Here is a 72,089-nt window from a genome sequence, read left to right as displayed (position 1 = left end):
GGGGCGTATCATCTGGTACGTGTAAAGAAAGGCGACGAATGGAAAACTGCCTTTCGTACCAAATACAGATTGTTTGAATATCAGGTGATGCCCTTCGGGTTGTGCAATGCACCAGCAGCCTTCCAGTATTTCATGAACAATGTCCTTCTACGTCTGTGTCGTCGTATACATCGACGATATTCTAGTGTACTCTTCCTCAGAATCAGATCATGTTATGCACGTTCGTGCAGTGCTTCAGAAACTACGTCAGCACAAGTTATATGCGAAATTGGAAAAATGCGTTTTTCATACTATTGAAGTTGAATTCCTGGGATTTATCCTGAATCCAAAAAGAGTCTGAATGGACTCTCGAAAAGTGGATGCAATTCTCAAATGGCCATCACCCGATTCAGTTAAAGGAGTACAAAGCATGCTCAGATTTGCTCATTTCTACCGTAGATTTATTCCAGACTTCTCACAGGTCGTACACCCCATCACCACACTTTTGCAAAAAAAACAAACGCTTCTTGTGGACCGAAGAGGCCGAAAAGGCCTTTCAAGAGCTGAAGTTGAAATTCACGAAGGCACCTATCTTGAAGCATCCACGCCCAGACCTCCCATACATAGTTGAAACAGATGCATCCAGTTTGGCCTGCAGGACTGGGTAAAAAAGGGCCCAGATTATTCAGCCATCAATGAGTTACCCTACTATCAAGGGTGTCTATTTCTACCACACAAAGAACTACAAGAACTAGTAATATCCAATTACCATGATGCTCTGATGGAAGGACACCCAGGTATTGCCAAGACTGAAGCTAAAATTAAAAGACAATTCTGGTGGGCCACCTGGCGAAAGGACGTAAAGTCATTTGTGCTGTCTTGTGGTAATTGTGCCCAAAACAAAAGTCAGAAGAAAAAACCAGCCGGCCTTTTACAACCTTTGGATGTTCCAGCTACACCATGGCACACTTTGTCCCTAGACTTTATTACTGATCTACCTCCATGTAATGGGTTTAACACCATCCTAGATGTTGTTGATCTTTACTCCTACTTTATTCCTTTAAAGGGATTACCTTCCGCTTCAATTTTGGCCAAGGAAATTTCTCGAAAACATTGTTCGAATACATGGATTTCCTTCTGTATTGGTTTCTGATCGAAGTAGTTAATTCATTTCGCAATTCTGGAAGAAATGTTGTCAACTAGCGCAAATCGACGTGAGGTTATCCACTAGTCATCATCCCCAGACCGATGGTCAGACGGAGAGGACCAACCAGACTCTCGAACAATTGGAAGGATATATTATGGATTGCTGAATATGCATACAATAACTCAGTACATTCAGAAACCAGACAAAACCCCTTTTATACAATGTATGGTCATCATCCTCGAACATCAGAACTTGATTCACTTCAGCACTTGGAAATGCCGGCAGTGACCCATCTGCACTCTACTATTACTCAAGCCTTTAAGGAAGCAACTGAACATTTGAAACAAGCAAAATAGAAATACAAGAAGAATGCAGATCAGCATAGGAGTGACACTCCCCAATACCAGATTGGAGATCAAGTGTGGCTGGCTACCAGACACATACCTCTAAAAGGGACTTGAACTTTTAATCCTAGATATTTGGGACCTTATACCATTAAAAACATTATCAACCCAGTAGCAGTTAAATTGGAATTACCCTCTAATATGTGGATCCACCCCGTCTTCCATGTTTCACTTCTAAAACCAGTTCAACCGGGAACAAGATTAACCAAACCACCTGACCCCATCCTGATAGATGGAGAACCTGAATTCGAGGTAAAGAGTATCCTAGACTCTAAAATGGTTAAATCCAAACTTTTTTATTTAATTGATTGGAAAGGTTACGGACCGCAGGAAAGGTCATGGGAACCCAGTGACCACGTCCATGCACCCCGGTTAGTGTAAAAATTCCATCAGAACGTCCCAGACAAACCAGGGCCCAGAGGAAGAACGACCTTAGGAGGGGCCTTGGGGGGGACTGCTGTCATGATGCCTACCCCCGGACATCTGGACCAAACCCATCCGCCCTGGAAGCAGGCATCCAGACATTTAATAAAACCTCAGAAGCCCCGGCTAGGAGCTATCTGGGTTCAGTTCAGAGAGAGAGACAGAGAGAGAGAGAGAGAGAGAGAGAGAGAGAGAGAGAGAGAGAGGAGAGAGAGAGATACAAGCAGCCATGTCTCCTGGAGACAAATAACATTAAAGTCTCTGAGTCGAATACTGCCTTCTCCCAGCAAATGTTCAAAGCCCTGTGTATTCCAGCAGCCCAAATTAACATAGGGCATTTCTTTGTCTTCCTTTCCAGGGGTAGGATTTTGTTAATGTGTTTAAGTATAGTTTAGTGCATATTGTTGTGTTTAATTAAAGTCTGTATTATTATAGAAACTTGATTGAACATTTCTGTATTTTGGACTTTTGTACTATTGATGTTTGGTTGGGAAAATAGGGGCGCATGGGAAGGTGAGAGAAAATATGATGAGTATGCATGCAATGATGTCAGGGAGAAGTTGAGAGAGCGAGGACATAGGGGAGTGAGAGCAGAGTGAAAGAGAAAGCAAGAGCGAAAGAGAGAGCATATGTGACAGGAGAGGGATACACAAGGTGTAAGGTGAGAGAGACAGAGACAGAGACAGAGCATGAGGAGATAGAGAGTGAGAGAAAGAGAGAGAGATCAAATGAAAGGTGAAAGTGTGAGCATGAGAGGAGAGAGCATGAGTGAGCATTGGGCGATAGAAAGACAGAGAAACATAGTGCATGGAGAGAAAATGCAAAGAGAATGAATGAGGGACCAAAGGTAGGGAGATATAAAAGAACACGCCCGGGGAGTTGGGAGACAGAGAGAGCATGTGTGAGGAAAAAATGACAGAGAAAGTGCACAGAGAGAGCAACGGTTTAAGTATGATTAGAGAAAGTCTACATGGGAAGGAGAGAGTGAGAGTGAAAGGGCATGGGGACAGAGAGAAACAAAGAGAGCACAGGGGTTACAGAGACAAGGAGCGAGATAAAGACAGAGAGAGAGACGGAGAGAAAGAGAGAGAGAGTGAGAGAGAGAGAGAGAGAGAGAGAGAGAGAGAGAGAGAGAAAGGGGGGAGAGAGAGAGAGCGAGAGAGCGAGAGAGAGAGAGAGAGAGAGAGAGAGAGGAAGTGGGCAAATATATTCCATAAAAGGAAACAGATATAGGCCCTCATTACAAGACTGGCGGTAACCCATGGCGCTATTAGCACCATGGGTGCTGCCGGTATTGTAACGAGTCCGCCAATGTTCAATGGGGAATTACCACCCCATTCCAAGGTTGGCGGGGCGGTAATTCCCCATTGAAAATTGGCCCTTCCCCATTCCCATTTTTGCCCCATAGGGCCTAATGGGAATGGGGAAGGCGGTAAGTACGGTACTGCAAATTGCAGTACCATACTTACCTCGAGAGTCCCTTTGCGGGCCCCTACTTTAGCGGCTGGTCTAGACCAGCCGTTAAGGTCGGGTCCCGCAAAGGGACCTCGTAGTAAGGCGCTAAGTGGTTAACGGCGTTGCAGCTTTTTACAGCGCCGTTAACCACTTAGCGCCTGGGTCGTAATGAGGCCCATATGGTCTGATTTAAAAAACATGTTCAATGGGAGCTTCTGAAGTTAAATCATGTTTGTAAATCAGGCCCATAGAGTGAGCATGTAAGGAGATAGAAATAGCGATGAGTGAGAGGCAAAGAAAATTAGCACATGAGTGAGGCGAAGGAGGAGACAACCTGGAGAGAGAGAGAGAGAGAGAAAGAGGGAGAGAGAGAGAGAGAGAGAGAGAGAGAGAGAGAGAGAGAGAGAGATTGATACTGCTCTAAAGAAAGCAACATTGAGGGAGTTTAAAATCATATGCTTCTACTGTCCATGCTGGCCAGTATATGCCAGTATCCCCATCAAAATGAACATTACTGTTACCTTTGCACGTAATGCCCTACCAGTAATACCACTATAAGAAGAAATACCAATGCTGGCAGTACTAATAGATGCCACTGTGGTCACCTAAAAGACACAATAATATTCACTTTGCACAGGATGTTACTGCCAGAAAACATTTCCTTGCTGACTCCTTCAATATATTTTAGTATTCGCATATAAGGAACATACTCATGTTGGCTATGCCCATAATGTATTAATACACCTGTAAGAAGTCCTTTCAATGGTGTCTGCAATGTTTCAAAGTCGGTGCCATGTTCTCTCCCCATTGACCCCACAACCTCCTCCAATCAGTGTCCTTCTGTTCTGGAGGCCAAGCCACATCACAGTGCTCCTTGGCCATATCCTGTCCACATATTACAATGTGCACTCACTGGAACGTACATGCCCAGTCATTCGAATGTGCACTCACTCACACTGGAACCCATACAAACACACACACTTATGGGAATAAAGTCTCTGGCATGCATGCATGCCCACATGCATTACACCTCTCTTTCTCATGCACATAATCCATTCATGCAATCTCAAAGAAACACAAATCCCTGGTATGCATGAATTCACATAAATGCATCCATTATAATTATTATTATGTTTTTTTCATGACACCCACCTGTTCATAGGCATCACTGCTCCGGTCTCCTGCCACTGCACGCACTGTTCCTTATGGCCCCTCCTTAGTCTTCCACAAGCTCACCATGTCCTACGGCACAGGGGTGGTTGAATGGTTGATGGGCAGCAAAATAATTCTAAAGGACCTTAGGAGATGAATAGCAGTTGTTGGAAAGGGTTTGTCATGGAAGGTCTGGGACTCTGCATTTGGTAGTGTGTCAAGCACTATTTATAAAACCTGCCAGAAAGGTAAGGCTCATCCAGTGCATCAAGGTCTCCAAACATAAAATCATGTGGTATTTAATGTATCTCAAGACTGCCCAAATATTTCTTAAACACGCACTGATTGACTATAATAGTGCAAAGCCCCAAGAAATGAGTCTTGCATGGTCGGGCATTATCAGGTGCCATGCCAAACAGGTATTTGCCTCCAGGTGGAGTACTGACTTATTGAATAAGAGTGTATTGTGAAGGCATTATGAAATAGACACAGACAAGTGAACTGAGGTTTTGGTTACAAACAGAAAAAAGGCTGGAAAAAGGCCTAACTTGTCCTATGCCAAGGTGGGATTTCCCCACCTAAATGAAAACTAAGGAGAGTCTGTGTCAGGAAGTCCAAAGTAAAGGTCTGTCAGTGTCCAAAGCCTATGCTTTGTGCTGAATAAGGGTGCTTGGCAGGGCTGCTTCTTTTTATTATTTTTCTTTCAGACTTTATGCTGAATCACTTGCAGCAAGGTCTGTTTTTGCTGAGTCTAAGCAGAGTTCTCTACCCTTTCCTTGTATATGCACATGATGCCATTTTATTAAAGAGCTTGAGCTCAAATCTAAATAAAACTAAGATAGTGGCTTTTGGTGCCAAAAAAACGAAATACAATTGGGCCATAAATTATACAAATATTAATACGGCAGTCTCATTATCCTGTCATTATCCTGTCTAGGTGGGCGTTTTACGAGCAACTGTCTATGGTCTGCACATTTACAGCAGCTGAAAAATCAGCTACGCACTGGCACGGGGGTCTTCTGAGATTTGATTATAAATATGGCAGCCTCCGTTTAGACAAATGTATCCAGGTGACGGAAGCAAAGGTGTTTCCATCTGTTTTGTATTGTAGAGAATTCTGGGGCAGCTCATCGCATATTGCCCTGGATTGTATCTTGCACATTTACCTGAGGAAGTTACTTGGCTTTGGACCAAGCACCCCAGGCTTGGCTCTGGCCTTTGAATTTGGTGTTTTAATTATTGGTGTGCATGTTGAATTTGGTTCCCTTGACTACTTTCGTAAAACACCCTTAGGCTTGTCCAGAAATGTGAATTTTAGCAATGTCCTGGGCGAATTGACAAAAGGAGTCAGCTATGGTGAATACCCCAGGTACAAGAAGTGTTGTGTATTATGTAAAATGTGAAGTGGGACATCGATTTTAAACAGTTAAACGTGGGTCAGCTGTCCTTGTGTGATTTGAAAAATAAAGCAAGGAAGTTAGAATTTAATCTTGCAATAAATAGTATGCTAAATATCTGCTTATTGAGCTATTTGGCAATAGCAAGGTACTCACACCAGGATTTTGTCATCCTGAGCAATATTCGGTCTCCCATTCATAGAAGTATTTTTTGCAATGGTGCCGTTGAATGTTTTACCACTCAGGGGCCGTATGTCGCAGCAGTGTAGATCTAAGCTCTGTCCCTTAGGCAGCGATGCAATTGAGGAGTTACAGAGCGTTTTGCTTATCTGTTCAAAATTAGTGGATCTAAGATGCCAATGGCTTAAAAGACATTCAGCCTCATTAGATGTTTGCCGGTCTGGAAACAAGGGTGCCGGCACCCTTGTTTCAGGACTGGCAAACTACAAGTCTGCCTGCCCAGAGTCACTGTGCCTGACAGGTCTGACCCTGCCGGGCGCAGCGAAAGCTAGACTTGTCACGGGAGCACCATCATTGTTGCTAATGGTGCCTGTGCTCCCGTGTCCCCACTCCCATAGAGTCCCATACACTATGGACTCTATTGGAATGGGCATTAACAAATGTACCGGCGGTTGACTTCCCACCGCCAGACTTGGACTAGCCCGGTGGCACCAAGAAGTCAGGCACCGGTAAATGATTACAGGTCCGGCGGCAACCCATTGGTAGCACCGGCAGGGTTATCACCGGACCCGTCATGAGGCCCATTTTGTTGGTGAGAGTGTTAGAACTGTTTTGGAGGCAATGAATTTTGTTTTGTCTTGCAACGACACATGTTTTGTTAATGATATGTGCGAGTACATTGTCGTTGCTTTGGAACGGACACTTTAATTATATTCTTACATTGCAGATGGTTATAAATGTGCAGTTTTATATTTTTAGAAACTATGTTTTTACTATGTTTTTAACTCTGTAATCTGTATATAATGTATTTATTTTTGTAAATGGCGAAAGTATTCTTCTTCCTATGCTTGTCCACGCATCTATTTGTATACAATGTGTAGGGATTTCAATGTCAAATGATAAGTGTTCAAATAACTGGACAGAGCTTCTTCCAGCTCTTGGTTTCCAAAGGGGTTCCTTTCCCCAAGGTCTGAGATAGTTCACAGTGCAAAAGGGTTTCTTCCCCAAGCTTTAAAGTCTTCAACTTTTTAAAAACAAGAGTCTTTGTGATGCTTCTAACCTCTTCTGGTTTGGTTACCTTTCACCAATTTCACAAATTACCGTTCCTTAAGTTCAGTACACACAGAATTCCCACAATATATTCAATCACAGGTTTCTTTGCAGGTATTTTAAATGACTTTTCTATAGATAGGTGTCCTCACTCTAGTTCACACATTACAGGTCACGTAACACAAACCGTACTTGCCTCCTCTTCCTTGTATGCATGTTGCCACTGTTGCAACTCTACAGTGGTGCTTGGCTTATTCTCATTTCACATCCTTGAGATGATTTACCATTGCTTGTTTTGCCACTATTCACTTGTTGCAGATGTGCATGTTCTTATGTCTCTTGCCAATGCTTGTTTTTTTCAGTTCCTGTGTAGCGTTAGATTCCACAAAACTGCTTTCATTCAGATCGGTATTCAATGGTACTTGCGTTCATTCAAATGGGTATTCAAAAATACTTGCTTTCATTCAGATCAGCATTCATTACAGCTGTCACAGGACTAACATGCTCGTCTGCCATCCAGGTATCCCCCTGCCTAGGTTGACTCACCGGTCGATGCTTACAGCGATAAAGCAAGGCTTCCTGCTGACATAAGCTCTCTCTCTTGTGTGGTGCCTCACTCTGTCTCCACAGCAGCTCTCTGTGGTTTCACTTCGGCTCCTGCCACTGATGCATCTGTCATCTGTTGCAGCTTGGGCCTCACTCCGAAACATTGCCTGGTCACACCATCTCCCTTTCCGCAGTCTGCCATAGGCCTCCAGCTTCCTTCAGCCTTGCTTCCTGCTGCATATGCTCTGCATCTCACTGGGGTTCTCGAGAACTCCATCCACTGCGCCGCCTTCAAGGAGAGGTCTGCACTCCTCCAGCAGTCCGCAGATCTGCTTACACAACTGACCCCATTTCCCCCGTTAATCCAGCTTTAAAACCTAATTGGTCCAAAAATGACAACACCGCTAACTGCCGGCTTAGGAGTTTCGCATTGATGCCTCGCATAGCCACCCCCAGTGTCAGGATCCAGTAGCAATGGCCTTTCCCTGCCCACCCACAAGTAGGATATCTCGGGGAAAGAAGTGAGTCCATTTCAACACTCAAAGCAACAGTTCCATGGTTTCTCTTAAACTACAGAAGGAAGATAGAGGATGGAGGCTATCTAGAGTACCATTTGTAGTAGAATCAGTGCAACACGCTGTAAATATATGGGCCATTTACATATGAATTATCTACATGAATGTACTCATTGGATTGAGGAAATAAAAAAGTGACCAGTTCTGGAGAAAGTTCCTGATGAACATGGCCTTGTTTAAGCTTTGGCTAAGGATAGGACCATTGCTGGATCTTGAGTCTTTGTAAGAAATGGGACTGTAAGATGTCATATAAGTTTATGTCTGTACGTTGAAAGATGAGAAAAGTGATTGTGACTGTAAGATGTCTCTCAGTCTAAATGATTGTTGTGTCTTTTTATAGTTGTACTTAATTTACAAAATATACTTAAGAAAGCTTTAAATTAATGAATGAAGTAGTTAGTTACAATTACTTCTAATTTGTTGTATGATAATGTGATTTTATATGTAATTAAAATGTGTTTTAATTTCTATGAACTAAATCACAATAAAAGAAAAATGAAGAGCACTGAAGAGCATAAATATTACACATGTTTTTGGAAACTGGCCACTTCATAATAATTCTAAAGAAAAGATTGAACAGAAATTAAAAAAATTGAGATTTTATTTGTTTTTATTAAATAGAAAAATGGTTTGCATAATATTACGTAATGTCTACAGAAGAGTCTGGACCCTTGAAAGTGAGCGTCCCCCAATAAGGCATTTAGAACTCCCCAGTGAGAGTCAATAATGGACACACCCTAAATGGGAATGACACCAAGACCAAGTGTGGGTGAAGTAAAAAAGGTAAAGGTTTATCTAAACCAATATAGGGCAACCAGAGAACTGCAAACTCCGAGAGCGCTCTGGCGAAACATCAGCAAACATTCACATTTATTACAACGTTGCATCATAATGATGTAAGCTATAAGAGGCAAATAAATTGTGGGGATTGGGTGGTGAAGACCAGATACTATAAGATCTTTATGCTCGGTCCTCCGGGATTGGCGGAGGTCCACGTGGTGCCAGGGTGATGCTTGTAGGTCGGCCGAACTCATCAGGGTGGAGCTTTTAGTCCGATGATGGTTGATTGATACATCTTCATCTATGCTAACATTTGCCCTTGTGACCTCACACACTCACTCTTTGTTAACAGTAATTCAAGATGCCATGTAAATCCTACAAACCATTATTCTAACATCACAGGAGACATAACACATAACTCTGGGTCTGAGTTGTTCATTATTCTAAAGAATGTTATACAAGGGGTGAGCAAAAGGTGAGCAGCTTTCATAGGTTTAAGAAGCTTATCAGTGGGGCAAAGGCAGGGTGACATCTTTATAGTATGTTAGTTTAGGAGTAAATATATGGCCATCATGGTCAGTCAAGGTTGGGGTGAACTGGACTGCTCTCCAGTCAGGGGACACATGATATACATCAGAGAGGCAGTAGGATAAGAAGGGCCTGGGGGCCCGGGAGGGTGAATACCTAGGGCTGACTCCAGAGGACAAGTGAGGTGTTGCAGTCATAGCATTACACCGCCGGTGGGCCCAAGGTTTTACATCACAGCCTGGCTAGAGGAGGGAGAAGGGTGGGGGCTGGTATGCAGCACTGCTAGAGAGGGGAGAAGAGGCCTTATACTCTTTGCTGGTCGCGCCTTGTTTAGCTGGGCAGGGGACACACACACACGCACACATTGAGCATATGAATGAGGTAGGAACAGGTTAGTGTGTAAGTACAATAACAGGGTGTACAATGCACCACTTATTACATGGGTTGCATGAGTCAATTTTCAGCAAATATGTATACGATTGAGAAAACTGTTCTATATATCCTCTGTACCACATACCATAAAAGTCCCTGCATATGGCGCTACTGATTAATCATGCACAAAATTAAACATGTTTAGAACATCATTGAGTACATATTGGTGTTAAACATTGCCCTGTGCAGTCTACAGCAACCAGTGCTATTTGATCAGGGTCGAGGGTCTTAAACATACACGTCATGGCGTTTCTGTGTGCAGATGGGGGGACAAGTGAGGGTCTCCTTGTTTCATTATATGCAATCATTCTCGTGGTAAAGAACAACAGGAATGAATTTACAGTTCCTTCAGGGGGATTATCTGCAAGGGTGAAACACGGTGGCACACAGGTTTGGCATACGTGTCTGGCACTTCAGACGGGGAACAGGGTTGGGGGTTATCCTTAGCATATATCAAAAACGTGGGGTCTGCGAGGGGACAGAACACGTTTTATGGAGATAGCTTGTTTTTCTCAAACCCCAGCTTGAGCCCGGTCATCTGCAGGTCAATGATGGACTGCGGAAGGTGAAAGATACAGTGTTTGTAATGTAGCTTGTTCGCGCCTAGTCTCCCGTGAGAACAGGCCTGCAGCAGAGCCGCCAAGGGGAGGAGGGTGAGGGAAGCGCCGGGCTCGCTGTGCGTGCTCAGGAGGGGAGAGCTGCAGCCCCGCAGACTGCTTGTGCCAGTGAGGCCTAAATTACCATGTTCAAAATGGAGTCTGAGTGTATCACAAAATGGAGTCTGGTACCATCCTAACAGATGAGCATTGCAGCCACATGTGTCGGTCCGCAGTCATTCTGCATCCCTGCCCATAGACGCACGGGTGGCTGCTGGACGAGTCATAGGGCCTCATCACGAGTCTGGTGGTAACCCTTAAATGCAGCGGTAGCGCTATTACCGCCGCATTTAAGGGTCCGCCAGATCATGGCCTTGGCGGATTTCCCCCCAGCTTTGAGCTGGGGGGAAATCTGTGGCAAATTTGCCGATTTTCGGCGCTATTACCGCCGGCGGGAAATCCATCGGCGGTAATAGCGCAAATTTTCCCCATTGGGCCGAATGGGGAATGAGGAATTCCCGAATGGGCCCAATGGGGAATGGGCACTAACCATTCTGCCAAACCCATGATACGGCGCTAATAGCGCCGGGGGGTTTGGCAGTAGGGCTAATAGAACCGGCAGTAATACTGCCGGCGTTACCGCCCAACTCGTGATGAGGCCCATAGTCTGAATGCTTGGTGAGAATGGAGGGGAGGGGGGCCATGAAGACCTTTCCTCCCATACAGCCTGCTGACTGATCTTTCCTCAGCTATAACTATTGTTCGACTATCTTCACTCTCTCCCTTCCTTCTCTGTATTTCTATCTCTGGATATTTCCACTTGCCCCATCCCTTCCTACTATCTCACCCACCAATTTTCGTTGTTCTCCTTCCCCTCTGTTTGCTTACATCCTATCTTTTTTCCTGCTCATCTGCCCCTCCTCTTCTCATTCATGTTCTCATTCTATCTCTTCCTTCTCCCATTCCTGCCACTCTGAAATGCCACTAATTTCCTCCTTAACCATTTTAAACAATGGCTGTCTTTATAGGACTGTGGAGCACCCCCAGGGCCCAAGAACATTAGACCATTCTCTTCTGCATGACACATAATCCTGACAATGGATATTGGGTCTAAGAATTCAAATGGTGCACTACAGCTGCAGAGGTTGGTCTGTGCATCTCAAGGCAGCAATACGGGCCAGATGCTTAATAGTGTTGGCCAACATTTTGCTGTTCACCCCATCGTTGTGTTTACTAATGGCATTACCTCGGTCAGCGAGTGTGGAATCCTAACTCCAGTATTTTCTCATGGCTGTAAGCATTCTTATCTCCTGCTTGCGGACCCACACAGGGAAGTTGAAGTCTGTACTTTGAGATGGCGATGTGATAAACTATTGGTCTATGGTGGTTCATTCTGGATCATCTCGTGCTTCATGCCAGTGTGCATGTGTCCAACAAATCTTGACAGATCCCAATAATATGCTTAACGATGGAAAGCCACACATTCAAACTGATTGATTGATTGTTGATTGATTCAAGACCATTTCCGATTTTTGGACCTTGGCCTACACAATTCCTCCCTGCATTAATGGTGATTTGAAAGTTAGGGATGTAATAAGAAGTGTGTTAATACTACAAAACCACTGTGAGGGAGAATAAGGCAGCACTTATACACATCAAAGGCAGAAGCCAAGTCATGGAGACATTTGAAGATTAAACAGGCAATGTCTAAAGTAATCTGGCGGTGGACTGGTAACTAGGGAAGGGAGGTTCTGACCTTGGACGAATGATCACCTTTTCAAAAACCACATGCCGTGCAACATCAGCATTTTGGTTACGTTGTAATTTGATAAGGAGGCAATGAGACAGTTCTTCATAAATAGTATTGCAGTAATGCAGACTTGAATTTACAGCCACACTTTCTATGAACACCATGTGTCTAAGAGAAAGAAGAGGCAGCATTCTTCACAAGAGTTTATAGTTGAAAAGCATCTGTGCACAAATGATTTCATTTTATTTATTTTTTTATTGGTTTTTTCAAACCTTTAAAAGAAGAAATGATAAAAATACATTTAACAAATCACACATTTAAATATCATAATTAGCAAAAACAGAAAACAGCAAAGAAAAAACATCAAAAATTAAGCAATTAAAAATGATAAAAGAAATCACTGAACACTGATTTAGACAAAATAAACCACAGGTCACAAACAAGATTTAAGTCCATTTTGCGTTGGATTTAGATAGTTCTTCATCAATGTTTTTGAGGAGAAATGTCAGAGCATATGTTAATTTATTATTTGCCTCCGAAAAACATTCCTCCCACCATTCTTCCATAGTATGATGAGGTTTATTTGCCACAATTGATTCAAACAGTGTCTTTCTTATCGTGGAGAAGGCTTTACAGGTGAGAATCAGATGTTTGATGTTTTCTTCATAGTGGTCACATAATCTACATTTTGGATTCAACTTCTCATATTTAGTCCATGGCATAATTACTTCTTTGGTCTTGAATTGATTAAGTCTGAATTTCATGAGCAGAGTTCTGTTGTGTTTGTCTGGGCATTTTTCAAGATATTTGTACGTGGAATTATAGGCTTTTCCTTCAGGAGGAACATTCTTCATGAGCGAATATTTAGCTCTATTTATGCCTGTGCTTATCCAATCGTGTTCCCACAACCTTTTCTTTACGGCATCCGGGTTTTCCGCCAATGTGACTACGTCACTATTTATGTCTGTTGGAATTTGATGACATTGGTTTATCCAGCCCGAAAAGACTGTATTTGATTGCTTATTTGCCAAGTCATGAAGAATTTTCATTTGTGGTGCACCATTGGGCAAAATTATCTTACGGAATATTGACAGAGTGTTCCATGTGACCTTTGCATTTATTGAGATTAACCCCAATTCATATCTCACCACTGCTGCCGTTATCCCCCTAGCAACTTTCAGGATTCTACCCCAAAAGATGTTTTCAAGGTTATCCCATAAATTTGATGGACATCCAAAGGCAGTTTCTGCACCATAAATTACAGCTGGCACAGCTTTTTGCTTATAAAACTTTAATGTGGGTACCAATGAGAACTTGCCATATTTTTTATCTAAGGTTGTTGCTTGGGCACTTAATTGACGACATTTGGCTTTAGTTTTCTCAACCCAAGTTTGATCATTTATGTTGGAGTTCAACCACATACCTAGATATTTTACCTGTTTTACCTGTTGCAGTGGTTCGCCGTCAAGGTGCCAATTAAACTTCTTGGATGCACATTTGGTAAGATCTTGTAATGTTAAAACGACAGATTTGCTTGGATTTATATGCAAACCATTGTCGCGTACATATTACTCCAACACATGAAGTTTTCGTTGTAATCCAATACGTGTAAGATCCATTAAAACTAGATCATCTGCATAAAGGATCCAGTTCAGAGCAGAATCAACTATTTTAGAATCGAATCCTTTTACTTTTCCAAGAGCTTCACCGATGTCCGAAATGAAAGCATTGAAAATTATAGCCGCAAGAGGACACCCTTGTTTGACCCCACAAAGGGTGCAAATGGGTTTAGACAGAGTGCCACATGCATCCAAAGAATGTGGATTTCAGTATCAGTATGTAAATCCTTAATAGCAGATAAAAGGCTATCAGGACAATTCCAAGTTTTTAGTTTTGTCCAAAGAATTTCCCTGTCTATGCTATCAAAATCATGAGACAGGTCGACAAATGCAAGGTACACTTTTGATCCTTTCCTAATCACGTCCATTTTCATTAAATTAATGAGTGTAAGATTTAGGCAACATCCTACACCCTTCACAAACCCACTTTGATGGCGTCTATATGTTTAGTTAGAACTAGCCATTCCATCAGTTTATGCTGGAGTTGAGTTGCATATATCTTGCCTATAACATCCAACAAGGCAATAGGCCTATAGTCCATTGGGTTTGATCTGTTGCCTTTCTTAAAAATAGGCACAACAATGGCCTTCTTCCACGACATAGGAGTAGCACCTTCCATAACAATTTTATCAAATAGGACCTTGCAAAACTCTGCCCAGGCTTCCGGATCCGATTTTAACATAGCATTGGTTATGCCATCCGGACCTGGTGCACGAGAATTGGAAAGTTTTTTAATATTTAACAAAATTTCTTCCTGATCAAAATGCTTTAATTTGGGATACGTGGTAACATTTTCGTAGACGCTCAGATGTTTTACTTTTGTAGTTCAAGGTAGGGCAGGTGAAGGACAGTAGGGATAGTGATGTCTTCCAATCCCCATTTCCCTCATGCACCAACAGAATAATGTCATTTTGAGTCATTGAGTTGGAGATGATGTAACGTGTCACCATAAATAGAATCCAAAAGCGTGAGACACTGACAAGATGAACTTCTGTTTAATGGTGTTGCAAATGATTCAACTTTATGTAGAAATCTTGCACCAATAAAGCATGTGCAAAGGTGGGGCCTCATTTAATTGACAGCACCTAAAATAAGACATGGAGACTGACTCAGGTGCCAGAATAATGCCTTGTTTTCTTCCCATGGGCATATTTTTTTCAATTACCTCAAAGTGATGTCTCTGTGGGATGCAGGTAGTGACTTGCATCCATGCGGGACAGGAACTGTCTATATTTAGGAAAAAACATTACATTTGTTATGCTAAAACATAAAATACATTGGAATCTATAAACAAGAACACTTCTGATGGGCAGAGATGCATTGTTAATCATCAATAATGACCTTATCTCTTATAAATCATAGAACTCTAACAGGAGAAAATGTCAAACATGCGTTTGAGAAAACCAGTTTATACGATTACATTTGATTTAAAATGGCAAGTGGAAATGTATTCAGAATTACACATACCTTATGTACATGGCAAAGTATGGTGTTTTGGCTTTCACTCTGACGTTGCAGTTGAAGTTAATAGGCCATTTAGGCTCAATGAGACATAACATGATCTACGTTGGCCTGATGCATTGCTGGTTAGTCTCTGAGTGACATCAATGAAAAACTAATGTTTTCGCTTCAATCTGGGATACAGGCTCCAATGTGGGGGAGGGTAAGACTCTCTTGTGACTTGCATTGAGCATCTGGAATGTGTGGCCATTGTTTACCTGTAATCATGAAGAACCATTAGGCCCATCAGAAACAAAAGGCCATCTGCACAAAGCCCACCCGCTGGAGCCTAGTATAAGGATTAACACATCCATTAATATTTTTCAAAAATGAAATTTGTTGTGTGCTCGCTGATGCCCATCAGGACAGCTGCATGATATCTCACTCTTTTCCCCTAAGGCCTACCTTCAAACAGATGGCATTACCAGTCATGTGTCTCTTTTGACATTATTTAAGGCAATGAGCTAACCAGATACAGTTAAATTGAAACCAAAGTAAAGGAGGCCAGTGTCAGCAGGTCCAGATTAATCATTGACTGGGAGGCCAGCGGGCATTGGTTAAATCATCCCAGGGAAAGAAATTCAAAGTTGGAACATTGGTAAGAAATGAGGGGCCATTTAAATTACCATTACTTAAACTACAACCCTACCAGTTACATACAAGCCAAAAGGAATGCTTTAAAGCTGAGAATCTCTTTCATATGAAGCCAAGCACGAATTGACAACGTTTTTATCATATTTACAATTATCAAAAATCATAATATGAATAACTATGCAAATCATACATGCCACATACACAAACGTGTTCTATTAGTGTGGCATGTTGCTCTGATTAAGTGTATAGGAAAATATGATTTTGCTTTTGCAAGTAACAAGAGCAGATTGGGCTCAACAATTTTTCCTTTCACATGCACATAAATTATAATCAACCAAAAAAGATGGGGGTCACATATCATTTAGGAGTGTTTGACTATGACGAAAGACAATGGAAATATTTGACCAATCAAATAGTGCCATATAGGTGTGGGAATGGTGCACATTTTAAAAAGCAAGAACACACAAGAAATATCACTCCGTGTCTGGAATTAAAAGCTGCAGGGAAGGAAAACACCTGCTCAAGAGGAGATGGATTAATCAGAGAGACCAAAAGGTTGCTGATAGAAGGATTTCTGTAACAGGCAGAGAAGAGGAACCTGGGTCCATTCTAACTCCAAGGGAGCACATTAGAAAGGGCCAATTTCACTGGGAGATTTCCAGTCTACACGCTGATCCCTCCAAAAAAAAAACAACAAACATTATATTTCCAAAAACAATATGAAAATTCACCAAATGAAATGATATGTGCCCTCTGCAAACCTTTTATTCTGCTAAGTCCTAGAAGGGGGTGGTCTGGAAAGGGTGCTACTAAAATTAATTGATGTTGTCCCTGTCTCATGCTTGTACATGGCCTGCATCATCTGGTCTTCTATGCACATCCTCTCCACCATTGTTAATGACACTGGTCCTCCACTCTGTAAATCAATGTTAACAACCTTTCTTTAAGGATTTCTGCCATAAATGGACTGTTTTCATTAAATTGTCCTTCAATAAATGAACACATAAATAATAATGGGAATGGAACAATGCATTCTCACTACATACAAAATAAAGTGAGATGTTATGTTATGTTATGTTATTTTGCACTTATATAGCGCCTTATATACCATTGGTATGGTCTGAAGGCGCTGGTAGGTTGAACGCCCTTGGGAACCGAAGTTCAGATCAGTAGAGAGAGAACGGAGAGTCAAAAAGGTGCGTGTGAGCACCGGGTATGTGTGCAGCTCGTGCGGTACTCGTGTAATAGCTGCTTCTTAGCGGTAGATGTGGTGGTTTAGAGATCAGGAGAATGTGTTCGTTCTGGCAGGATTTATCCGGAACGGATGTGGCTGCGTTAGGCCTGAGGAAAACGCCTGGCTGGGGGTGTGATACCAGCAGTGTTTACATAGAATGATGTGGAGTAAGCGGCGGATGTTGGTATGAGAACAGATATACCGAATGGTGTCATAGTATCTCTGTGTTCTAGTTGAGTGGTGATGTAAGGAGAGAGTAAGCGTGGTGGTGTGATATGATGGGTTATATGCTCTTTCAATGAGCACACTTCTAAATGCAACTTTCCCAGAGAGGGTACTGGGCGAACTTCTAAATTCAATTTTCCATAGCAAGGCTACTGGGCGAACTTCTAAATACACTTTTCCACAGAGAGGTTTATTGGGCACACTTCTAAATTCAATTTACCAGAGAGGCTATTGGGCACACTTCTAAATTCAATTTTTTGGAGAGGCTATTGGGCACACTTCTAAATGCAGCTTTCCAGAGTGTCATTGGATACACTTCTATAATCAACTTTCACCGATGCTATTGGGAACACTTCTAAATGCAACTTTCACAGAGTGGCTATTGGGAACACTACTAAATTCACAGCGAGGTTATTGGGCATACTTCTAAATGCAACTTTCACAGAGGGTCTTGGGCACACTTCTAAATTCGATTTACCAGCGTGGATGTTGGGCACATTTCTAAATTCACGGAGAGGCTATAGGGCACACTTTCTAATGCAACTTTCACGTGCTAACAATCACATTTCTATCTAGATGCGACGCAGGCCAATATTCACAATTCCATCTAAGAGTGGACATGCTAACATTCATAATTCCATCTAAGTGTGGACATGCTAACATTCACAATTCCATCTAAGTGTGGACATGCTGACATTCACAATTCCATCTGAGTGTGGACATGCTAACATTCACAATTCTATCAAAGAGTGGACATGCTGACATTCACAATTCTATCTAAGTGGGGACATGCTAACATTCACAATTCCATCTAAGAGTGGACATGCTAACATTCATAATTCCATCTAAGTGTGGACATTCTAACATTCACAATTCCATCTAAGTGTGGACATGCTGACATTCACAATTCTATCTAAGTGGGGACATGCTAACATTCACAATTCCATCTAAGAGTGGACATGCTAACATTCGTAATTCCATCTAAGTGTGGACATTCTAACATTCACAATTCCATCTAAGTGTGGACATGCTGACATTCACAATTCCATCTAAGTGGGGACATGCTAACATTCACAATTCTATCTAAGAGTGGACATGCTAACGTTCACAATTCTATCTACGAGTGGACATTCTAACATTCACAGTTCCATCTAAGTGTGGACATGCTGACATTCACAATTCCATCTAAGTGGGGACATGCTAACATTCACAATTCTATCTAAGAGTGGACATGCTAACGTTCACAATTCTATCTACGAGTGGACATGCTAACATTCACAATTCCATCTGAGTGTGGACATGCTAACATTCACAATTCCATCTAAGTGTGGACATGCTGACATTCACAATTCTATCTAAGTGGGGACATGCTAACATTCACAATTCCATCTAAGTGTGGACATTCTAACATTCACAATTCCATCTAAGTGTGGACATGCTGACATTCACAATTCTATCTAAGTGGGGACATGCTAACATTCATAATTCCATCTAAGTGTGGACATTCTAACATTCACAATTCCATCTAAGTGTGGACATGCTGACATTCACAATTCCATCTAAGTGGGGACATGCTAACATTCACAATTCTATCTAAGAGTGGACATGCTAACGTTCGCAATTCTATCTACGAGTGGACATGCTAACATTCACAATTCTAAGTGGGGACATGCTAACATTGACAATTCCATCTAAGTGTGGACATGCTGACATTCATAATTCCATCTAAGTGTGGACATGCTGACATTCACAATTCTATCTAAGTGGGGACATGCTAACATTCACAATTCCATCTAAGAGTGGACATGCTAACATTCATAATTCCATCTAAGTGTGGACATTCTAACATTCACAATTCCATCTAAGTGTGGACATGCTGACATTCACAATTCCATCTAAGTGTGGACATGCTGACATTCACAATTCCATCTAAGTGGGGACATGCTAACATGTCATCTCAAACCAAAGCAAACATATATTTCTGAGCTGTTTGTGCAGTGAGACAGATTACACTTCTGTGCAGCTTGTGTTCAGCTCTTTGCAAATAACTTCCCTCACTGTACCCAACGGAATTTAACAAATGTAGTTAACATTGGGCTGTGATTCCAAGATGTCTGCATCATAGTCTAATGATTAATTGATTGACAATGTGTGTTCTGTGAAAGCCATAGGGCATCATTTCGAGGAGGGCGGTAAGGGGTTAACAGCACCGGTAAAGGTGCCGGAGCCGCTAACCTCTTACCGCCCCATTACGAGGTCCGCTTGCGGGCCCCGCTCAGGATGCCTGGTTTTACCAGACGTCCTTAGCGGGTCCCGCGAGCGGCCCAGCGTGCCAACAAAAGGCCCGTCATTAATGGGCCCTTTGTTAGCATGCTTCTCATTCCCATTGAGCCCTATGGGGGCTCAAATGGGAATGGGGATGGTTTTCACCCTCACCCATGATTTTCATCCTCACCTTTTCCACATTTCATGTTGCCGGACAGTTTAAAATTAGGACGTTTGTATTCATGGTTTAGAATTTAATGATGTACAATTTAACCCTGAATGAAATCAGCTGATGCACGAATTTCTAATTTTTACAATTTGTCTCTGCTGATTTGATATTTAGGTGAGCAATTTAAAAAATATATTTTTTGTCAAGCAAGCTAACATTTTAGATGACAAGGGTGGGACTCACATCTGCACCACTACACACACTTTAGACATTGGCATACAAAAGGTGAATTCATTAAGATATTTGACTTAATCATAACCACTAGGCACACCTCTAGGCAGATTCACAATCCATGGCTCCAGGGCAAAGGGTGCACCTAGACAACACAATAGATTATAAAGTGGAAGGTTCCCTGATGTGACAGCACATGTTGGCTATATAGAGACAAGAGATATCACCAATGATTGTGTCCCACTCAAGGATGGCGTCCCCTCCCCTGCTTGTGCATGCTCTCCTCATGTTTATCATGATGCAAGTCTAAAATGCAAGGAAGGGCATGAAAACTAGTCACATAGGGCCTCATTCTGAGTACGGCGCTAACCAATGGCGCTATTAACGCCTTGGTTGACGCCGTACCCGGACCGGCAGCACCTTGGTGGATGGCGGAATTACCGCCCCATTCCAAGGTTGGCGGGGCGGTAATTCCCCATTCACCAAGGCTCTTCCCCATTCCCAAATGAGCCCCCATAGGGCTCAATGGGAATGGGGAAGATGCAAATAACGGTGACCGTTCATTACGGTCACCGTTATTGGCTTGGAGACCCCTTTGCGCCCTCGACTTTAACACCTGCTCAAAGCAGGCATTAAGGGCGAGGGCGCAAAGGGAACTCGGAGTATGGCGGTAAGGGATCACCGCCACCGGTCTTGTTACCGGTGGCCGCTATCCCTTATCGCCATACTCGGAATGAGGCCCATAGTCAGGTATGCATTTGAATTAGATAATGATGTAGAGGTGCAACTTCACTTTGTCAATATTCACAATTCAGAAGTCCACAATGGAAATTCTTGCCTTTAGAACTGAGCTCGCATTGTGGAGGGAAGATCAAAAGATGCTTTCCATAAAAGATCCATGTTCCTAAATGCAACCATTGCAACTAAAGCCCTACTGTAATTTATACAATGAATAATAAGATATTCCGAGATAAGCACTGCCAGAATAAAAGGAAAAAAAGAACTATTCATTAGGGTTTTCAGTTTTCCAAAAGATCATACTCCTTTATTTACATCACTGCAAGAAGTACCATTTTCCAGGCACTCGAGCACAGTCATCTGTTTCAGCGATAATAATAATGACTTTGCTTGTTTGTTTATTTGCAGATCATCTTCAAATCCATCCCTGCAGTAGTTGCAGTGATCATTGAATGGAAACAGAACATCTAAATTCAACCACTGATATCCTGATTGTTGGCTTTTCAGATCTTCCACGCCTCCAAGCTCCACTCTTTGGTGTGTTTTTAGTGCTGTACCTGCTTACTCTGAGTGGAAACCTTCTTATTGTGGCAACAGTTTCCTGCAGCTCACAGCTGCACACCCCCATGTACTTCTTTGTCTCTATCTTGTCACTAATTGACATCACATACACCTCAGTTGTTCTCCCTGCAATGCTAGCACACTTCTTTCTTAAGGATTTGTATGTTTCGCTCACAAAGTGCCTCCTGCAGATGACTTTTTTCGTTGCCATGGCAATCGCAGAGTTTGTTTTGCTCACAGTGATGGCTTATGATCGGTATGTGGCCATCTGCAAGCCTTTACATTACTCCTCCATCATGAATATAGCTGTGTGTATATGGCTGACTGCATGGAAGCCCGCTTATTGGTCTCATGTTTGCTTTACCAGTCACTGTAGCCGTGTCTGGGTTCTCCTATTGTGGCTCCCACACTATCAATCACTTCTTTTGTGACGTGACAGCATTGATGAAGATCACATGCACCAGCACTCACATGATTGAAATATTAATCTATACTTTAGGACCCTCAGTGACACTGTCATCGTTTAGTTTGATCACCATATCATATGTCAACATTGTCTCTTCTATTGTGAAAATCAAGGCAAAGGGAGGGAGTTGATAGGCCTTCTCGACTTGTGGCTCCCACCTGACTGTGGTTGTTGTTTTCTATGCATCTATCTGTGGTACATATATACGCCCAAAATCAGCAATGGGGGACAGCAAGATCTCCTCTTTGACCTACATAATAATCAGTCCTATGTGTAACCCCATTATATACAGTTTGAAGAACACAGCCTTTAAAAAAGCCCTGAGGAAGAAAAATAATAAATCATGGTCTATAGGAATGAAGAGTAATGCACATCAACTATGAAGCAATAAACCCATCGTGTGATGGGCATTACCTAATCGGTAATTCCCCCGCACAGAGAGGTTTATTGCTATTGGCATGCTTTACCAGAGTTATATTTTTATGTTGAAATACAGTGTGGTTGCTGTTTCTAAATTAGTTTTTAAAAACCTACCAAACAGGATGGCCACCATGGAAAAGAGAGAAGGGATCTACACATAGTCCCTTAGCCCTTTCCATGTTGGCCAATTCCACAGCTTTGATGTGTGGCTACACTAAGTGTTCCAAGTGCTGGTGTGTGATGAGACAGCTGCAGGTAAGGGTGGGCAGGTGTAGAGGGTGTGTGGGAGTAAGCGATTGAGGTGAACATTGGGGGTAGGATGGAAGAGTGCACAGGAGTTTTTACCTGCTGCCCGGCAGGGAAGATGGCTGCCTCCTGCTTTTGAGGAGGATGGGAATGGGGGCTTTCCACGCTTCCAGGTTGGCTGGGAGGCTGCCTTAACCCCTCTATAATTTGATAATGTGGCATAATAATATGTCCGTTGTGTTGAAAAGTATTACTCTCATACCGCTGTGAAATTGTCTTTCTGCGGTACCATTCCATATTTGCTGTTTTGCCCCCAAGATGTAACTTTGATTGCAGAATAGGATGTACCAACCAGTAGTGAATAGAATGTGTTCTGTATTTAAGATCTTGTAGTGTTTAATGAACTAATACATATGAATTGGTTATGGTAATGGTTTCTTAATGCACAGGATGATACACCATCCACCCCAAGAATTCTAAGATCATCCACTTCAGCAGTCCAGTCGAAGAAATCAAAAGCTTCATCTCAACCTCTATCGTCTCAAAGGCTGTCTCTTTGGAACAATCTGCAGAAATAATTATGGGACTAACAGGACTTCTTGAGCTTCAAAGGAGTTTTAAAAAAGAATTACTAGAGAGAACCTCTGATTACAAGTGACTTATAGTCCCAGTGAAGTCCAAAGTATGTTTAATCTAATGTGTTGTACTCTAAATCGATTATGTATAGAGCACTTCTTCCATTTTGGTTGGCTCGCTATGCATGACCCTGCGTGAAGAGAGGGAGGGTGTTTGTTAGCAGGATAGAACGAGAGAGAGATGTAAACCCAGTGGTGTAATTGCTTGCAAGCTGGAAGTACCCTAGTCCAGTGTGTGGGTGTGTTTCTAGGTGGGTGGTGGTCTAGAGAACCTTGGGTGTGTTGTTCAGTCAGAAGGGAGAGCCCAAGATACATCCCTGGGAGTAAGTGCTGCGAGGCCCAAGCTAGCCGCATGCGTGCAGGGGTGTGTGAGAGCTAGAAAAATCAGCAATGCTGTTGCTCAGTTAGTGTGATGTCCTTGTAGGCAGTTGCTGTTGTGTGATAGTTGTTTGTGTTAATAGTGTAAGGTGGAGCGAGATGAGCCATGGAGTGTAAAGGAGCAACCGTTTAGTTTTCTTCAGTTTAAAGGATGAAGAGGTTGTCCAGTGTTTCAACCACAGACTTTTCACTTCTGATTATTTTGCTGCACATTTTTACCATTGTTGTCTTTCAACATTAAGGTAGTGGGTTTTAGTGAGGCAATATGGGATGAGGCGGGGATAAGGCCAAGGGGCGACGAGGCAGTATCCCCCAGCATTTTGTAGGAAATAAAATCAGGGAAAAATGTGCAGTGAAAGACGAGGTGAAACATGTTTGGTAAAACCGTTACAAATGAATCTACTCTCCTGTGCTTTATAGCCAACATGTTAATTGCAGGGATGTTGTATGGTCATGTGAATGTCAGTGTGATTCCATTTAAAGGTTCTGGTGAGACCAACCCAGTATAGTCTGATTTGCACATAGTGTTTGGCTGATGCGTTGTGTGTAGTATGGTGAGATGTTCTTGAAGTTTTAGACAGAGGACTTTCCTCCTGACTGAGTATACCAATAGTGGGCAACGATTGCTTGATGATTTTTTGTGCTATTCTCATGCCTTTCTAAGTTGAATAGCAAGGATTTTGAGGGAGTTTCTGAAGGCCAGGTGAGCCAAAGTCTGATCATCATGAGCTTAGGGCCCTTCAGGAATGTGCATGCAATGTATGGGATCACACAGAATAACTCTGACTCCAAATAACAGAACCACCTCAGGAAGATGGCAAAGTACTGTTTTATTAACAATGATCTAAAACAGGGAGTTTACAACGAACATCAACGGACGTACGCTCAGGTTCTCTCAGCGATATTTACACAACAAAAGCTTTTATATCAAAAATATGTCATACTACGTGGCAAATAATGAAAAACCTATCAAGGGATGGAATTTTGATAGGCTTTCCACTATAAGGTCCTTCAATATATGGACTACTACAATCGGTTTGCACGCTTGTGCCATGTCTGGAACATTCGGTTCACATAGCAGCACATAAACCCAGACCCAGGTGCAGGGAGATGGGGCATGACACTACCTCCTCACCCAATTAGCCCAACATCTCACATCGCCCATGCCTTCTGCCATGAAGATTGTATTTGAACTTGGCCTTGCAAAGTATCCTTGTCTTTATTTAGAATACATCGGAGTGAGAGCACTCATTATCGTGTTCTGAGACTCCAAGTTCAAACTCTATTTTCATACTTGGCCCACGTGAAAGGAGACCAGAATTTGGTCCATTTTACGGCTTTAAATGCTTTAAATGAATTAAACTTGGCACTCCTGGTGTTCTTTCCTTGCACCTTAACAAGGGATGATTCAACCTTTGCACGTCCTCTACTTTCCAGAATAGATAGCTGACCTTGGCTGCTTCAGTCTTGACTCCAGGCCAGACAACCTCACCATGTAGCTCCATGATTCTGCTTATTCTTGCTGCAACACAGTTTTTCCCTTCCCTCTCCATGGGTCCTGGCTTACTAAATTCATGATACTTATGTCCATCTCCTACACAATGATGGCTTTGGCTGCATTCTATTTACTATGTATAGCCAGCTTATATGATGACTTAGTCTACTTGCTTTTCAGCATCTGTACAATTATTGTACAGTTGAGTTTCTGCAGGACTTTGTGCACCAGTACTCTTCTTCGTATTTAAAAGTTCACTTAACTCTTAACTTCGTCATTAGTTTCTATAGGATCCCTACATCTTCTTCAGCCACTATCTCAGGATGTCATGGTATGTCTCTTGTGACATCACTAGCTTTGCTCTTTTTCATATTCCTTCACCTTAGGTTGACATCCCTTCGGGGATACATTCAATAGGGTTGTCTTAATGGGAATCTTCTTTCAAACACACGCTGCAGTATTGGCACAGCGGCAGGTGTCAAACATGGCATGGTCACACGTCTCCAACATATGGGAGGAAGGGGGCGGCGTCTCCTGCAGAGGTAGACCGCTGCTTCTCTACACTCACCCTCTGGTGAAGTCCTCGACCACCTCCTCAAGTGTTTCTACATCTTGGTATTTTCTGTTGAAGAAGTGCTTCTTTGGCGTCCATATTTTCATCACCCCCCTCAAGGTGCCTGCTGATTTGATATGTTCTTCTACACTCCAGGTCATGTAGTTACACTGTCCATTCAGAATACAATAGACCCATTGTCCCAAATATTTCTTATGATTCTTTGGATAGAAACTTTGTTCCCTCAGGTGCTACTATGCTGGCTCTTATGTATTGTCTGACAGCGTCATCAGTCAGCTCTCTGGCGTTTGGTTCAATTTTGCCATCAACCATGACTTTCATTCCCACTATCTTTTTGGCTGTTTTCTTGCATTGGGCGATCACCATCCTGACTATGCAGAATCCAAGCATCACCAACAACAGTATAACTCCAAGATCCTTGAATAGATTCGCCAACCACTGAGGAATCCATGAAAACAAGGAAGCAAACCAACTGTCGGCTTCAATATCATCTGTCTCATCTTCCATCTTGTTATGCAGGTCTGTCAACATTATTTTGGCCTCCATCAAGGTCCCATTCTGGCCATTGTGAGAAGGTATGAATGTGCAACCTGATGGCTTCATTTTGTGCAAACTCCTCCTTCCATCGCTGTGATCATATCAAGAACATACCTGTTCTGGATGGTCATCAATCGTATGGCTTTCAGCTCTTCTTTAATGACATTGAATCCTTTTACTTTAGCTTTAATTGTCTGCAGAAGCTCCCATCTGGTGATTTGTGACCATTTGGTGTTTGCTACTTTCTGAATTCCAGGCATAAATATGGTTGTCATTATCATAGCAGTCCTGCTGAATAACTTGTGTTCCTTAGGAATGGTGTCATACGCTGGTATTGATTTGGCTGAGAAACAATGTTGTCTTTTCATCCGTAGGAGTTCAAGTGATCTTCTTGTTCCCGAGTGGGAATCCACATTTGGAAATTCACCAATGTTCAGATCGCTCTGAGGAATCATTTATGCTCAAACTTGGATGAGCACCAGGGAATACACTCTGTCCCAGTCCTTGGGCAACTTCAAATAGGCTCTAGATCCACAAACCCAATATTCATCCATAAGAATGGCTGTCCCCAATCCCATCCTGGGAGCGTCAATTGTGGTTTTGCATTCATTGTTATATCCCACATGGATTTGTCCATGTCTTCGGAAGCACAGTGTCGCAGTAACCAACGGGATTACAACTACTGGGCCTGATTTATCTTCTACCCATGTCAGTAGTTTGGAGTGCTTTGCCCATGACTTTAAGCATCCATAATTAACGTTCTGCACTTCTTGTTTGTATTCTGTTTTCTTCAAATGAGATGCACAGGAATCATTCCTTCCCATCCCTTCTTAGTATGCGCTCGTCCATACATCAATAGTTGAGTTTGTTCCCAAAATCCAGCTGATCCAGTATTTCTGTCACATTAGGGCAGTTCAGTCTCTTCATTTCTTCAATGATCACCTCATCCTGTCCTGCAGCAGGATACACAAGCATCTTGCTTTTCCATCCAGGCTCCTTCTCCATTTGTCGGGTCTTGATATAGTCATCCTGGTATGGAAATGACCACTTTGATCTCAATTGCACGGTCACCCAATTTCCTTGGAACTGTTCTTGAGTGGTAAATGTTGCAAGCTGGATGAGGCATTTTGCATCATGTGCTGAAACCTTGTTCAAAACAAAAGTCCTTACTGTATTCATGGCATAGGGGATTAGAGAGCAGACAAGCAATCCTCATCAGATGCTCTTTCTCTTCCCCCACCTTTTTCATGTGTTGGTACCATATGTTATTCCCCAGATGAGCTGGATTATCTAGATATGTGTTTATCCCTTCATTATCCTCCTCTGCATCTCTTTAATGTCTCCCAATATACTTATAGAGATCAAGGAATGTGTCATTATTCGTTTTCATAGTTGGGAGAACCATAGGAACTTTTTCTTCAGTAGAAGCATTGGGATGACAGAGACTGGGAAAAATAAGTAACAAAAAGACAACCATTTCACGCGCCATCCCACCGCTTGCTGAACTTGTTCACTCTCTATGATCATGTCATCTTCTTCATTAATAATTGTTAACACAATCATCCAATTCTTTTACAATTGCAACTGTATAATTTGTTCAATTATAGCAATAAGAAGTCTTCTTTTTACTGGGACGTTTTTAGGATTCTGTAAGAAAGTGTGAATATTAACGTCTCTTCTGACAAGAGCAGGATAGGAAAGACAGCAACCACAAGCCGATGAATGTCACTATTGACAAGTATCATGTGTTTTTATCACTTTTAAAACAAATACTCTCTACTAAATTCATCTGCATACTGGTCTCTCTTCCAATTTCTGATCATAAACTGATGTTTTAGTATAATTTTGATGCATTGGTCACTACTTCAATATATTTCTAAAAGTTAATTTCAAATTCTGGAATTCCTCTGCTAGTCCTCGCACTCTCTGCTAAAATATATATAAGGAGTGTCTATTGAATTCCAGTCCAAATAAAGTACGTGTTAATCAATTGTAGCTTTATCATCATTCTTCTTAGTCATCGATCAAGTCTGCACACACAGAAATTCTTCTTCTTGTCTTGCTTCTGGATCAGCAACAGTGGGAGGGAAGGTCTCGCCTTTATAAACATTCACGTCATTCAGATGCAACCAAGCTCATCTTCCTGCTGTTTTGACAGCGGAAGGGGACACTTCCTCAATAACGAAAGGGCCATTAAAGCGAGGCTCAGAACACTTTCGGGTGAAATTTCTGACTAGGGTCGGGTCCCCAACATATTACCTAGGTGGTGGTAATAATTCACTTGGATTGGTTGCCGGATTATCTTTTTCTGTGTTCTTAGACTGTCCCCCCTGACGCTTGACTTGATCTGAAATAAAAAGAAATACTGGTAGTCACACATGCCAAATAATCATGCATCTCATCAACTAAAGTTTTAGCTGCACTCTGGGCATCACTCCTAATTCTAGACGGAGGTGTAAGGGGCATTCTCATTCGATGCCCTGTCACTAGCTCATGCAGGGTGAGGTGGTTGTCCAACCTTGGCTGATTCTGATAGGCAACTAAGGCTAGGGGTAGCTATAAAGCCATCCCTTTTTCAAAGTCAGTTTAATCTTGGCGATCCTTTTTGTATGGAGGCCATTGATTCTGTTGCATATCCCGTTCGCTTGCAGGTGATAAGCAGAAGAAAACTTGTGTTTTATGCTTAATAGAGACCTATCTGCTCAAATAGCTCATTGACAAAATGTGGCCCATTATCAGAGTACTTCACACACACCCCACCTCGGGTATACCTTGCGAAATAAAAACTTTGCTGCGCAAGTGGCATCACGGACCTGCCTTGATCCACCTAGAAAAGGGACAAACTACCACTAATAGATACCCATATCCATTACATGTCTGCAGCATATCACATAGTCGATATGTAAATGCTGAAATGGACCATTTGGTTGAGGTATTACTCCCCTAATCATTCTCAGTGTGTACCCAGCAGTTAACTTTTGACACACAATGCAATTGACCATAAACAGTGCAATGTGTTCCAACAAATTAGGAATGAACCAATCTTCTGCAATATTAGCAGCAAAACTTTCTCTGGTTACATGCGCAGGGTAGTGCAGCTGTTCAAGGGTGACTTTCTATAAAGTTACTGGCATTACTGGCTTTCCAGTGCTGTCCTGTCGCCATAATGCTTCCGTGGGGGATAAAGAACACCCCCTTAATTTCCACAGTTCTTTCTCTTCCTGTGGTGCACTTCCCTGAACCTCTATTAATTGGGCTATTGACAACATATTAAAGCCCTCCTGTACTAACATTGTTGCAGCCAAACTTTCCTTAACATTTTCAGTATCAAAACTCAAAATTTCTGGACAATATGCAACCCTTTTGGCTTCTCCATCTGCGGCTTCTTTCCCCACAGAAATAAAATCTGTTTGTTTAGTATGAGCTGCAAATTTAACGACCCCTATATATCTACTGTGAGTTGTAGTGCTTTAATGCGCCTATCCAATAAGGATGCATGCTGCACTGGAGAGCCATCTGAGTGGAGGTAGCCCCTCCTTTTCCAATGTACAGTTGACGTAACATAAGCAGAGTCACTGTACAACATCACTTCCTGCCATTCATGTTTCTCAAGTGCGACAATAAGTGTTTAATTCTGCTGCTTGGGCTGAAAAATGAGACAGTAGCCTGGCACTTGCCACTTCCTTGAATTCTCCATTTAATCTGTGACTTACTACTGCAGCGCTTAAATGCCTTTCCCCACTAGTTTGATCAATTTTTGAAGAACCATCTATAAAAAGAATCTCCCCTCCCGCTAAAGCATTCTCCTTCACACAGGGTATATCATCATATAAAATTCAACATAATTTGTACAGTCATGCACATGATCGCCTTCTTCTACTGGCTGAGCTATGAAAGTTGCTGGGTTCACTATTGTACATCTTACAATCTTAATCGTCGGTTTTCAAATCATTACCTTATAAGCTGAACTCCTTTGGATGTCAATCTGCCCTTGGGTTCCTCTAAAATGGCAAATAGAGCATGCTCGACGTAAAGGGTCATGGAGCAGCCCATGACAATACTTGTGGACATCTCAATTGCAAACACGGCAGCTGCCAAAGATTGTTCACAAGGGAAGTGTCCTATCATAACTGGGTCTCGAATCCCACTGTAATATGCAAAAAGGTTTTTACCCCAATGTGGTTCTTTGTGTAAGTACTGCTGTCATGACTGTCCCATTCAGGTGTGAAAACAAATGAAATGCCTCACGATAGTTGGGAATCCCTAAAACCTGGGTTGTACAAATTGCTTGTTTCAACTCCTCATATCCCTTCTCCATTTCTTCGGTCCATTCTATTTTCATCTTACCAGCTTCTCCTTTCTTTAATGCTTGCAGAAGTGGTTTTGTGTATGTGCTATAACCAAACACCCAGGCTCTAATGTAATTACACAAACCTAGAAACCTCTGCATTTGTCTCGATGTGTTTGGTCAGGGTTTCTTTATAATAGTCTCAGCCCTTTCAGGTGTCACTTTCTTTCCTTCATGTGAAATTAACTGACCTATGTACAACACTTCCTCCTGACAATACTGTAACTTCTCCTTGTCCACCTTATATCCTTTGTCTGCTAAAATGGTTGGACAGAATCTTGCCTATCCTCTGTGGTGTTACAAATAAATATGTCAGCTAGGTACTGTATCACAGCGCTTTTGAGATCAATATTGCCTAGATCATCTGCAGGACTCTGTTAAAGATTGATGGGGCTCACAGTACCCCTGGGGAAGCTGAGCATGTTTTAGTCTCTTTTGGTGAAATGTAAATTAAGTCAAGTCTTTTGAGTCTTTGTGCAACGGGATCGAAAAAAAAAACATTTTTCAAATAGATTACTGTAAAATATCGAGCCTCTACTGGGATACTGTACAATATTGCGCTGGATTGGAAACTAAAGGAAACTCAGCATCTACAATCTGGTTAAGAGGTCTCATATCCTCGATAAATCTCCATAACCCTCTTTAGATTTCTTAATTGATACACTGCGGTAATACACAATGATTCTGATGGCAACAGAATCCCCTGATTAATCAGTGCTGAAATCGTCTGAAATATACCTTCATCAGATTCTTGAGACATAGGGTACTGTTTTGCTTGGGGTAAAATTGCTTGTGGCTTAAGTTTTTATTTAACCTCCCCTATCCCCTTTAATAAACCTACATCATAGAGGCCTGTATTCCACAGGGCACTTGGCACTTTTTCAAAATCCTTCTGAAGAAATGCTGGTTGTTGCAGCATTTTCGCCATTCTCTGTGAGACTTCACTTTCTCTACCTTTATCAGTATGTGATGCTCGTGAAGAACACCACTTTGTTATATGTTCACCTCATCGTCTATCCCTTGAAGCATTGCCATCTCTTTTTGTAGTATCGATGCTTCCAGCTCTATAGGAATAGCCTGTCAACCTTCCTCATCCATAGGTATTTGTGGTCTAAATAAAAACTCATTAGGTATTCTCACAATCTTTCCTACCAAACCAAGTAGCCATGTCTTCAAAACGCCTACTACATATAGAAAAATCTCTGAATCTACTGGAATGCCTCACAGAGCCACTTGCCCTGTGAATGCCAGTATAAACTCTCCCACATTAAAATAGTGTATTCCTGGAGTGGAGCACACTATTCCTTGATCAGAAAATGAAATTGTCATGTTCATTAAATCTCTTACTAAAATGTTAACTGGTGTCTGTCGTGAATATAACAAAGGGGTGGACATGTCACATTCCCTAATGGAGACCGGTAAATCAGTAAAAGGAACTAGACTCATAGCTCCAGAGAACCCTTGAGCATTCATGGCAATACCTGACATTGGTTATTTTCCCTCTCAAATACAAGAGCGAGTCAATCCAGTGTCCACAAGAAAAGAACAGGATTTGCCTCCTATCGTCACATCGACCCTTGATTCATCTTGAGGGTCTGCTGTCACTGATAGTACTGAACACATCAAGTCACCCTGTGAGCTGTCCTATTGTGGGTACAAGCTCATCCCCATCCCTGAAAAAGGATTTCCTCCTAACATAGTGACACCTCCTTTTCCAGGTGTTAGTACTCGTCCTGTATTCACGTACTGCTGTGTTTGCATAGGAGCTTTTTGCGGCTGCCCCTGGGGTGGTTTAATTTGTGTCTGTCACTGCTCTGGGACTTGCTGCATTTGCAGTGCTTGTGCCGGATAAGATGTGTGATCTTGGGCAACACCCTCTGTAGTCTTTGTGCTGTATTGCAGAGGATAAACTATCCTCCCTCTGGAAAACTGGCCATTTTGTACATTCCCTCAGCTCTCGCATACACCCACAATATGTCTGATCTTTCCATGATTCCAACATACTGGGGGAGCCCTTCTGTTAACCCCTCCTTGGTTATATCCTCCCTGATCACTGCAGTTCTCGTTCTGTGTGTTTTTAAACCCACCTGTGTTATTCTGAAATCGCCTCCTCTTCCCCTTTAACCCATACTTCTGCCTTGAGGCGAAAAATCATACCCAGCTTGGTCCATTTGGTGCAGATTATTTACCTGTGATGTACCTATTGCTTCATGCATTCCCAATCCTTCTCTGCTTGTCAGTACCACCCCTTCTATGGCAAACTTTGCCAACTTTTTATGAACCAACTTGGCTTCCTCGATCTTCCTATTCACATCTTTCCACTTGTTTTTCTCTTGTAATAACCAACAATGGTGCACTGTTTTCAACTGTATCTCAGCCTATGGCTTTGCTTCCATCCCCACTTGTTTTTCATCTGCCTCTGTACTGGATCAGGCAACCCCTGACATAAAATATGGTAAACAAATGCCACTGTCTTTTCCCACAGCTCATGAGTTGCAACCGGACACTTCTCCTGAATATCCTGAATGTAAGCAATATGATCTTCATCTTCTTTAATTTTGTGTGTCATAATTGCACTCATATTTGATGTGTTGGGATACTGTACCCTGAGAGCCTTCCAAATGTCTGCTCTACAATTATTAAATTGCGCTCCGTCATGTGCTGTGTTTTGTGCAGTCACACTTAAATATCCCGCTCTTCTCCATATGTCATCAGTCCTCTCTCCAAGAATGGCTGCCAAGAGACATTTTGCGTCCCCTATGGCCAGCGTATTTCCTACTGTTATTTTCTCTAATTTGTATATCCATTTCCCAGCCCCGAAGACAAACTAGGGAGCTTGCATTTTAAGTTATCCTTTTCCAGCTGTGGCCGTGGAATGTATTGTGGTCTCAATCCCCCGTTTTCTATCAAGGGGAACTGTGTGAACACCATTCCATAGTTGGATCCCATTATTAGTTAATCCACGGCAAGGACGAATATCCCTGTTCGTCTCCTTGTCGGTAATGACCTTTACCTGTTTACATATGGTGTCGACTCTCCCTTCTCACTATGCGATCGTCCTCGGGGACACTCAGGATATGCTATAGTATCTGGCGTTCTATCTTTAGGCTGTTTCAGATCTGACCATCTCACTTCCTTATCCATTTACTGGTTTCCTTCAGGGGCGCACACACTCCCTCCTTCTGCCCCAAGACGGGACTCTCTTTCTTTTGTCCGATATGTCTCGGCCCCAACTAGTGTGACTATCATCCCCCTCAATCTTGTCTAAGTTCAGTCTGCTCAAGGACAATACCCAACGTTCATCACTGAACAGGTTTCCCTCCTCACTTTGGTATTGAGGTAGGATCACCATTCCCTCGAGTTTCATACTCGCGACGTCGTCTTAATTGTCGATAGACCTTTCGATCCTTTCACCAACACTTTCTACATCATCTCTTTCTTCTTCTAATGCTACTCTAGATGCTGCTGGCATTACTTCTTTTATCAGAAGAATCTCATCCACTCTATCCCATCGTATTTCTGGGCTTGTCCTCATTTGTTCCTTGCAGATTAGACTGGCATCGAGACCTTGCTGTCTCCTTTTTTGTTCTATTTCTTCATCTACTTCCCTTTGTTTTCTTGCATCCTTCTAACCCTTTATTCCTCTAGCCTTCGTTCTTCTCTTCTTACTCCTTCCCTTCTTTCCTCTACTTTCCTTTGTCTCTATAACCTTTTGTCCCTTAATCTCTGTGCTTCTTCCTCCTCTCACTTTCTTTCCTTTATATCTCTTTCTTCTATCGCTCTTTGTCTATTGTCATCCTTTCTTTGTTCTTCTGTCCGCTCTTCAATCTTCTCTTGCTCCTCCTGATATATCTGTTCATCCTCCTTTAATCTCTTCTCTCGTTCCATATGCTTCCTCTCTTGTTCGTCCTTGTCTTATCTTTGCCTAAATTCCTTGATACTTTTCCTGTCTATTTTAAGTTATATCTGTCCTCCCATCCATTTGTTTTGTAGGAGTGCTACCTCGTCAGCCCTATCGTTTTCTCCTTTCTATATCTTTATTTCTCTGTCTATATCTTTCGACAAATTTGACTGCTCACTTTTGTCTTCCTTGTCGTGTATGAACATATAAATCTCTTCCTTTCTTATATTCTCTTCCGGACTATCGTCACTACTGTACGTGGAGGGTTCATATATCAGATTACTATACCCCATTGCTGCTCTTAATTTCTTTAAAGGATACACTCCTATCTCTTTGGTAGCAACAACACTCTTTGCTTCAGACATGGTAAGGGGTGCTGATTAAGCATCCATTCCTCAGGTGGCAGATCTTTCCCTTTCTTCTTGATACATCTTCCAGAGTTCTATAATTGCTAGTATGTTCTCTAATTTCTTCCCTGTGTACGCAGCATGCAAGTATGTGGTCATGTGTGGCAATACCTCTTTTGACAATGATCCCCTTCTGGCCACGGCTTAAACATTTTATCAGCTGTGCCCTTTACCCACTGTGCACTGTACTGTTTGAGCTTGGGCATGTGTTTTGCATAGTTGCTTGAGAGGAGTATCCCCCATAATGACAAGTCTCACTTGAATGTTAATACTTACCAGACCGTTAAATAAACCATTTACTTCAGTTTAAATCACCACTTTTTATGTTTAAAACAACAAATATGAGCAAGCACCATCAATCGCTGCTCAGTCGTCTTGATTCAATAGCCTAGCTATTCTTTTGATTGGCGTCAATCATTTTCACTACACTTTTCCCCTAATAACTGTTCTTTTTCAATTCCTTACAATTTCTATCGCTCCTCGATACTTTATTAAACAAACAACCTTTAGACTGGTCAGACATTTACAGATTATAAACACCATGATCACCTCTTTCCTCGCCTTTACCTTTTACCATGTACAGGGTTTAAGACATCACCTTGCACGGTCCTGACCACAGGCTTTATATTTCACCCTACTACCGCTGGAGTTTGAAATATCTTCTTCTAATTCCCTTGAATTAGGACTCTTAGGCGGCTTCTCTTATCTCTACAATTATTTCCTGTTACTCAAAAATTATCACAATCCCTCCTCCTTCAATCCGACCACTTCGCCTTCTGTCCACAGAGCGGCCGTGGAAACCGGGCGGGGATTTCTTCAAGAGGGACCTGCCCACCGTCTCATTCTTCTTGCACATTTATTTCTATTTGGCCGCTCCCCAAAGGAAATTCAGCAATCTTCCATCTAATGGCAGTGGATGCCCGATCCTCCGAAAATCTGGAGCTGAACTAGTTTGGATCTTTGAACCATCTGCACCGCTACCACGTGAGCTTAGGGTCCTTTAGGAACGTGCATGCAACGGATGGGATCACACAGAATAACTCTGACTCCAAATAACAGAACTAACTCAGGAAGCTGGCAAAGTACTGTTTTATTAACGATTATCTAAAACAGGGAGTTTACATCAACAGTCGTACGCTCAGATTCTCTCAACGATCTTTACAAAACAATAGCTTTTATATCAAAAATACATCAGAGGTGATGTCATACTACATGACAAACAATGAAGAACCTATCAAGGGTCGGGATCGGCTAAGGGGAACATCTAAGTACACATTCTATAGGAACTAGGATTGTGATTGGCTGTCCACTATCAGGTGGACAACATATGCTTACCTCTAAAACATGTAATCTTCCGAAACATTAGATACATAGTTTCTCATTGGTCTTCAAACTATAAGGTCCTTCAATATATGGACTACTATGATTGTGCTGTGTCTGGAACATTCAGTTCAATTAACAGCATGCAAGCCCGGACACAAGTGCAGGGAGAAGGGGCATGACACTACCTCCCCACCCAATTAGCCCACCATCTCTCATTGCCCATTCCTTCTGCCATGAAGATTGTCTTTGAACTTGGCCTTGCAAAGTATCCTTGTCTTTAGAATACATGGGATTGAGAGCATGCACTATCGTGTTCTGGGGCTCGAAGTTCAAACTCTATTTTCATCCTTGGCCCACTTGACAGGAGACCACAATTTGGTCCATGTTACAGGTTTTAAATGCTTTACATTAATTAAACTTGGCACTCTGGGTGTTCTTTCTTTGAACCTGAACAAGGGATGATTCATCCTTTGCACGTTCTCTACTTTCCAGAATAGATAGCTGACCTTGGCTGCTTCAGTCTTGCCATGCAGCTCCACAATTCTGCTTATTTTTGCTGCAACACAGTTTTTCCCTTCCCTCTTCATGGGTTCTTGTTTACAAAATGCATGATACCGATGTCCAGCTCCTTTACAATGGCGGCTTCACCTGCATTCTATTTTACTATGCATAGCCAGCTTCTATGATGCCTTAGTCTGCACATACAATCGTCTTCTTCATATTTAAAAGTTCACTTAACTCTTTACTTCATCATTAGTTTCTGTAGGATCCATACATCTTCTTTAGCCAGTATCTTAGGATGTCGTATTATGTCGCTTGTGACGTCACTAGCTTCTTTCTTTGCTCTTTTTCGTATTCCTTCAGGGATTTCCTCCCTTAGGTTGTCATCACTTCGGGGATACATTCGATAGGGGTGTCTTAATGGGTACAACGGCAGGTGTCAAACAAGGCACGGTTTCAGGTATCCAACAAATGGGAGGAAGGAGTGTGGGGTCTCCTGCAGAGGTATACAGCTGCTACTCTACAATAGAAATCCACAGTTTGTTTCAGTGGAAGGATGAAAAAGATCATTCATGCATGTCAGGTTAAAGCGTTAAAGCGAGGCATCATAACTAGGGTTATTTAACTGGATTAAAGCTATCTCACTGGTTAAGCAATGATTGTTTCAGTCTGTAAAACTCAACAAGTGCTTCAAGCACTTGCCAGCAGACAATTGATCAGAAAATAATATTTTACATTTGGACGCAAATGGCAAACCATGGCGCCAATTATCTCCCTGATAAGGCATCTATGCGCCATGCGTCATTTCATGGTCTGAGGCACCTATACACGTCACTTTAAATAAATACATAAATAACTACATACATAAATACATGTATGCCAGTTTCTTACTACTAGGTCAATGCTCAGTCCTTATGAATTTCCTCTGTTGGGCCTCCTTTCTGCATTAGTGTTTCTCTTCCCAATGGAGCATGTGAACAGTGCACTGACTGAAGCTCCACACCTACTGTATTTCTAGAGATTTCTCAGCCATGTTCTGTTGTTGACCATTCTCTTTTCATACATTATTTTTGGAAATATCATTTCTGGTTTCATTGTCATTATTTGCATACTCCTTTCTTTGTATCTCGTTCCTCTACTCTTCAAGGTTTTCTGATGTGGAATACGTAATGGATGGCCCTCTCACCATGTGATCTCATAGGGGGTAATGCAAGTCTGGGCACTGTCTTTTTATTCTTTCACATGTTTCAAGCTATTAAAGCACTTCACCAGGACTCGCAGTCACCACTGTGCCCCCCCCTCCGACGAAAAAAGCCCTGAGGCAGACAGAGTGCACAACACAGGATGCAGACATGAATAATGACTCCCCACAGCAATGGCTGCAGTATCAAATACATGACGTAATCAAACACATTGCTGCCAGACACATGTTGTAAGAGTTCTCAACCGCTCTGCAGGAAAGCTTTCTGTGAAAACAATGATATGGTGACTTTTTCCCTGCACCCCTAAAAGCCTTCCCTCACTTATTCTAAGACGGGCAAAAAGTTATATTCTAACTCCAGTCCTAGAATATTTAGGGAAAGTGTTTGATTTTCATGGGAAAGCAAATTTGAGCAAATGTCGCCCCCTGGCGACCTTTACCCAGGCGACATTATCGCTCAATAGTCTGATTTTCTTTTTTTTCTTCTAACTGAAGGGAGCACAATTTTATTCTGAATTTTCAATGTGAAACATGTATTTGTTCAATTTGCACGGTTATGCTGAATGCCTTCATACGATGAACAGTCATGATTTAATTATAAAAAAAAGAATTCTGAATATCGTGCAATTCTGGTTTGACATGTTTAAATTGGAACAATTGAGGATATTTAAACTTTCTTGTTGTAGTTCATGTTGATTTATTTGAACTGCGTGAACCGCTGATCTATCACTCTCTTCTTGCACAACTGTTGGATCTCCCTCCTCACTTCACTCAAGTTTATCGGTACATTTCTCACTTTGGCCACAAACTGTCAGAAAAGAGGAAAGGCCTGCATGCAGTGATGAGTTTCGCTGTATACACCACCGAAGAGGCTGTAGCATTGATTTGTTTTGTTAGTGAGAGTTTCGAGTCAAGTTTTTGACTTCTTTCACTAATTTGATGGTAAGGTTATCAATGACGTTTGATAAAACGGTTTTGGCAGCCAATCAATAGTATCTCTGTTCTGTCATCGTTCAGACAGAGGCCATGAATGGCCATCCATGCCTGTATGACTGGGTATATTTCATTCAAAACGTTAGAACTCGTGTCATAGGAACCTGAAAGAGGTATGAGAAGGGGTGTCCTCTTCATAGTTAGTCTAGGTAACACCCAAAATGTCATGGTGGTCAAATATCGGCTTTGTAAAAATGTTGTACAAAGTAGGGGAGACTCAGGAACCCTGGGGAACTCCACACAGAACTGGTGCCGGGTCTGGCGTTGCTATCGGGTTGAATACTCTCATTGTCCTATTGGAGAGGAACATTTTTATCCAGCATGTGGCTTTGGCTGAGAAGTGTGCAGATGAGGTCAAATCTTTGCACAGGACCTTGTGGTTGACAAAGTCAAAGGCTGCAGATAAGTCTAGCAGAAGAAGGAGAGCTACGTTAACTTTGTCCTTTTACTCATCCATTTGTATTTTAAGGTCAATGAATCAGCTGATTCTGTGCCATGACCTGGTCTAAAACCTGACTGGTGAAGGCCTAGGAGATTATTTGATTCAAGATAATTTAGAATTGGAAGGTACTCTGCCCTCTTTAAAATTTTAAGAAGGAAAGGTACCATAGTTATAGGTCGGTGGGTGGTAGGTGAATTGGGGTCTAGTGTGGGTTTCTTTAGAAGTGGGAGCAGATACATCTTTAAATATAAGCCATACATGAATTAATGTATGGAGTATAGTATTTCTCATAATTATTACATCCACAGAATTTGATATCATACATGTGTCAGTCCAGCTCAGCTCTGCAGGAATTATTTGTATTCTTCCCAAACACGAATGACACTTGACACTGCCGGTAGGAATATAGCCTTTAGGGATTTCTTCTCTTTGTTGCTTTGTGAGGGCAGGTAACACCCTCCCTCAGAGAGACAGCCGATCCACAGAAAGCTTTTCTAAGATCAGGAATCAAAGGGCCCACACATTCACAAAAGGAGTAGCCTCAAACTAGGGTGCTGAATATCTAAAGCCCTTTGAATCTATTACAAAGTGAAGGGGACGGGTCAATGTAGAGACAGGGAGCTTGCAAAAGCTGGAGAAACGTTCTGCTATCTTGTTTCTCTCTGCCTCTACCCTTCCTTACTGCCCTCACCACTTCCTCTAGCACAAAGCACTTTGGTTGTGATGTCAGAAGGCAGAGTCCACTTATTTCAAGAACAAGAATTGGAAGCCTAAAGAGGCCTAGCTTTAATCCAATCACCTGTGGGTTTTTGCCTTTAAAAAATTCCTCCCCCACTCATTGTTTATTTCTCTTTTGCACATAAACCTGAGAACTAATTAATTGGACCTATCTTTGGTGAGATGATTTTTCCAAAGTCCGTAGGGCAACTCCACAACAACCAGACATGTAAAAAAACAACCCGTTAGGGAAAAAGGCTAGGTGCACCGTTTTCCGAGAAGAACAAGAGCTTTATTTTGTATACAAAAACCAAAAAGGCAACAGAATATTTTAAGTCCATTGCTGCAGAGATCTTGCCTGTCATCAAAGTGGATTTCACCTTATAAACATGAAAATCATCATTCATGACATATTCGATATACAGTATTCATCCCCCATCCTCATTGGATACTGCCTATTTACATGCTAATATTCACATATGGGCCCTTTTCCAATTGGTCATGTCGGCTTCGCCTCCATTTTCTCCAAACGTGGGTAAGTGCCTCTCCACCTTGAAGCGCTGCAAAGTAAACAGAGAGTTAGCTCTGTTTTAAGAAACCCCACTTAGTATCTAATAGTTTGTTTTAAAGATATTACATTTATATTTTTAAACAGTGTGGTTGCTGCTCAGTACTTGTTTTACATCTGCGCAGTTTGACTGCAACTTGATTGTTCCCTATCAGTGCTACTTGGGTAGTGGAACTACACATCCCAGCAGCCTTGTAGTTTTCGGCTGCCTTATTAGTTTAAACCCGGCGCGAACGCGCCGGCGAGAAGGGGGCAAGCCGGTCTGTGCCGGTCTGGCCGGACTATAAAGTCCACTCTGAACTGCCTCCCCTGTTAAAGGGATTGCATTTTAAACGTCGCCGTAATCCGCCGCATCTGGTAATTTTAGCTCTGTTTTAAGAAACCCCACTTAGTATCTAATAGTTTGTTTTAAAGATATTACATTTATATTTTTAAACAGTGTGTTTGCTGCTCAGTACTTGTTTTACATCTGCGCAGTTTGACTGCAACTTGATTGTTCCCTACCAGTGCTACTTGGGTAGTGGAACTACACATCCCAGCAGCCTTGTAGTTTTCGGCTGCCTTATTAGTTTAAACCCGGCGCGAACGCGCTGGCGCGAACGCGCCGGCGCGAAGGGGGCAAGCCGGTCTGTGCCGGTCCGTGGCCGGACGTGCGGGCGCTCGGCGCAACCCCAAGTTGGGACCTCAATCCCCCTCTTGCGGATCCACGGGCTCTCGGAACTCACCTGGGGCCTTAGTACTTTGGTAAGTGGGGGCGCGAGACATGCATGTACCAGCCGCAGTCACACATGTGAGCCGGACGAAGGGGGAGGAGGCTAATAGCCATGAGAGGGAGGGGTACTCGTCTTCTGACACCCCTAGGGATAGTATGGAGAAGTGGATGTGCCTAAACATTGGTCTTCTCAATACACGCTCCCTAACCAAACACGCCATCAACATTAGAGACATGATATCCTCCTACAACTTCGACATACTCTGCATAACAGAAACCTGGCTCAAAGACCCAGTAGGGCCCACATGTGAGCAGGCCATTCCAGCAGATTACACTATTTACTATGACAATAGAGTACTGGGCAGGGGAGGAGGGGTAGCAATTATTGCCAAGAATAGTCTCAAACTTTTTAAGGTATCTATAGGTTTCAGCGGGTGCGAAGCACTACACCTTAAACTGATTTTCTCCCCCAATAATTGTCTCAACCTGATAGCTATCTACAGACCACCATCATTGGTCTCAGACTTCTCTTTGGAACTCTGCTCCCACCTAAACACCTTGAGATCTGTCAACGCGTCCACGGTTGTTATGGGAGACTGGAACCTCTGGCGAGGTAATAAGAGAGACAAAGGGGCTATAGCATTGGAGAAAGCCCTGAATAATCTCGACTTCAAAGTCCTTAATAAAGATCCCACTACCCCCCAGGGAAACCAGTTGGACTGGCTGTGTGGTCACAACATCTTCTTACAAAACTGCAGCACCACTCCCTGCATATGGAGTGATCATCATCTGATCTCGGCCAATCTTAAGCTGCCCCGCTACACACACAAGCAAAATCCTCATATTAAGGCAGTAATTAGAAATTTCAAAAATCTAAATGAACTCCAGCTCAAGCCCTGCTTGGAGAAAATTCTGTGCTCTTTTCAGGATCAAGACTCATGTGCCGAACTGCTAGATAAATATAACAAACACCTAGTCGAGTTAGTAGAAACCGTGGCGCCGCTCACCTCCAAACTAACTAGGAGAAACAGTAACAACCAAAAATGGTACACACCAGAGCTTCTTCTATTGAAGAAGGAAAAACGGATTTTGGAAAGAAAATGGATCGCAGACAAATCAGTGGATAGTAAAGCGAGCTGGAAAAGGAAGGATAGGGAATATAAAGAGAAAATCAAGTCAGTCAAGGCTAATTTCTTTAATACCGGAATTGAGCATGCTGATAACAATACAAGCAAACTCTTTGATATTTTGAAAAGCATAGAAAAACCCGCTTCTCTTACTCCCCCATTTACTCCATCCAAGGAGGACTGTAACATGGTGCTTAATGCATTCCAAGCCAAAACGGAAAAGGCGAGGCAAAACATTATAAAGGCCAGATCTACCTCTAACCAGGAGATCCGCCCCACTGAAGGGAATGTACCTGTCAGGGAACAACTCTTTAAATTTGACCCCATCTCAGAAGCAGATATGCTAGAGGTGATGAATAACATGAAACCCACTACCTGTGCGGAAAATGTCCTGCCCCCTGGCATTATTCTTCAACATAAGGATATATTTGCTCCCATCCTCCGGAAAATAGTGAACGCGTCATTTCATGAGGGTTTGGTGCCTAAAGATCTGAAGAGAGTCACCATTACTCCTCTCGTTAAAAAAGCGGGACTAGATCCCAAGGATCCCGCAAATCTTCGTCCCATAACTAACTCAAATTTTGTTCTCAAACTGTTGGATAAGGTAGCCACTCAGCAACTCCAACATTTCATCGAAGATCAGGAGATTCTGCACCAACAACAATCTGGCTTTAGAGCATCCCACAGCACTGAAACAGCTATGCTGGACCTGCAGAATCAGATGCTGACGATGCTGGACGACAACAAATTGGGGATGCTGATGCTTTTAGATCTTAGCGCAGCATTTGATCTAGTGGATCACAGCCTTCTTATCAAGGCGCTTAGGGAGAGCGTTGGCTGCTCGGAGGGAGCTATTGATTGGCTCCTATCCTTTCTTTCCAACCGCCAAGCGAGAGTACACTGGGGTAACAGTTTCTCCGATTCATGTGACATCATATTCGGAGTGCCCCAGGGTGCTAGCTTATCCCCAATGCTTTTCAACATATATATGCGCACTTTGTGCACCCTTCTGGTGAAAGCCGGAGTGTCATTTACTAACTACGCAGATGACACCCAACTCATATTGGAGTTAGGGGGTAGGAACCACGCCACAGATAGCGAAGTGCTCACCAAGGTTTACAAGCTAATTGACGACTGGATGCAGGCAAACTGGATGTGCCTGAATGACTCCAAAACTGAATTAATGCTGTTTGGCTCTAGCCGTCAGTTGGAAAAACTGGGGGCAGAGTATAACTCTTTTCAAATTAAAAATGCCATTATCCAGGTGGTTCCCAAGGTGAAGACCCTGGGCATGATGGTCGATTCAGTTGTCGACTCTCACGCCCAAACTAACTTCCTCCAAAAAAACACATCATACTATCTTAGGCTTATGAAAGCAATTAAACCACTGCTTAACGAAGTTAACAGGGCTACGATAGCAAGAGCCATCATTCTCTCACGGCTCGACTATGGGAATGCCCTGTTGCTGGGGGCCGCATCCAAGGATCTATCCAGTTGTCAGGTTATCCAGAACAACGCAGTCAGAATAGTAAAAAATCTGAAAAGGAAAGACCATGTTACCGAAGAGAGGCTAGCTCTGCACTGCTCAGAGTAGAGGAGCGTATTAAGTTTAAAGCTCTCTGCCTGGTCCACAAATGCCTTTATGGCACAGCGCCTTCTTATTTGAAATCACACTTAAGGCCCTACAACCCCACCAGAAACCTACGCTCGGGTGGAAAATGCCTTCTGCACGTGCCCAAGTTTAAGCTAAAAACAGGGCTGGGCAGATCCTTTCTTGTTCTGGCTCCTAAACTGTGGAACAGTGTCCCGGAATCACTTAGGTCCGAAGTCAATCACTCAGTTTTTAGGAAGAGGCTGAAAACATACCTCTTTAGATAGGATCGTGGGCGTAGGACCTCAATCTGAGACCTTGCCGCTCAATAGCTAGCTGTACATTTGTCCGTCTCATACGTGTTGTCCGTCTTGTTGTCTCGCAGTTTCAGTGTTCTTTGTACAAGCGCCCTGATGCCCTCGGGCTAACGGCACTATATAAAAACTAAATACATACATACATACATACAGTAATTGGTTAAACTTAAAAGGCACCACCCTGTCTTTACTCCTAACCACGTGATGTGCTCCTAATCACCAACATGAACTCGGCAGATAACTTTGAAGTCAGCCTGATCCTTGCAAACAAAGCAACTCTTTTCCCATCCCAGACACGCAAGTGCCTCCATCCTGCATCCCCGCTGCAACCTTATAAGCATTGGCATCACCCTTTCCTCTCCCTGGTACAAATCACAGACCTTGTTGTTCTCTGCTCCCCTCTGTATCAGCAACCCTTCCCAAGAGGCAGGCCTGGTGTCCCACTAATCAATACAATTCATGAAGGATTTCAGAGTCTTATTCCTGCACAGCTGGTAGTTCAAATGGAATGACCATTATTCTGGGGAGGGCGCTAGTGTCCTAAATCTCAATTCATGTTTTGGCAGCCCACGACCTCTGCCCCGACTCCCATGAGTATGGCCTTCGTACTGGGCTACAGCCCTTCCCCCATTTGGCTTCTCAGATTATTCTACCTAATTGTTCAAAAGTTTAGCTAGATACTTTTATATGTGGGTGCACGTGTGTGTGCCCTACCGTGCTTGGGAATTAAAATGTGATAATCAGACAAAAGACGGGTCTCATTGTTCTCTGTCTCCAACATGGCCTGTGAGGATTCAGGCCTACTCTAAAATGCAATGTTAGTACATGTTATAAACGTCACACGCATGCAATGTATTCTATGTGGCACTACCGCAAAGCAAATGGTTAATTTGCCCTATATAAGCTTCTGAAATACATTTGCTTCACCCATAGCATGAAGCCTTCAGTCATCAACCTCCTGGGACTTCTAAAGTAAGTGTGGTGGGTCAGGGTCGCAGCAATCACTGTACCCGACTAAACTTTCCCATCCCTCTAAGCACTCTATTGCTCACATTGCCCCACCCTTAAGCATCTCAGTGATCTTAATGTATTGGCCAATCTCTCTCGGAATGTTTGCTCTCCTTTCTTACATTACTATTTGAGTTTTAACTAGGACTTTTGCCCTCTTATTAGGAATGTCTAGTGTAGATGTTTTACAGTGAGTTTTTCCCCTCCCCATGTCGTCTTTCCACACTGCTCCTTCATTCCCCTGTGTGCCTCCTTAAATGTGAACCCACCCCTCTGTGCCTCCTATGGTACTCAGCTTTGGGCTTTGCCTCTTTCCCCTCTGTTGCCTCCTGTGGTGCTCAGCTTTAAGCTGTGCTTCTTTCCTCCATCACACTCCGTTCTCCCATCATCTATGGTGCCCTCAATCGCTCCCATTTTTGCAAACTGCTACTCTATCACGTATCCTATCCCTCTCACTAAGTATGGTAGGAAACGTTTTAAGAGGGATATCCCAGTCTCGAACCCTGGCCTCCCTATAACTGACACCCACATCAGTGGACCTATGGACCCCTCACATGGTCTCAGCTCTCTCTCCTATCTTTTCCTCTCCCATTAACAGTGGCACTCAGTGGTAGGTCCTCTTGGCCTTGTTCCACTCCTCCAAGACCATCAGTAATATCTATCTGAATGGCAATGACTTTGTGCAGGGCCCTCAGACCAATCTCCTCCTCTTCAATTAGCATTTCCTGCATTTTATCAACTTCCCTCCTTCTCCTGCTACTCCTATCATCACCTCCCTGGCTCCTCTGCAACCTCCTTCTTCCGCCACCTCATTGGTACCTACCTCCTCCTATCTGGCTACTATGTCACCTCCTGCCACCACTACTGCCCACTCTCAGGTACCCTCTGCTGCTTCCGCTGGGTGCACCTCATGCCTCTACACCAACCAGGAAGTCTTTCAAATGTGGCAACTTGCTCCACTTCGCTACTGTCAACTCTCACTCTGCGGTCAAACACGTCCCTGACATCTGACATCTCCTCGAAGAACTTGACCTTTATGTCCTCCCTCTCACTGAGACCTGGTTCACGGCCAGCTCTGTCCAAGCTTTGAAACTGTCCTCTATGATGGCTACAAGATCCTCTCCAAGCCCAGAAACAACCGACCAGGAGGTGAAGCAGCTCTGATATTTCCAGAGTGGTGCCCTGCTTCTGTCATTCCTATGCAGGCCTACACTTCCTTTGAATGCCTGATTTGCTGGCTCTCTATCTCTCCTGGCATCGCTCTGACTGTGGCCACCATCTACAGGCACCTGGCCAGGTTGTCCTCTTCCTCGCAGAGTGGGCTGACCTATCCTTCTCTCGCCTTGCAGCTACCTCTCAACCTTTTCTCCTCAGAGACCTCAATATCCACCTGGATGCTTCTAATCCCTTCTCCACAACCTCTGCGACACTCTCTCTCCATTCTACCCTCTGATCTGATGCAATCTGCTGTACACACCTTGGATGTTCTCATCTCCTCAGACATCCCCCTCTCTAACCCTTTTATCACTCCTCTCTCCTGGACTGACTACTTTCTGCTCTCCTCTCACCTGAAACTCTTCAAGGGTTTCTGATGTGTAGGACTGTAAGAGGATTCAATTCAACACTACAGCTAAGTCAATGCCTAGTCTGGGATACTGAATGGAAACCCTTATTGATATATCTTTATGTCCAGTTCATGCGTTCTGGATGACTACCCCTATATAACACCCCTCTCTTTGAATAACCCTGACCCCACTGAGCCAAGAAGTAGTTTTGTTTTGCAAGTTAAAAGGTTTATTTGATAATTTAAACAATAGATATATATATCACACTTTATAATAATTTAATAATTGAATATCACACTGAATCTGAGCAGTAATCAATAATGGATAGTCTGGCACTAGCACACTTCTTTATAATCAATGATGAGTGGTTATAGGATGGATAAGATAGCAACAATACTTTATGGTTTCAAATGGATGCAAGGTGGAATGAAAATGCAGTACAGAAAATACTCAATATGCATTCAACAAAACAATGTAATCACTTTTCTCTGGCAATCCCCTCCCCCCTTTTATGCAATGCAAGGAAATGGAAGGAAAGCACACAGTCATCAGGAATGCAATCAAATGTAATTCAGTTCACCCCAGCAAGCTTAGATTACAGATCGGAGTTTTAAACACAGGCCCAAAATGCTTTTATATGTGCTGGCAATGAAGTGAAAAATATACTAAAATGCTTTTAATTCCCTCTAGGAGGTTCAGGGTGAGTGAAATATACTTGGGATGAGTTCAGGCTCACTTTAGCAAGGATCTAGGAGTAACTAGCAGGTTAAACGAATTTTTGGCAAATGAAAGCAAGAAAACTGCTGTTTTCACACGTTGAGAAATTTGCAAATCGCGGCAAAATTCGCGAGTGCGTTTTTCTCAATTACAGAGGAACTACAAGGACTAGCACTATCGTTTTGGGGTCCTAGGACAGCCTAGGATCTCAGCTTCCAGATGAAAGTCTCTAGGACAAACGGTCACGGAGATATCAGCGATATAATAAAGGTAGTTTTTCGGATTTGGAATGTTAAAAATTCAAAGTGACAAGTTCAGCTTGCAACTAGAAAATGACAGGTGACAGCTTTACAAATGACAGGTGAGAGTTAGGAGGCAGTTCTACTTAGATTAAAATAGCTTGGATTATATTATTTTAACTAAGAGATTGGTTCTGCACAGTTCTGCTGGGTACTCACAATATATTTTTGAAATAAATGGGCCTCGCCACGGATCTGGTCAGGTTTGAGACTGGACTCTGGTCTGGTCTCGGCACTTCACAGTGATCTGGGTCAGCTCTGCTCTGCTGGTCTGGTCTGGGTCTCTGGTTCTGGATATTGATAGATTTGAAGTCTGGATCTTTCTGCACAGCTTTCTCTAGAGATTGATGGAGGTAAAGTATGGATTTTCCCGGCAGAGCGTCCCGCAGCAAATGGATTTGAAGGTCCCTATCTGTCCCAGCCGTCTCTTTTTATGTGTTTTAAAAATTGGGTGGAGAGGCTAGCATCACTAAGCCTGCCCCTCTCTTGATTTGATAGGTCAATAGATTCTTTGGTCCCTGATTTGGGAAGGGATAGTGTGTCAGAGTGATGTCATTTTTATGACCTGCAGAAATGACACTCCCCTGGTCAATGTTCACACAAATCTATTCCTGATCCAAATACATATTTCCCAGGTACACAAGTTGTTTGACATCACATACACACATCATATATTACTAAAGATAGTCCCTGTCCCGACTCTGACGTTTCTAGGAGCTTGCATTCAAAAATGGCAACTTATTTTCGATTTTAGTGGGTTTTGCAACATTGGTTTTTCATCAAAAATTATACAAAGGTACATTTCCCTTCCACATATATCCCAGTAACTTTCCATGTCTCTAGCTTAAATACAGTGTCTACAATATTCATAATTAGCGGGGTTTTGCCCCAGAACATGGTACAAATTGGAGTTTGGACTCAAATCGTGAGGGCATTTTCTATACTAAGACTCTCAAAGTTGTACATTCCTGTCATTTGGTTACAATAAGTTATCACAGTTTCTATAAAATATATATTTGTTACAATTCAACTCCCCAAAGTGTTTTGGTCCGCCTCCAGAAGTCTGGGTGGGTCAGTGATCACATGTCTCTCCTTGCTGGCAGAGGGCTGTTGACAGGAAACACTCAAAATTAACATACCCCATTCAACTGAAAGGGGCTATTGTCTCTCTCCTCCAGGCTGAAGGGGAAACCCCCTCCCTCTCACTCAGAAGGGCCATGTGATATCCTGCCTCCTGTTGTGAGTGTCTGGGGTGTTAAGAGTTCTCAGCCTCTTGGCCTCTGGGAACAGCAGGTGGCTAAGATTTTCAATTAACCAACACGCTTTGAAGTCCCTGCCCCTCTTGCAACTCCTAAATACAGTTTCCCTGTCAGAGTTTAGACCGCTAGCGCCGCCTTGGGGAATTTGTCGGTACTGCATCCATTTTTGAGTTGTCTTGAATTACTGCATTTCAATAGAGTGGTCTTTTGCTTGATAGAATAGGACCCTTGCTTAACATTGTTTTGATGGCATCCTTACAGTAGACTGGTGATGTGGAATCCCCCACAAGAAGGTTGTATCTTTGGAGTGGTCTTGTGCCAAATGTGCAGTTCTCCTGGATTCTGGCGTGAATGTGGGCGGCAATAGCTCATCCCCACATCCACCCAGTCTATTGATTTAGTTTGTTCTGGGATAGAATAATGGGCGGCGACAGCTCATCCCCACATCTACCCAGTCTAAGGATTCAACATGGGTCAAAACCCTTGACAAAACCCCCCGCCCGACTGCGCTTTGATTCGAGTTGAGGGGAAGTCGGGTGCCAAGGATGTTTTGAGGCCTGTGCTGGTATGTCCGCATTATCTTCTTCCAATTCTGTAGATGGCACAGTTCAGCATCTTTTCCTCCACCCAGTTGGATCGATTGGTTCTCCTATCCGGTCCTGATGGGAATATTGGGCGGTACCCCGGGCCCCTCGGGTCTCTGCTCCCGGTGCCCAGTCGTCCCCCTTGGTCAGTCTCCATGGTTTCCTCTCTCCTAGGATGATAAAGCAAAAGCGGCAATACACATTCCTAGACATTTTTCCACCACTATTAATGGTGTGGCGAACATGTACATTTTATACATCCGAATGCATTTTGCAGTCTGATTTTAAAAACAATATATAACAGGGAACATTTGCATTACGTTACTATATTTTTGATATGTGGAATATTTTACAGTTTGAACTGACTTTCTCTGGAGCGGCCCCCTCTGGTATTGCAGAGGACTCCTCCAGTTGCTGCAGGTGTGCCTGGGATGGCAACACTAACTGATTTATATGTACCCACTTGTCTTCCCCCTCTGCCGAACTGCCTTTGGGGATGCGGATCTTGTACGCTACAGGGGAGATTTTGTCTATAATCTCAAAGGGTCCCTTCCATGTAGGCAAAAATGTTCGCTGTTTGGCCTGGTTCCTTTGGAAATTGTATAGATAGACCCGGTCCCCCACCTGATATTCCTTCCTGGAAGTCTTCAGGTCATAGTGGGTCTTCATGCTATCAGCTGATCTTTCTAGATTCAGCTGAGCATAAGCAAAAGCATGCTGAAGGTGTTTCCTTAAATTCTCCACATACTCATGAGTTGTGGAGGCATTTATCAGTGTCTGCTCTTGGGTCCTATAGAGCAAATGCTGGGGAAGCACCATCTTGCGTCCAGTCATCAACTCAAATGGTGACATTTTGGTTGCAGATGAAGGGGTAGATCTGATAGCCATTAGGACCAGAGGTAATCGGATATCCCAACTTGGCCCAGAATCTGCCACAAACGTCTTTAATATGCTCACAATGGTTCGGTTATATCTCTCTACTGCCCCAGAAGAAGCTGGCCTGTAAGCAATATGCAACTTCCTTTTGACCCCCAGTATCTCCCACATCTTTGTCATCACTTCACTGGTGAAGTGGCTACCCCTGTCTGACTCAATCCTTTGAGGTAGACCAAAACGGGAAAAGATGTGGTTAATCATCAGGGCAGCTGCGGTTTCTGCCTTGCAATTTGGGGCTGGGAGACATTCCACCCACTTGGTAAACAAGCATGTCACAGTCAACATGTACTTATTCCCCCTAGCAGAGCGAATCACGGGGCCTACAAAGTCGATTTGTAAATCTGACCATGGCAGTGTCATCCCCCTCTTTTGGAGTGGCGCACGGTGCGTGAGGGATGATGGCTGAAATTGTGCACACACAAGACACCCCTTCAAGTATTGGTCGAGGTCCTGCCCCATGTGTGGCCAGTATGCAACCTCTCTTAAGATTTCCAGTGTTGTGTGAAACCCCCTATGACCGGCGGTGGCCGCATCATGGGCGTGACTTAACATCAGGCTTCGGAATGAGGTAGGAACCACCCACTGATCGTGGCCAGCTTTAGATTTCCTTACCAGCAAACCGTCTTGGATCTGGAACATTTTTGGACATTTCATCAACACTCTTAGGTCCTCTTTCCCAGTGTAATCGGTATCCGTCAGGGGAAAGTTCTCAGGGTCCTCAAGGTGCTGGTAAAATTTACCAATTATTGGATCCCCCTTCTGAGCGGTAATCAAATCAGCATCGGGGGTCTCCTTACTCCATTGTGCAATTGAAAGGTCATTGTGAGCATTTGTCTGGGACCTAGTGATAGCAGTGACCTGGATTTCCCCCAACAGGGACTCAATCTCAATTAGATCCCCTTGGATGGCCCCAGTTTTGGCCAGCTGATCAGCTAAGTCATTTCCAGTTTTGTCTGGTCCCTCTACTTTGGAATGACTCTTGATCGTCTTCCAATAGATGGTCATCTCATTCGAGGTGACCAGATCATCAATGTTTTGGATCAACTTCCCATGTTTCAAGGGTTTGTTGTTAGCACATAACATGCCTCTGGTTTTCCAATTAACCAGGTGCTCCACGAACCCGTTCCGTACATAATCCGAATCTGTGATTATGACCAGTTTGTGGAGTTGATGCTGGACAGCAGTGAGGATGGCCTGATGCACAGCCATCAATTCTGCCACCTGACTACTTCGGGGACCAATTTTGTATCCAGCGGAGGGTTCTGGGGACTCATTCACCCATGCATTCCCTACGCCGGCCACCAGTTCTTTTTCCCCGTTGTTGTCAACATGGTAAGAGCATCCATCCACATAGACAGTGGGCATTCCCTCACACTTGTCTTCTTCAAAGACTTTGTGTGGGGAATTAAGGTATGCCTCTGTGTTGTCCTTGATTTTTAGACTTTCGTCCTCGAGACAGTTTTCTCTGGCACAATCATGCAAGTCAGCCAGACCTTGCGCGAGGGGACTCTTCCTGTTTTGGCCATATCTGACCTCCACAGGAAAGCCTTGCATTGACAGAATCCAGGAAGTAATTCGGGAATTACTCACATTTCCGGCCCGGATTCTATCACTTTGGAGATATTGCAGAGGCTGGTGTGGAGTCTCCACTATGATGTGTTCCCCCTGGATAAACGGGCGGTAATTCTTCAATGCCCACACCGTTGCCAGGAGTGCCTTCTCACAATCGTTGAATTTTTCCTCCACAGAGGATAAAGTTTTGCTCGCATAGGAGATTACTTTATTGACCTTGTCATGCTTTTGGTATAATACCGCCGTCAAGCACGTATTAGAGAACCCCGTCTCCAGGAAGAACTCCTTGTTTCTGACAGGGTAAGCTAGGCAGGGCGCTTGTGAGAGGCTTCTTTTGAGTTGTCTTACTGCCTCGGCTTGTTCTGGACCCCATTCCCACTTGACCCCCCCCCTTCAGGAGATGAATCAGGGGTCTGGTGATCTCTGCGTAGCCCTCAATGAACTTTCTGCTGTAATTCGTCAGTCCAAGGAGGCTCCTTAGTTCCCGCAGAGCTGTGGGGTTTTTCAGTTTCTGAAGTGCTTCCACTTTCTTTTCCTGGGGACAGAGACCCTGAGGAGTAATCTCATGCCCCAAGAAATTAACACGGGTTCTACACCACTGTGCTTTCTGAAAGGAAAGTTTTGCTCCGGCGGCCCTCAACTGTGTCAGAACATAACGGATCTCCGCTATGTGTTCCTCCACAGATGAACTTTTGATGAGGACATCATCTATATAAGCCAGGTTACCCCTCGCACCCAGGTCGGGCATGGCCTTATGTAGGAAAATGTTGAATTCATTGCCGGAGTTGAGGTATCCAAAGGGAGTCCGGGTCCATGTGTATTGCTGGCCCCCAAAGGTAAAAGCCAGCTTGTATTGGTCCTCCCTACTGACAGGCACAGTCAGGTATCCATTGGTCAGGTCTATTGCAGTGAATACCTGTGACCCCTGGATCTGGGCCAGCCCTTGGTCAATGTAGGGCAGAGGCCATCGGGAAGTATGGACCCGTTTGTTGAGCTCCCTGAGGTCAGCGCAGAGTCTCCACTGGCCGTTTGGCTTCAATATTCCCAGCACCGGATTATTGAAGGTGCTGTGGACTGGACGGATTATTCCCCGGGACTCAAGGTTCTTAATTATTTCAGTAAGGGACTCCATTGATGCGAGAGGCAAGCGATATTGCTTCACAAACACAGGAGTCATGCCAGGGTCCGTGGGGATTGTTGTTGTGTGGATGTCAGTGCGACCACAGTCATACAAGTCTACCGCAAAGAGATCTTGGAAATCCAAGAAAACTTGTTTCAACTTTTGCTTTTGTTCCAGAGTCACACAGGCATCAGCTAGGTTGACTCTCTCTTCCACCATCTGCCTGAAGCCTGGAAAGACTTCTGGTTTGGCTATCTCAGCGGCCTCCTCCAGCTGGGTGGAGAAGTCCCTGGTCAGAGTGCTGATTTGGACTGGAGGCTTCAGGTGGGAAAGGCAGCCCTCATGGACCTGGAAAATCACCTCATCCCTCCTGAAGTCACAAGTCACATCTTCCTTACCATAAGGGCAAGAAGTGTACACCAGGAAGTTCCCCCCATGCCGGGTAAAAATCCTGTCTGGTGTCGTATTGTCATCACTGTCACTGTCAAAGCAGTCCTTGGGGATTGGCCCTAACAGTTCATTACCTAAATCTATGGAAAAATGTCGGTCATCAACCGCCATTCCAATAATGGTGCCTGCGGCTAGAGTAATACTCTTTAAGTCGCTGTTATCCACCTCTATTGGAATGGTGTCATGTTCTATGTTGACTAATAGAGTTGGGTTTACCCCCAACCCTTGCTGTTGGAGAGAAGCGTTTAGATGTATGTAAGCATCAGGGTTTTTCAAATGTTGTCCTCTTTTAACTTTCACTTCCAGGGAGAATTGTTGGGTCCTTACTGGGATGGTGACTTCCTCTTTAATCTGAATTTCAACTGCATAAGGTAGCAATTGAGCTGACCTAAATGCTTTTTCTGGATCATCAAAGCCCATGGGATTATCCGCTAATCGGGACCAAGCTTGGAAGTTTATTAGGTCCAAACTAATGGCAAAGCGATTGAGAATGTCACTGCCTAAGTAAAAGGCGGCAGTGACGTCTCGCACGACCCAACAATTATGGACTATGCTCTTGTTGCCAATGGAGATTTTGAGCATACACCTGCTTGGCAGGAGATGTTTGGAATTAGGTGCTTCCAGGTCCATTTCCCATTTGTCTATCAGTTTGAATATGGGAATGGCTGGATCTTTTGGGAGTTGGCGGAACATGGCTTCGCTGATAAAGCTCTTACCGTTGTTCACACACACTCGAGCGAGAACAGAGTCCTTCCCATCATTTAATTGGACAGGTATGAACAACTGCTCTCCAATTTGCTGAATATCAGCCAGGCTCTGAGCTGATTTCACATCTTTCTGGACTATAGGAGTGGGAGTTTCTGATTGTGGATTAGTATAGAATTTCAGAGTGTTTCCTTCCAGCGTGGAATACCACTTTAGACTGAAAGGAAGGTTGATTTTCAGAAATAGAGAGGACCCTCCATCACCAGTCTGTTGTCCTACTGCTATTACTGTCTCGTCTGGAATTTGGCTATTCTGGAAGTGAAATTCTACTTGGTCAGATTTTTGTTCAACCATGTGGCAGGTGCCGTTTAAACTAACATGGTTGACACTCTGTTTTAATTTTATTGGTCGGCTAGTCTGGGTCCAGAGGACCTTGTTTACGCAATCTATTAAGGGTGACAACCTCCTCAGGAGGTCATTCCCCAGTAAACAAGGGGTGCCCTCTGGAGTCACTACTATGACCGGGTGTTTCACCTTGTGTCGCTCGATCTTAATGTCCAAGTCTGCAGTCGGAATTTCCTTCCCGTCAAAGTTCTGCAGTTGTCCATGAAGAGAGGTGAGAGGAATTTGGTAATTCTCTCCCCTTCCTGCATTCAGTTCGTCAAAGGCCCTTCTGGACAGAAGGGTAGCTTGAGATCCAGTGTCCACCAGTGCCAAAATTGTACCCTGCCCCTGTACTTGTACCGGGGCATAATATCTTCCCTCCTTCTCCTCAAGGGGGCACAGATAATGCACATTTTTGGACAACTGGTGGGCTAACTTTCTGGTTTTGGACATTGCAAGAGAAGAAGTTTGGGCAGAATTCTGTGAAGAGCCTTGGGAATTTGAAAGAAAAAGTTGGCAACTGGAGATCAGAGCCATTGTGGGTTCCCCTGGCTCCGGTTCTGGGCCGCCCCCCCCTTTTTGGAGGCAGTCACCAGGATGGGTTTGAACCAGGGGATTTTCTTGCGGTTGGTTCTGGGATGAGATGGTGGGCGGCGGTAGCTCAGTCTCCACATCTCCCCAGTCTGGATTTGCATCCCTAGGGACCCATTTTTCTTTGGGAGGAGTTCCCCCCTCTCTGAAGGAGAAGATCCTTTTCCCAGGATCCTCTGAGGATCCCTCTCCCTCAAATTGGAAGATCTGTACCTCCTCCTCAAACTGAGTCTGTTTGGGTCTTTTGTTTCTCCTACCCCCCCTCTGCTCCTTAGGAGGCAGACTTTCAAGGGCAAGAGATTTTGTTTCCAGTTCCTGGGTTTCCAGGGGCTGTTTACAAGTGAGGAAGGAAGCTTCCTCCAAGGCTTTACACCCCCCTTCCCCTTGTGCCTCCTCCCTGGGAACCGGTGAGTTATTGGGGTGCTGCCCCCGTCATTGTTCTGGGGCACCAGGTCCAGAGTTGGGTGCGTTCTGCGCCGGCATGCCGATCTGAGGGTTCTGCTGAGCCCTCAGTATGTGACCCAGATCCCGCGCCATGTTTTGAACCTGGCGCTCTAACTGGGAAACCCGCTCAGGCTGATACGGGGCCCTGTTTTCTCCCCTGGGCTGATCCCGGGAAGGGTAGCTATCCCTTCTTTGGTAGTACCCCTGGTTGGGAAGATTTGCATACCCCTCCACCCTTGGTCTCCCCTCTCCCGGATTCGGTTGTCTGGGCTCAGGGAATTGGGGAAAGAAGGATGGATGATTTTGGGGCTGGAAGTTGGGTGGATACCTGGGGAAGAAATTCTGCCCAGGGTTTGGTGAGTTTCTGCCCTCATGTGAGAAGTTGGGAGGGAAGTTCTCTGGGTTATGTGCTTGGCTGGATCCCCCCCCTTGGGCTGGAGGAGTCCACACATAACCCAGGATGGGTCTGTTTCCCTTGTAACGGGGGCTTACATAATCAGGAGAACGAGGGACCACATTTGTGGGGCTGCCTCCCTGGCTCCCTGTCTGTGCCTGGCCCGAGGACCTTCTGGGCCTAGCATTATTAGGTGCAGGTAGGTTTTTAGGCCCCCCCATCTCCAACTCTAAAACGGGGGTGACCTTTACCTCTGCCACCTTGGCAGCAGCAGGGGTGTTGTTGGCTTTGGGGTTTTTGGGTGCATTATTTTTATTTTCTATTGGCTTCTGCACCTCATAGATCCGGGTCGCCTGTTCAATGACCCAGTCTAAAGATCTTTTCTCGTGAAAATCCCTCACGAGCTGGGTCATTATGTATTTGGGCAAGGCATGGAAAAACGTATTAATAAATTCTCTACTATCCGTGCGCACCCTTCTTGTGGTCTGTGCAAAAGCACGCTTTAACTCCTGCACAAATTCTTGTGGGGCCTGATCCTCCCCACATTGTAAATTGTAGGCTGCCTTGCGAGCCTCTTGAGGATTTCTATGAACAGAAAAATGTTTTAATATGGCCGCCCTATAGGTGGACCACCTGGAATGATTTTGGTCCTCCAGCCCTGCAAAGAAACTGGAGTACTCTGGGGAGAATGTCCACTTTACATATTGGATACAGCTTTGGCTGTCCTTCAAATGGAAAGTCTCCATCATTTGCTCAAACAACCCTAAGTGCTCCCAAACAGAATACTTGGCATTCTTATGATACAGCGTTAATCTGCTTTAAGGGGTCCTTAAGCAAGGGGTCCTTTTTGTCTTATTGGCCCTTTTGGTCCGGGTAACCCTGGTCCATTCATCTTCTGACTCAGAGGCACTGCTCCCAAAGGTTCCCGTCTGTTCTTCCAGGTTTTCCCGGATTCTGCGAGCCTGGGAATGGCTGGCAGAATGTGGGGGCCTGGTCTCCTGTGTCCTGTACCGCTCAGAGGAGTCTTCAGATCCCTCCTTGCTGCCAGGATTTGATGGGTACCCCCCCCCACTGACCTAACTGGGCAGAGGTTTTCAGGATGCCCTTAAAGGGCCTACTCTCCTGGGGTTCCCCATCAAATTGCACTGTGCTTGGGTGCCCATACCCGGATGCCCGGCCCTCCATTCCTGGGTGGTACTGGCCTATGAGCCCCATGCTTCTGGCTGGATAGTAATCTGCCATCCCTGTGGCCCTGTGCTCATGTGCGCCAGGGGACATGGGGGTGGCAGAGTCCAGGGACTGAGAGAAATAAAGGCCTCTGGTACTAGGGCTCCTGGGGTTATGCTCAGGAGTTTCTCTTTCCCAGCGAACCTCATCTCTATCCGCCCCTGCTCCCTGTTGCAATGTAAGAGCCTGCGCCTTCAGTTCCTCAGTTAAGGCCTTACTAGCCTCTATCAGTCTCTCCTGCATCGCTACCTGTTGTTGGAGTCTTTCATTGTGCTGGCAGAGAGCCTCATTCTCTCTCTGTGCCTCCTGATTGGTCCTGGAGCACTGGGCCAGTCTTTGCTGCAGGAGGGTTACCTCCTGAGCTGTGTCCCTATTGGCCTGCTCCTTTCTTGCCAGAGCATCCTCCACCCTCCTGGTGTGTTCTAACAAGTTCTGGCGTTCTTTTTGGAGGTCACCCAGCCCCTGGAGGGCCAAGTCATTTTCTTCTGTTTTTCTTTTTAAATGGCAGACTTCCTGGCCTAAGGCGTCTCTTTCCTGGCTAAGAGCCTGCATTTGTGCCGCCAGGTCGTCCCTCTGCCTTTGAAAGGCACCAGCTTTCTGGCGTTCTTCATCAAACTCTGCCTGGGTATCCAGGTCTTTTAAAATCAGCTTGTTGCTCTCTGCCTTCACTCTATCTAGATGACTTTGCAGGGTGGCTACCTGCTCCGTGCATGCCCTGTTAAAGTCTAATTGTTGCTCCAGCTTTTTCTGGCTCTGCAGTAGGGAGTCCAAACCTTCTTGGTACTCCCTCTGCAAGGCCAGAAATCTGGTATCCTGGTCAGCCTTTTCCTGTTGCAGGATGTCCATATCCTTCTTTATTTTAATGATGTGCTGTCTATTCTCATTTTCTGACTCCTGGCTCCCCTGCAGCCTCTGCTCAGAAGAGACCAGGTCAGATTGGACCTTCTCTAACGCCATCTGTCGCTTATTCGCCAGATCTTGGCTTTCAGTACATTTATCCTGCATGTCTCCCATATATAGGTACAGGTATGCCGCTATCCTAACCATCTTGTCTTGTTCATCCTTAGCTTTAGGAGCCATGTATAGTTCACTCAGGGCCACATGTAAGGGACCCTGATCTCTCCATATATCTGACCCTGTTTCCGTGACCTGTTGCGTGATGGCCTGCAACCAGACCATGCGGTCCTGGTGAGTCCACTCACCTCTCACAAATAACTTATGTAAGAAGTGCTCTCTGGCTATTTTCATGTCTACTAAGGTCGTCATTCTAGAGATTGGTCTCTGTCCTGACTTACAGAAATTAGTATTTTATTTTTGCAAAACAGACCTTTTTCTTAGAGCGTTCCTTTGAGGAGTGCTTTACAGCGTAACACAGCGGGGTGATCCGACCGGATATGTGTATCTGGTCAGCTGGCACGCTGTATTAATCTGCACAAGTGATAGATCTAACCCAAACGTCCGGCCCGAGCCCCCAATTTGTAAGAGGATTCAATTCAACACTACAGCTAAGTCAATGCCTAGTCTGGGATACTGAATGGAAACCCTTATTGATATATCTTTATGTCCAGTTCATGCGTTCTGGATGACTACCCCTATATAACACCCCTCTCTTTGAATAACCCTGACCCCACTGAGCCAAGAAGTAGTTTTGTTTTGCAAGTTAAAAGGTTTATTTGATAATTTAAACAATAGATATATATATCACACTTTATAATAATTTAATAATTGAATATCACACTGAATCTGAGCAGTAATCAATAATGGATAGTCTGGCACTAGCACACTTCTTTATAATCAATGATGAGTGGTTATAGGATGGATAAGATAGCAACAATACTTTATGGTTTCAAATGGATGCAAGGTGGAATGAAAATGCAGTACAGAAAATACTCAATATGCATTCAACAAAACAATGTAATCACTTTTCTCTGGCAATCCCCTCCCCCCTTTTATGCAATGCAAGGAAATGGAAGGAAAGCACACAGATCTCAGAAATGCAATCAAATGTAATTCAGTTCACCCCAGCAAGCTTAGATTACAGATCGGAGTTTTAAACACAGGCCCAAAATGCTTTTATATGTGCTGGCAATGAAGTGAAAAATATAATAAAATGCTTTTAATTCCCTCTAGGAGGTTCAGGGTGAGTGAAATATACTTGGGATGAGTTCAGGCTCACTTTAGCAAGGATCTAGGAGTAACTAGCAGGTTAAACGAATTTTTGGCAAATGAAAGCAAGAAAACTGCTGTTTTCACACGTTGAGAAATTTGCAAATCGCGGCAAAATTCGCGAGTGCGTTTCTCGCGATTACAGAGGAACTACAAGGACTAGCACTATCATTTTGGGGTCCTAGGACAGCCTAGGATCTCAGCTTCCAGATGTAAGTTACTGCAAGTCTCTAGGACAAACGGTCACGGAGATATGAGCGATATAATAAAGGTAGTTTTTCGGATTTGGAATGTTAAAATTCAAAGTGACAAGTGCAGCTTGCAACTAGAAAATGACAGGTGACAGCTTTACAAATGACAGGTGACAGTTAGGAGGCAGTTCTACTTAGATTAAAATAGCTTGGATTATATTATTTTAACTAAGAGATTGGTTCTGCACAGTTCTGCTGGGTACTCACAATATATTTTTGAAATAAATGGGCCTCGCCACGGATCTGGTCAGGTTTGAGACTGGACTCTGGTCTGGTCTCGGCACTTTACAGTGATCTGGGTCAGCTCTGCTCTGCTGGTCTGGTCTGGGTCTCTGGTTCTGGATATTGATAGATTTGAAGTCTGGATCTTTCTGCACAGCTTTCTCTAGAGATTGATGGAGGTAAAGTATGGATTTTCCCGGCAGAGCGTCCCGCAGCAAATGGATTTGAAGGTCCCTATCTGTCCCAGCCGTCTCTTTTTAAGTGTTTTAAAAATTGGGTGGAGAGGCTAGCATCACTAAGCCTGCCCCTCTCTTGATTTGATAGGTCAATAGATTCTTTGGTCCCTGATTTGCGAAGGGATAGTGTGTCAGAGTGATGTCATTTTTATGACCTGCAGAAATGACACTCCCCTGGTCAATGTTCACACAAATCTATTCCTGATCGAAATACATATTTCCCAGGTACACAGTTGTTTGACATCACATACACACATCATATATTACTAAAGATAGTCCATGTCCCGACTCTGACGTTTCTAGGAGCTTGCATTCAAAAATGGCAACTTATTTTCGATTTTAGTGGGTTTTGCAACATTGGTTTTTCATCAAAAATTATACAAAGGTACATTTCCCTTCCACATATATCCCAGTAACTTTCCATGTCTCTAGCTTAAATACAGTGTCTACAATATTCATAATTAGCGGGGTTTTGCCCCAGAACATGGTACAAATTGGAGTTTGGAATCAAATCGTGAGGGCATTTTCCATACTAAGACTCTCAAAGTTGTACATTCCTGTCATTTGGTTACAATAAGTTATCACAGTTTCTATAAAATATATATTTGTTACAATTCAACTCCCCAAAGTGTTTTGGTCCGCCTCCAGAAGTCTGGGTGGGTCAGTGATCACATGTCTCTCCTTGCTGGCAGAGGGCTGTTGACAGGAAACACTCAAAATTAACATACCCCATTCAACTGAAAGGGGCTATTGTCTCTCTCCTCCAGGCTGAAGGGGAAACCCCCTCCCTCTCACTCAGAAGGGCCATGTGATATCCTGCCTCCTGTTGTGAGTGTCTGGGGTGTTAAGAGTTCTCAGCCTCTTGGCCTCTGGGAACAGCAGGTGGCTAAGATTTTCAATTAACCAACAAGCTTTGAAGTCCCTGCCCCTCTTGCAACTCCTAAATACAGTTTCCCTGTCAGAGTTTAGACCGCTAGCGCCGCCTTGGGGAATTTGTCGGTACTGCATCCATTTTTGAGTTGTCTTGAATTACTGCATTTCAATAGAGTGGTCTTTTGCTTGATAGAATAGGACCCTTGCTTAACATTGTTTTGATGGCATCCTTACAGTAGACTGGTGATGTGGAACCCCCCACAAGAAGGTTGTATCTTTGGAGTGGTCTTGCGCCAACTGCGCAGTTCTCCTGGATTCTGGCGTGAATGTGGGCGGCAACAGCTCATCCCCACATCCACCCAGTCTATTGATTTAGTTTGTTCTGGGATAGAATAATGGGCGGCGACAGCTCATCCCCACATCTACCCAGTCTAAGGATTCAACATGGGTCAAAACCCTTGACAGGACATTCTTTAATGTGGAATAAGTCATGTATGGCCCTCTCACCATGTGATCTCCTAGTGGGTAATGCAAGTCTGGGCACTGTTTTTTTATTCTTTCACATGTTTCAAGCCATTAAAGCACTTCACCAGGGCTCACAGTCACCACTGTGGGCCCCCTTCCGATGAAAAAAGCCCTGAAGCAGACAGAGTGCACAACACAGGACGTAGACATGAATAATGACTCCCCACAGCAATGGCTGCAGTATCAAATACATGACATAATCAAACACATTGCTGCCAGACACATGCTGTTAGAATTCTCAATCTCTCTGCAGGAAAGCTTTCCATGAAAACAATAATATGGTGACTTTTGCCCTGCACCCCTAAAAGCCTACCCTCGCTTATTCTAGGACGGGCAAAATGTTCTATTCTAACTCCTTTCCTAGAATATTTGGGGAAAGTGTTTGATTTTCCTGGGAGAGCAAATTTGAGCAAATGTCCCCCCCTGCCGACCTTTACCCAGGCGATATTATCGCTCTATACTCTGGTTTTTTCTTCTAACCGAAGAGACCACAATTTTATTCTGAATTTTCAATGTGAAACATGTATTTGTTCAATTTGCATGATTATGCTGAATGCCTTCATACGATGAACAGTCATGATTTAATTGTAAAAAAATAATTCTGAATATCGTACTACAAGTTGTGCAATTCTGGTTTGAAATGTTTAAATCGGAACATTTGAGGATATTTAAACTTTCTTGTTAAAGTTCATGTTGATTTATTTAAACTGTGTGAACCACTTATCTATCACACTCTTCTCGCACAACCATTGGATCTCCCTCTTCACTTCTCTCAAGTTTATCGGTACATTTCTCATTTTGGCCACATAAGGGTGCGGGGGGCGCGAGGGGGTACACCAAGTTTCATTTTATGAACGTATCCCTTCAGACATTCAAGCTTATTTCTAAAAACTTCAGGAAATTCTCTTAGAAACTCATCACGCCCTTGCACAGTCACTGTAGTTAAGACGTGTTCATTCATGTTGGGATCCTATTTTATCTTTAACATCCTTTGTTCTCTCGATCCTGGCATGGATGCTCCTTTGTTGGTTAAATCAACCTTTCTTCTGCATGTCTATCCTTTAACTTGTAACTCTCTAATAAAGTACCCTTAGTGGTATTTTCTCCTTACTGTATCCTCCAGCACTAATGTCAGGAGGGTTCAAAGCACTCACATCACCCCACCCCTAAAGAATCGGTCCATGTCTTTAAAGATACCAAAGTGCACTTTGCACCAGAGGATGACAACATACACACGCATGCATTAATCTCCACTCTGGTGCAGGGGCACCTATACTCACTCTTGCCCTCCATAATGCACACTTGGGAAGATCCATTGCCTGCAACCATGTCCACGGCCTCATTACTGTCCTGCCCAGTGCTGCTTCCTTTACTAGGTTCACCTTCATTTTATTGAAAAATCCTGCTATACAGCACCTTTCAAAATGGCCTTTCCTTTTACATTTTAAACAATTCCATGTCGTTTAACCAACAACAGTTTTTTAAAAGTAAATTCTTTCACTTTGACCGCAAGGGGAATAGCATTCATCACGGTGCAAGGTCTGTTATATCAAGGCCGACTCTACGTGCGGACAGAGTTCTTTACACAAACCCTGTCAACAGAAAACAGTTGTAATGGTGGCAAGCTCGTAGATCCTGGTGGAGGGCTGTGTTCACTTGCTTCTGTTCGGTGTGGAGCAATCTGTTATGATTGAAACTAATCCCCCAAAATCGATAGAGCCCTTTGAGCATCGGATACACTCTGTGCTGGAGACAACAGTGTGTGCATACATCTTGCTGTTTCAGGCAGGGAGAGGTGATGGTCCTTACAGGACTGAGTCTGCAAACGAGGGAGGCAGCATACCCATTTCTATTTTATTGTAACACAGAGTTTAGAGAGCTTTGCCTTCAGCAACCCATTCATCCTTTTCATAACGCTGTTGACCTGGAGGTGATAAATGGAACACATCTTGGGCCTCATTACAAGTTTGCCGGTACAGTTACAATGGTACCGGTAAGCTTGCCGGTACCGTTGTTACCGTACCAGCAAACTACGGTTTCTGCTCACGGGTGCCTGTCAGCCATCCAGGTCTGACCTGGCAGGCGGAACGGCACCTGCGAGCAGTCCATGTCGGATGCACCAGCACCATTCACAAATGGTGCTGGTGCATCCAACCTCCCCATTCCCATTGAGCCCCTATGGGGCTCAAATGAGAATGGGGACTAATGATTACTGGCACCCGGGAGCCAGTAATCTCATGACTGCGGCGGCAGCCATGCCAGTTTGAGGTCCTTTGTGTTTAATTGCCAAAAGAGCTGCAATTTGCTTCAAGAGCTCATTATACAAGTGGGTGCTATTGTCACTTTTAAGCATATCACACGCCCCCCATCGGGGGAACACTTCTGTCACCAAAATGTTGGCGACTAATTTGGCATCAGGATATGCATATGGACCAGCATCTATCCAACGGGAGAAAGGACATACCACAACTATGAGGTAACAGAAGGTATTACATCTTTCACCCATATCTGCAAAATGTATATGGAGATCTCAAAAACTATCAATTGTATGAGGGAGTGTTCCTCTTAAACGATTTATCAAACACCACTACAGCCAAATCTTGGGTCATCACCACCTTTCCCATACTAGTCTGTCTCCACACTAAATAAGTGGGGGACTGCCCACACCTCTTTCTCTGCCACAACAACTTCTCAATTAGCAGTGCCTGACCTTGTATTTCAAATATTTCAGTGACAGGAAGTGCAGGATGGGACCTACAACTGCAACTGCATCTTTTCAAAAGATGGATGCTCAGGAATTTCTAGTTGGCAAGTATGGCCCCAGCTTTTCTACTGTGTCTGTTGTTTCATTCCAGAGGGAGACAACATCTCCACTATTTGAGTGGGTGGAACATTTGTCGACTGCGGCAAGTGTGCGTTGTGAAAGGGCATGAATCAACTGATCGAAAGGGGCATATGCTACACTGGGGACCCATCTGCTTGATGAAATCCTCTTCTTATGCATCTTGGCAACTCTGAATGAAAAATTGTTGTAACATAAGCTAAGTCAGAATAAAAGGTAACTCTGCACCATTGCACTGCCTCAAGTGCTTCAATAAGTGCAATCAATTCCGCTGCCTGAGCTGAACAATGGCCTGGTAAACTTCACTGCACAAGAACCTTGTACTCTCCATCAACCAGTCAAACCACTAATGCACCAGTATGTTGCTGATCTGTCTCCTGGTCAACAATTGAGGACCCGTCAACAAAGAACACCTCACCACTATCTAAAGCATAGTTACATGCTTTAGGATTGTCATCCTCAAGACCCTCGTACTTAACACAGTAATGCACATCGTCTTCATCAGTAATATGTTCAGTCAGAAAGGTAGAAGGGCTTGTAAGAATCACTTCATATGCAGAATGCCTTTGTGTAGGCAATGTAGATTTGGACCTTTTCAATATTGCACATACAGCGTGTTTGTTGTACAACAAACAACCCATAGCAATAGTAGCAGTCTTCTCGTTGGCGAAAGCCGCAGCATCCAATGCTTGTTTGCATGGAAACTGACCTTGCATGCCACTGTAATATGCTAAGAGTGTGTGACTCATAGTACTGTTTTGTCAAAACTGCTGTCATCATCTGGCCATTGGAGTGTGAAAAAATAGATCTCGTTAGTGTAGTCAGGAGTGGCCAGAACAGGATCAGTGAAGATAACATGTTGCAGCTCCTGAAAATTGGTAACCATCTCATCAATCCAAATAATAGAATTTTTTGATTGTTGTGCTTCTATAAGGGCCTGTAGCAATGGTCGAGTATATGACATACAGTCAAAGATCCATGCTCTACACTAATTACACAGACCAAGAAACTTTTGCATACCATTAACCATCACTGGCTGAGGTTTAGCGTGCACCACGGCTGTGCGTTCTGGAGTTACTTTTTTTACCATTCACTTAAATCAATTGACCCAAAAACAGTACCTCCTGCTGGCAGTATTTCAACTTAACTCTGTCCACCTTACCCCAACTCATTCTTCCCTGTCCAGGTACCCCATTAGTAATTCATGACATTACCTTCACATCCCTCATTGTCATTCCTGTAGTAATCCATTGCATTACCCATACCTCCATCTTCGCGCTCCTGGTTCCCCATTAGTAATCTATTACACTACTGCTGCCTCTCTCTTTCTCATCCTTAACCCCATTAGTAATAATTTATTGTACTTCCACCTTCCTCTTCCCTGTGTCTGTGCCACATTAGCAATTCATTACATTAATCCCATATTCCTCGCCCTTGCCCTGGTTTTTTATTAATAATCTATTACACTACACCCCCTCCCTCTTCCTTGTCCTGGTACCCTAATAGTAATCCAATATATCACCTGAGCCTCCCTTTATCTCATCCCGGGACACTTTTAGTAATCCATTATATTACCCAGTCTCCCCCTCCTAGACCCGGAAACCAGATAAGTAATCCTTTCCTTTATCCCTGCCTCCCTCTTCTTTGCCCCACTATACCATTAGAAATTCATGGCATTTCCATCACTGCTCTCTTCCTTGTCCCCGTAAACAATTAAAAATCCATCATACTAAGTGTCTCCCTCTTCCTCACCAAGGGTATCACATTAGTTACCCCTTACATCATCCCGTCTTGCTCTTCCTCATCCTGGTACCCACTAGCAATCTTTTGCATTATCCCACCACCTCCTTCCTCATGCCAGTTACCCATTGCTTATCCATCACGTTACTCCTGCCTCCTCATCCTTGTTCCAGTTGCCATTTAAGAATCCATTTAATTAATAATGCATTCATTTTCTTCTCTCCGGTACCACATTAGTACACCCCATTACATTATTACTGCCTCCCCCTTCTTCAACCCAGTACCCCATTTGTAATTTTTCCATTGCCCCCACCTCCAACATCTGTGTCCTTGTACATCAATTGTAATACAGTTCATTCATCAACTTCCTTGTCTGGTTACCACATTATTAATCTATTACATTACCCACACCTTCCTCTTGCTTGTCCCATTACCCCATAGTAATTCATAACATTCCTCTTGCCTTTGTCTTTCTTGCCATAATATCCCATTGGTAATCGATTACATTAACCCAGCCTTCCTATTCTTGATCCTGTTTCTCAACCGCCTTCCTCTGCACTCCCACTTTCATCTTCCTTGTCATGGTATCCCATTAGTGAGCCATTGCATTACCACTGTATCCCTCTTCCATGTCCCAGTACCACATTACTTACCCATTACAATTCCCTCTCCTCCCTCATCTTCATCCCGTTTCAGCATTTTGTAATCCATTACATTAACTCTGCCACCCTCTTCATCAAATGGTTTTCATGTTATTAATACATTACTTTACCTGCTCCTCTTCCTTATCCTGGTATTTCATTGGTAATCCATCACATTAACCTTGCCTCCCTTTTCCTCGTTTTATTACACCTTAAGTAATTAATTACATTACACCTGCCTCCTTCTTCCTCAATAGGTACTTCTTTAATAATCCATAGCACAACTTCCTTGCCCCCTGTGCCCAATTAGTCATCCATTACATAACTAGTGCCTCTCTTTTCACCATTGCGGTATCCCCTTAGTAATTAATTACATTTCCCCTTGTACATCTTCCTTTGTCAGGTAACCTTTCTCGTCCGGGTATCCGGTATTAATCTATTATATTAAACTGGCAAATCTCTTTCTCATCTCGGTACCACATTAGTAATCCATTCCATTATCCCCTTTACCTTTTTCCTCATCCCAATAGCCCATTAGTAATCCATTGCATTATTCACAATATTCATTTGATATCCCATTAGTAAAGCATTACTTTACCCTGGCCTCCCTCTTCCTCGTCTCAGTACCCCTGTAATAATCCATTACAATGCCCATGGTTCTTGATTCCTCAGCCCGGTACTCCATTTCTAACACATTACATTACCCCCACTTCCTCCTATATTGTCTTGGTACACCATTAGTTACAAATTACATTGCCCATCCCTTCCTTCTTATCGTCACGGTGCACCATTAGTAATCTGTTACATTACCTCTGCCTCCCTCCTCCTATCACTGTAGTAATCCTTTACATTGTCCCACCTCCCTCTTCTTCTTCCCAATACCCCATTAATAATACATTACATTTCCACGGCCTACGTATTCCTCGTCCAGGTACCCCATCGATTTCTCCCTATTCCTTGTTGTCGCTGTACCCTATTAGTAATATATTACCATTATGACTGCCTCACTCTTCCACATACCAGATACACACTAGTAACCAATCACATTATCACAGCCTCCCTTTTACATTACTCCTGCCTTCCTCTTCCTCGTCCCAGTTCCCATTAGTAATCATTAATCGTGAACTCATCACCTAGAAATACCTTTAACTAAATCTTTGATTTTTTTGTGCATTGGGGACTGTAAGGCATGTGCAGAACTGTCAACCTGTAAACCATCGGTAGTGTGGAGTGTCACCATTCTGGAGAGGAAACATCTTTGCAAACAAGAAACAGGACAGCCCTCAGACACAACTGAAGTACAGATGTTACAACTACATCTGAATACTGTCAGGCTGTCAAAAAGAATATACATGGTTCACTGTTAAAACACATTAGTATTAAGGTGAGTGTTGTGAAAATAAAATGAGCATCAAGTCTATTGGTCAAATAGAAAACACATTAAATCACAGATATGTCTGTCCAATATAAATATCTGTAGTTATTATTATGTTCCCTGATGTTATGGAAAGCAGCCAGAAAGCCTCTTATTTAATATTTCTCTGCAATGTCATTTACGTCTACAATTGCCTGTTTCAGACAAATGATATAGTAATGCACAAGACTGTCTAACTTGTAATGATAAACTGCTATCAGAAAATAACTATATGGCTGTTCTAGGTATTTTATAATGAGACTTGCTCTGCAAGACATGTTTAATGTTCATAGTATGACAGTAATATTAATGTATATGTCAGCACCCCAGCACTTTCTGCACAGACTGTCTGCATCCCCCTTGACTTCCCTCTTATGGGCCATGTGTCCTCATTGAGATTATGACATTTCTGCAGAACACTTGTAATGTGAATATATGTCTCCACATTCCAGGCCCAGCCATCAGGGGGAATAATACCAGGCCCAGCCATCAGGGGGAATAATACAGGCCCAGCCATGAGGGGGACTAATGCCCAGCCATCAGGTAGAATAATACTAGGCCCAGCCATCAGGGGGGAATAATACCAGGCCCAGCAATCCGGGGGAATAATACTAGGCCCAGCAATCAGGGGGAATAATACCAGGCCCAGCCATCAGGGGGAATAATACCTGGCCCAGCCGACAGGTAGAATAATACCAGGCCCAGCCATCAGGGGGAATAATACCAGGGCCAACCATCAGGGGAATAATACCAGGCCCAGCCATCAGGGGGAATAATACCAGGCCCAGCCACCAGGGGGAATAATAGAGGCCCAGCCATCAGGGTGAATAATACCAGGCCCAGCCATTAGGGGGAATAATACCTGGCCCAGCCGACAGGTAGAATAATACCAGGCCCAGCCATCAGGGGGAATAATACCAGGCCCAGCCATCAGTTAGAATAATACCAGGCCCAGACATCAGGTATAATAATACCAGGCCCAGACATCAGGGGGAATAATACCAGGCCCAGCCATCAGGGGGAGTAATACCATGCCTAGCCATCAGGGGGAATAATATCAGGCCCAGCCATCAGGGGGAATAATACCAGGCCCAGCCATCAGGGGAATAATACCAGGCCCATCCATCAGGGGGAATAATACCATGCCCAGCCATCAGGGGGAATACCTTTGTTACTGCTTCTCTGATTTTACGTTGCAGCACAAAAACTCAGAAGCCTCTTTCCTCTCTCTCAAAATGTTTGTGTATTTTCACTGGTCATGCTGTTGTCAGCTATGGCTTGCATGGATCTAGCAAATGCACACCTGACAACTTGACTCTTGCCCACATAGAGAGATAGAGAATGAGAGAGAGAAATAGAGGGAGGGTAAGAGATAGAGGGAGAGAGATAAAGAAGAAATTAATCATACAGGTGACAGATCCATGTCCGACGGTCAGCTAAAATAAGGCCAACCTTGAGGTTTCCAAACCTAGAGGCAACGTTCATCAGATTCAGCCATTTATAAGGAACCGTTTCCCAAATCCATCTCTGCTGCACGCACCCCTCGGCCTCCCTCCACCCGCTCCCATACCCCCCATCTACTTGTCTGCTGCGGCCTCTGGCTGCCTCCTCCTCACTGTCTTAATACTGTGACCCTGCAAGCTGTAGGTACAGAATGTCACACTTTTGTGTGCATCCTTTTGTGCCTCTGGCATCCAGGCCTGCAGTATATAGACTGCAAAGGAAATGTGAGACATGGTTAGAGAAAGCAAATGAGCATGAGAGAAAGAGATCAAGTGGGAGAGCACTAGATGGGGTATTATATGCTGGGTATACACACGTATATACATCTATGATACAATGGTGTAGTCCAGTCAGGGGAAATGTACTTTTTCAACTAGACATGGGCAGGTGTGAGTTACAACAGTACTTTCTTGCCAGATCTGATATACCCACCTGAGGCCACCCCTGCACTGCAATTCAGTTGCCAGCTTCACTCTGTTCAGGCATCATGATGATGTGGTAAAGCTCACCACAAATTGTGGCTCTGCATTTGAGCCATGTACAAAATGTAATGTGTCCTACAATGACCCCAGCCTAGTGGGGTGCAGCATGGCATAATAGAGTCCATGTTCTCTGAAAGGCTTCTGGACTGTTCCAAATATTCCTGGCTCACCATACCACCAACATTAAGTCAGGGTAAAAGCTGGCCCAGTTGCTATTTCATTGAATATCTTCCTGGGATGATGGCATGTTCACCGTTATTATTTAAGATACTGGCAATGATTGATCTGGACTGTTTCCCAAGGAGGGTTTGGGGATCCAATGGCAGGTAAGCTATCGCTACCACAAATAGCTTAAACATCTTTGGCTCAAGTAGAATATTGCTCACTATTATATCCATCAATTCCTCCATTGGACCTTGTGCATTAATCTTATAGGCCCTCAGGACATTTATGGTGACTTCTGATACGTCCTTCATGCTCCTCCACGCTGGCATTCATGTAACTCGCTGATAGATATTTAGGTCACAATTGTCTGCTTTTGTTATTGGGGCATCCCCTATGTCTCTTCTCTCCTGCAGCACTTCACCCAGAACAGGACAGGCTCAGAACCTCTCACCTCTCCAGCACCTGCCATTGGATGTTGTGCTGCTGACACTTTCCTGCCATCATGTTCCAGCATTAGGGACACACATTCTTCAATTCTCTTTTGCTTTTTCTTTGGGTTGGCAATCACCCATGTTTGGTGCTGTGACACAATCAAGGTTTTAGCACTCACCAGCTGTTTAACATTGCTATTAGGTGCTCAATGTATTTTGTTATGTATGGGGTGGGAGCTGGTGGAGAACATGGCCCCCTGGCTTTGCTGCATCATGTGATTTACTCTGCTCCCATTTTCATGTCCAGTTTTCAAGCCTCTACACTACCAATACCAACACTGTGTTCATGAAGTGTGTACACACATTTGTAAGCTTACATTCATCATGGCTGCCACAATGTGCTCATCATCACCCTGCTGTGAATGGATCCTCACTTTCTAGAGTGCATTGGGCTGCCTCTTCCTCTTTTTCCTCGTGTGTGACATTTTTACATTACTGCTTTCCAGCTTGTTTGCGTAGAACCACACGAGTTGGACCTTTAATTCAATGTTTTCATTGTTAAAGTACATATACTCTTTTATGCGCTCCACAGCAATGGCTAAGTAATATTTTTCTATCCTTTTTCTATCTTTAATGTTATTTAGCACAGCTACGCTGCATTATATGCTTGTCTTCGTCTCCCTGTTTTCAATGGGAAAGGCAGTGGTGAAAAGTAATATTTAGAAATGTAAGATACCTGTCGGGCATCAGGTGCACGGATGCATGTATCATTGCAGAACCAGTGAGTTTGTTTTAGACTTCAAATTCACATCAGGAGATATCAGCAACCAGAGTATCGTCTTCATTATGCATACTGAAACCCTTTGCAATCACAATTGAGTCAAAAACTTGTTGGCTATTGGGGCAATAAGCAC

This window comes from Ambystoma mexicanum, unplaced genomic scaffold (genome assembly GCF_040938575.1).
Source record: "Ambystoma mexicanum isolate Mex_15411 unplaced genomic scaffold, UKY_AmexF1_1 Mex_scaf69, whole genome shotgun sequence".
NCBI lineage: Eukaryota > Metazoa > Chordata > Amphibia > Caudata > Ambystomatidae > Ambystoma > Ambystoma mexicanum.
Note: the sequence above shows the minus strand (reverse complement) of the source record.